Raw genomic sequence first — 72089 nt, 5'->3', positions numbered from 1 at the left:
TCAATCCTGTAGAATTTGTTACTAATTTGTGATGTAACTAAGGACAGTATAACAACAACTGTATCTCTGAATGTGTATATTTCCCAGTTGTCAGGTTCACATCCAAATGTTGGGGAACTTACATGATTAAATATGAAACTATTGTGAGAAGATGAAATGTCATCTTAGCTTCTAAATTAGATTTTTTTCCCTTGTAAAGTTTTACCCAGTCAGTAACCACGCCGACATGAGCACAGACCTTGTGGCAATGTGACTTACACCACCCACCAAGGTGAGTGCTTAAAAGGACTCGCTGAAGAATTAACATATTAGACCAGAGAGCATGGAGCTGTAGCTACATGTTGAAATGGTTGGCAATTTAAATGGCTATCACTCTATAGACCAGTTAAGTGCAGCGCCCGCTGAATGCATTACAAATTATTAAGAAAATTAACACATTAGACCAAGCAGGCAGACGGTGTGAACCAGACGTCACGAATGGTTAGACTCTGAAAGGTACAAAATGGTTAGAAATTCTGAAACTTTTTCAAGTAAAGAAGATGAAGACTACATAGGAACATTCAGGCTGCAGCTGTTTAAGTACTTTAGTCTAGTAAATGCGACCGAGAACCACCGGGTGGTACTCTGAAAGATCCACTCTAAAGAACATTTCCCTATCAAATGACCATTGGTATACGTCTGACGTATTCATTATAACAGAGCCCGCTGAACCAGCTACAACTACGAAAGACTTTGATCTCTGCTAGACAACCAGAGACTTTTTGTTGAATAACTCCCCGTAGATGGATCGAGTGTGGGGGCGGCTATGGAAGAGGTTCTTTGCGGTCTTCAATGTCACAAACATGCCCGAGAGGCGTTGCCTTCCACTAGTGGAGGATACTCTGCCACCAGTCGACTCAGCGAGCCAGCACACCAGTCCATTCAGCAGTCCGCCCAGGTCAGCAATGACCGTTTGTCCCTCTCGGATAAATATGACGGAACCCCATCTAAATGTCGTGGCTTCCTACTCCAGTGCTCCCTCAATTTTTCACATCAGATGGAAGTCCCCACCACCGAGAGGTCCAAAGTTGCCATGGTTATTTCTTTGCTGACTGTGCGGGCATTGGAGTGGGCTACGGCCATCTGGGAGAGAGGAGAGGAGGAGCTGGTTTCATATGAGGGGTTCATGTCTCTGTTCAGAGGTATTTTTGATCATCCACCAGAGGGCAGAGAGGGGGGTGAGCACCTACTCGAACTATGGTAGGATAACTAGACCGTTGCCGAGTATGCACTCACCTTCCAGAAAGTAGCAGCATCCAGCATGAGCTGCTATTTCGAAGAGGACTGCACGAGGAGGTCCAAACGGGACTGGCATGTCTTGACAACAACCTCTCCATGGACACACTCATTGAGATGGCCATTCGGTTGGATAATCTACTTCGGAAGTGTCGGTACCCACATCGCTTCTCTCCCTCCCTCAGTGAACACTCTGTCGCAGAACCTGAAACTAAGGAGGTAGGGGTCACATGCCTCCCCGCGGTGGAGCGACGCAGACGGAGACGGTTTCTATTGTGGTCAAGGGGGGCTTCAGCAGTGTCCGGTATGTCCCAACTTGGGATCCACGAGAGCAGAGGGACGGTCACGTGATCTTCCACCTCCTGGGGCATGTGTGAGCATCCCATCTTCATCAGTTTCTGCTAAACCTTTTTTAGTCTCGATCACACTAGCTGGCTGTCCCTCATGTACTTTTTCTACAGTGCTAGTGGATTCCAGTGCCGTGGGGAACTTTATTGACCAGACCCTTGCCGCCTCTCTGAACATCCCCTCATACCCGCTCTCATCTCCGTTTCCAGTTCAAACCTTTGAAAATCGGGCACTTGGATCCGGAAGCATCACACACATCACCACACAACTCACCCTCACCGTGGAGTCCATTCATCAGGGAAACATCCCCTTCATCACTAGTGCACCAGCTCACAAGATTCTCCTCGCACCTCATGGCTCCAATGCCATAACCCCACCATCTCATGGTGAGGATGAGAATCATGGACTGGTCACCTGAATGCTGGAGGACCTGTTTTCCTTTTCCCTCTTGTGTCATAGCCCCTGTGGTCTGAGATGTAGATGTGGACATTCGCCAGGCTCTGGAGAGGGAATCCGCTCCCACTACCTGTCCTCCTGAGCGCATCAACGTTCCCACAGGGATAAGGGAGTGACTGTTGACCTGGGCACCCACAGCTGTCATTGCTGGACATCCTGGGATCACCCGTACTATACAATCAGTCTCCGAAAAGTATTGATGGCCCACCTTGGCTCAGGACATTACTCACTATGTCAACTCCTGTTCTGTGTGTACCCAAACCATCAGGGAAACTCCTTCCCCTTCCCGTGCCTCAGCATCCCTGGTCTCATCTGTCCATTGACTTTGTTACCGCTTTCCCCTCCTGACGGTTTCACCACCATTCTGGTGGTTGTGTACAGACTTTCTAAATCTTGTCGGTTTTTACCACTCTCCAGGTCAGTGAGGCACTGTTCCAGCAGGTCTTCCGGCACTATGGCCTTCCAGAGAACATCGTCTCTGATCGTGGCCCCCAATTCATGTCACAGGTATGGAGGGCTTTCATGGAGAAACTTGGAGCACTGCCAGCTTCACTTCCATGTACCGGCCTCAGTCCAACAGGCAGGTGGAGAGGATGAACCAGGTGCTGGGAAGGTTCCTGAGGAGTCACTTCCAGAACCGGCAGGGGGAGTGGGCCCGACTCCTTCCCTGGGTGGAATACACCCATCATTTATTACATTACTCCTCCACTGGGCTTACTCCCTTCCAGTGTGTCCTGGGTTATGAGCCGACCCTGGCTCCGTGAACTCCGAGCCAGACCGAGGCCCCTGCGGTAGACGAATGGTTCCAGCGGGCAGTTGAGGTTTGGAGTGATGCTGGTGTGAGGCTCCAGCGTGCGTCTGGCTCTCCACCAGGAACCTCCCACTCTGCCTGCCCTACGTATAGGTTACAGCTTCCCAGTGGCTATCGTATCTCACATTCGTTTCACGTCTCCCTTCTCATGGGGTGTACTGTCACGTCTACTCCCGCTCCTCCCCTCCTGCATTCAACGTCGCCGGTTTACTAGCCACTGGTTCTGGCATTCATCATTACGTGTGCCTGGCATTCATCATAAAGCGCACCTAAGCTTCATCATTATGCACACCTGGACTCACTTCACTGATTACCTCCCCTAAATCTGTCACTCCCTTAGTCAATACTGCCTGGGGAATGGCACTGTGTTTCATGTCTGTACACTACCCGTGTTTCTTGTTTTGTGCCATGTCCTGTTTATTATTAAACTCCCAACCTGCACTTGCTTCCTGACTCCCAGGGTCTACGTTACAGTCTGTCAAACGTCCAAAGTTGATTTTCAAACTGTATAAAGGGTTAATAGATGCTTTTCCCGATTACATAAAACATTTCAAACAAAAATGTGAGGAAGACCTGGTAGAAACTATTGATGATGACTGGCTACAGATATGTTTGAATTCCCAGTCATGTTCATATCATCTCAGACATAAATTATTGCAGTTTAAGATTATCCATAGAACGTGCTATATGCCAGTGAAACTGAATTACATGCACTCAGAAATGTATTTCCTCTGCTGGAGGTGTAAAACACAAAAGGGGACATATTTGCATATTTTCTGGCAAAGAGATGTTCTTTTATCGCAGCATGTCTACAGATTCTCTTGGAAATGCTGATACTGGAGACTTATCTGAAGAAATTGTGTGACAAAGCATTTATAGCGGCTAAGAAATGCATTGCTGTTAATTGGAAGGTTGGTTATCCTCCCACAATGTGTAGTTATGTATCACTAGGTTTGATTTATTACAAGATTAAGGGTATACTGGACAACTTTCATAAGGTCTGGATGCCTTCTATTGAATACAGTACGACTGAAGGAGTCTGTATTGAAAACATGTCCACGTCAGGGGAGATACCTATTTAGCTGCTGGGCTGCTCAATCCTGGCCCTGGGGGTCTGCCGTCCTGTGGGTTGCCACTCTGGCCTTGGCCTAACACACCCGAAACCAATAATGAATGTTTCACTAATATCTTAAAGCTGAGTGGGGTGTGTTGGGTTGGGGCGCTGCAGGGTGGTGGACCCCTAAGGACAGGACGGGGCAACCCAGCTATCATGTGTGCAAGTAAAAAGAGCTCTACAGTACTATTAGTCCTTTGAGATGAATTATGTGGAGGATTTGCTGTTTCTGTGTGTTAATGTGTATTTGTGATGTAGGTTTGTTTGTCGTATTTTTTTTCTCCAAACCTTTCCCTTGGGAAAAAAAAGAAAAGTAAATGTGTGAATAGGGCTGTGGCGGTCATGAAATTTTGTCAGACTGTAATTGTCAAGCAAATAACTGCCGGTCTCATGGTGATTGACCGTTAATTAACATAAACACCTTTAGCATCTCCTGGCTCCCATGCATAGCCTACAAGCCACTGATGCAGACATTTGGAACATTAATATAGTGTACACCATCACAATAAATCCATTATTTATTTTCGACAGGTCTAAAGAAACACGATATGATTTTTTTTTTACTATTTCAGAAGAACAGAATAGCATTGTCTGAATTGTCCTTATGTTAGGCCCTGGCTATACCATATGGCTTTGGGCTACACTAGTTAGTTTAGCAGACAAGATTTGCTTAGAATTCTATGGCATTATTTTATTGTATGAAGAATACAATTGAACATAGCTAAATGAAATAGAAATAATACTTTCTCCAAACGATTTCCAAGGAAGTGCACACATGCGGCTATTCTGTGTTGAGCGGTTAACAAAGAAACAGGTCCTGCTATATTCTTAATTCATAGTTATTTATTCAAACTTTAGCTGTGATATAAAAGTTGGGCTATATGTTTAGATTTATATTATTTTGGGATTTTACCCCCTTTTTCGATCTTGTCTCATCGCTGGAACTCCCCAACGGGCTCGGGAGAGGCGAAGGTTGAGTCCTCCGAAACATGACCCGCCGAACCGCGCTTCTTGACACCTGCTTGCTTAGCCCGGAAGCCAGCCGCACCAATGTGTCAGAGGAAACACCGTTCAACTGAAGTCAGCCTGCAGGCACCCAGCCCGCTACAAGGAGTCACTAGAGAGCAATGAGACAAGTAAAACCCCCCTGGCCAAACCTTCCCCTAACCTGGGCCAATGGCACGCTGCCCTATGGGACTCCCGGTAACGGCCAGTTGTGACACAGCCGGGGATCGAACCCGGGTCTGTAGTGATGCCTCAAGCACTGCGATGCAGTGCCTTAGACTGCTGCACCACTCAGGAGGCCATACATTTAGATTTTTAATACATTCTAAGGCTGCATGATGCAACTCTAATGATGATCTGAAAAAAGTTGCATGAAAGACATGAGCTCTGATTTTGTTTCTTGTGCAGGCTGCACTCATGGGCATGAGTCTCTCATTCACAATATTCTCACCAGGTCTCAAATTTTTGCCCTTGGCCTGAATATAATAATTAACTGAACAAAAATATAAACGCAACATGCAACAACGTCAATGATTTTACTGAGTTACAGTTCATATAATGACATTTACTTATTTGGCATTAATCTATGGATTTCACATGACTGGGCAGGGGTGCATCCATGTGTGGGCCAGGGAGGGCATAGGCCCACCCACCCCACTTGGGTGCCAGGCCCAGCCAATCCCACAAAAGGGCATTATTACAGACAGAAAAACTCCTCAGTTTCATCAGCTGTCCGGGTGGCTGGTCTCAGATGATCCCGCAGGTGAAGAAGCCAGATGTGGAGGTCCTGAGCTGGCGTGGTTACATGATGTCTATGGTTGTTAGGCCGGTTGGACGTACTGCCAAATTCTCTAAAACAATGTTGGAGTTGGCTTATGGTAGAGAAATGAACAATCAATTCCCTACCAACGGCTCTGGTGGACATTTCTGCAGTCAGCATGCCAATTACACGCTCCGTCAAAACCTGAGACATCTGTGGCATTGTGTTGTGTGACAAATTTTAGAGTGGCCTTTTATAGTCCCCAGCACAAGGTGCACCTGTTTAATGATCAAGCTGTTTAATCAGCTGCTTTATATGTCACACCTGTCGCATGGATGGACTGGCATCTTTTTTTTCAGCTCATGAAACATGGGACTAACACTTTACATGTTGCGTTTATATTTTTGTTCAATATATAATTCCCTTCTTCTGGCTGCTGTGCTCCGAAGCACCTCTCACTCACATGGCTCTCTCAAATATTTACATTCTTATTATCACGTGATAGGTTCCTTTTCACAGGTATCTCAGAAGAAGTAGGTTACAAGTGAAGATAGATGCATCAAATTCCGAGCCCCATATTGATGATGTTAGAAGAACTGTCCATATTCAGCCTACTTTGTCAGCCAACAAGATGAGTAGGCCTAATGAACAGTAAAAGTACTAGCCTATGTCAATCTACTATCCCCCATAGTACAAATATTGACCTATGCTGTTGGTCAACTTGTCCTACTGTGCAATAAATAAATATTCCAAACATACTCTGGGACAGTTGTGGGATGCAATAGATCCCAAATTAATACAAGCACTCTCATCAAAAAAACGTTTAAAAGCAATGAAGCTGACGCAACAGACAAGAATGTTTAGCTTATAATGTTGATCAACTATTAGGCTATTTATTCACATTACAAGTGCAGCAATGCGCTCACGGCAGTAGGCTATAAGCGCACGAATGTCCTAAAATGCAATTAGTTTGAAAACACTGTTCTCAAAAGTAAACGCAAATGCAATTATTAATGCAATGCTTTATGATAAAGGTTCATTTTAATGGTGAAAACGATCCGCCTATGTATGCAAGTTAGGCTGTACACCGGCTCTAAAGCGGATTCATGTACTTCATTTTAAGAATTTATTTGGCCACTTTAGTTGTGATACAAACCTTAGCAAAACATACAGGCCTATGAGCTATATAGATGAGGTGTGCGACTATGATTTTAAAAAGTCACCAAAAAAAGGAATGCTCTGTTTCTTGCCTTGCTGCATACGCTTGGCATCATTCCCAATGGATAATACATCATACACAAGTGATAGGCTAATGGTGTCACCCATCAGACTATTCTTAATTTAATGTTGTCTCTGCATACAGTATACTAAACAATATACGTGTGAAATTATTTTTTATTTAGAATGGACCATTATCATGCACCTATCTCGGAACAGGGGCATTGGGGGGAAAAAATACATGTCATCTATTCATTTGGCGAATGAAGGACGCTTTTCCCGTGGTTCATTTTCATGCCAGCCTGGTAGGCTCTACTCCAGTTGTAAAGCAAATCAAATATGCTTAATATTGGGAAAGTAGATACATAAATATAATAGGCCTAGCCTATAGAAAGCTGATGGGATCCTCCTCTCTCTAATAGAGGCCATTAAAACTCAGTTTTCTCACACAATTGCATAGCCTATAGAAATGTTGTGCAACATGAGCCCATGGGCTCTCATGAAGTGTTTGATTTTATTTTTGAAAACATATGCATTGATGTCAGAGTGATTAGGGGTACAATAGAGTGCTGAGTACCAGGCAGTTAGCAAGTTTGGTAGGCTACTAATGACCATCAGCAGCATCAGAAAAGCCTAGTTACTGTTACTGTGACTAAATGGTCATGTGAAATTTGACTGCGGTCATGACTTGTGACTTCCGGTGTAGCTACGGCCCTGCACAGTGGAGGAGCTGGATGTTCCGGTGGGACCAGAAGATAAACAAGTGGTGGGATCAGAAGATAAACAAGTGCATACAGAGGGCTGGTATACGCATTTCTCTGACAGGAAACACAATCTGCTATCGTGCCATTAAGCAGTGTGTCCTGGGATGTACCGTATGGATGGAATGCATCAGAAGGAAGAAAGCAACAAGTATTCCTTGAGAGTCTGTTTGTCTCTCCACCGTTCTCTTCATAGTAGTAGTAAGGCTCGCGCAGTAGTACACACACCCCACTCCCTGTCCATTGCCAATCAACGATGCTCAACAAGCCCAAAGGCACTTTTAAGAGCCCCCTAATAAATGAAAATAAGCGCACACTGTGCATGCGTGTGTGTCGGGACTGGGCTGTCAAAACTATACACGAAAGAGAATGGTCAAAATGTCTCCTCCATCCCAGAGGGAGTGTACTGATTCAAAGCATAATGTAAGAGCTGTAGCGTCAGCTAACTACGTTGCTTAGCCAGCCAGTTTGACTAGCAAAGAGGGCACAACAGCACCCCTTCCCCCCAGGAGGCTGAAAAGATTTGGCATGGACTCTCAGATCCTCAAAAAGTTCTACAGCTGCTCCATCGAGAGCTTATTGAATGTCTACATCACCACTTGGTATGGCAAATATACCGTCAGACCATAAAGTGTTACAGAGGGTGGTGCAGACGGCCCAGTACAGTGCCTTCAGAAGGTATTCTCACCTCTTGACTTTTTCGACATTTTGTTGTGTTAGAAAGTGGGATTAAAATGGATATAATTGTCATTTTTTTGTCAGCAATCTACACAAAATATTTTGTATTGTCAAAGTGGAAGAAAAATTGAAAATAAAACACCACTATATTTTGATTAGATAAGTGTTCAACCCCCTGAGTCAATACATGTTAGAATCATCTGGATTGTATAATATTTGCCCATTATTCTTTAAAAAATTCTTCACGATTTTCAAACCGATTCAAGTCAAAACTGTAACTAGGCCACTCAAACATTGAACGTCGTCTTGGTAAGCAACTCCAGTGTATAATTGGCCTTGTGTTTTTAGGTTATTGTCCTGCTAAAAGGTGGATTTGTCTAGTCACCTAGTCACTTTACCCTGCCATTATGTACATATCAACCTCAAATACCTTGTACCCCTACACATTGGTCTGGTACTCCCTGTATATAGCTTATTTATTCCTCTTGTGTTACTATTTTTATTTTGATAATCATTTTTTTACCAGTTGAATGATGTAGCAGAATGTTAATTTCCACATAAATGTAAATACTCAAATGTACACATTTTTCATGAGATGGCCATAAACAATAACTGGAAATGTTGCATAAAATAAATGTCTGGAACTCACCTTTCCGATAAATTCTTGCGGTGTACTCACATTTGAGGACACAAGCACAAGTACATAGTACAAATACTATGAAAAATCATATTTTTTCACTATTCAACAAAAGTGGGGCAATAGGGCTTGAAATGACTGAACTGCTTTCTAAATTTAGTATCAATCAAATTCTAAATGACTTACTATAGGATTTCAAATTTCTTATAACTCTAAAATAAATATGATCATACTTACTGACAGTACAATATTGGTATATTTGATATAACTGTCGACAGAGATTTTTGAGCTGAATGTCCACTGAGCGGCACAGATGTGTGCAGATTCGTTACAACTTCAGCTTTAAGTACAAAGTGATTTTGTCCATCTGTGACCAAGAGAAAGTGGTCTTCTTTCAATTCTATTCAATTATTTATATAGTATTTTTTTCATGTTGAGAGCTCTAAATCTGGCTGATAATATCACTGCGAGATTAAACCACAATGTCAGGACTCGGTAGACTGTCACCATTATTTTGCTGTCTCCCAAACTGGGCTCACTCGCTCAGAGTAAGAGTAAATCGATTTGCTGCCTGGATAGGCCAGATAATGTGACACATCACTCCCTATGCAAATGTGGGGTCTGAAACTTGACACTTCAAGTCAGCTCCGCTTAGAGAATGGAAACAGAGAGCAGACAGGGCTTTTTAGCATTATAAGGCACAGGAACTTACAGCATTCACAAGGCGGTTTGTACACCAAAATGTCAGTCAGAACCAGTCCTCAACCACTCAAAATCCCCCATATTGTCACGCCTTCTCCCGCTCCCCTTCCCTGGCACTCAAATGCGCCAGGCTCCTCAGCATTACGCACTCCTGCCCATCCCACGTCAGGCCTAAGCCGGATCGTCAGGTTTTTATGCCCAGCCGGCTCGCCAGGCTGCTACGCCTCAGCCAGATCATCAGGCTCCCATGGTCCAGTGGGATCCTCAGGCTGTCACGCCTCAACCAGGTCATCAGGCTCCCACGCCTCAGCTGGTTCGGCAGGCTCCCATGTCCCTGCCGGTTTGTCGGGATTTTACGCCCAGCCGGTTTGTCCAGTGCCTCAGCGGGCCAGTCAGGCTCGCCCAGGTAGCGCCCCTAGGGGGGAGGGGGTACTGGCATGACTGCTCCCGCTCCCCCTCCCTGGCGCTCGAAGGCGCCAAGCTCCCCAGCATTATGCATTCCTGCCACCATCAGTACGCACCCCTGCCTTTCCCCGTCACGCGCATCAGCGTATTATTGGACTCACCTGGACTCAATCACCTGTTTATTACCTCCCCTATATTTGTCAGTTCCCCATCTCTATTCCCCGCTGCTGCATTGATTGTCGTTTGTCGTTGTGTACCCGTGTGCTGACGCTGTTCCTGTCTTGCTCTTTGTCTGTTCCTAATTAAATGTCAACTCCCCATACCTGCTTCTAGACTCCAGCGTTGGTCTTTACACATATGGGGGATATAACATCTAAGAGTTAACTCTGCATCGTTGAGAAGGGCTCATAAGCAAGCATTTCGCAGTAAAGTCTACACATGTTGTATTTTGCGCATGTGACAAATACAATTTTATTTCATTTAGTGTATGGAGTAGCTAATGTTAGATGAGAAATGGCCATTGCATGTATTATAAATGACCAGCGTTGCAGTTTCCCAAAGTTCACTGTTGACTATGATCTTTGCTAGCTAGCTGTGCTTTGTGGAATAATGTGGGATATATTGTCAACATTGAGTTGTGTTCGTGCACGATCTGTCCATACAGCTAACATCACATCCTTGTTGGCTTGTAACATCAGCTAACGTTAGTTGGCTAGCTAACTGGCAATAGCAACAAAGAATGTTCACAATTTTATTTATGCTTATTTGTTTGTGCTCTGATTAGGTGCAAGTTTCAAAGCCAACAGTTTACACAGATGACTTCATCCATGTCAAAAACCTTCCTTTGCTTGTAGCTTGCCTCTCATCCGTCTGTTGTTAGCTAGCTACTAGCACTGTTGCTGCTTGTAGCTAGCTGAGATTTAGCAGAAAAATATTTTTGCATTGTCAGAAATGTTACAGAAAGGTACCACATCATTGGTTCTTAATGGAAAGAAATGAGCAGGTGAGGGCGATAAAGTATACATTTAATAAAAAACTGTTACACCTGCAAATTCAGTTAATCCACAATTTTTAAGTCAAATGGTCACTTTATGGACACTATAGTTTCATTTTAATCCGACGTCTACAATTTGAGCAAGGTGGGCACAGAAAATACTCAGAAAACTCAATTGCTAACGACCCTGTTAAGAATCTGGTATGTGGTTCTCGGTAACGACCGGACAGCTCATGACAAGAAGCAGGCAGTGTGTTGTGTACCTCCAATCAAGTCGATTTATTAATTTTTGTCGACATTTCATCAACCAATGCATACTATTGTCGCGCCGACCAGTGAGACTATAATAAATATGTAACATGGATTGTAGATTTTTTTTCTTAAATAATTTTCTATTATCCCTCTGTCCCACTTTTGCATAAAGATGCTAGTAAACACAGGTCAATAGAATAAAAAGGTTTCTGATGATATGCATTAAGTTCCTCTTTCCCACAGTCAATCAATGTTAAATCCAGGAACACTTTAAGTGTAATAATCTTCTTTTGGAGAAAATGTTTATTATTGTATTCTTTCTCCAATTGTGATGTCTCTTTATTTTTACTGTTTCTATATTTAACTCAGAGATTAGATTATCTTCAGGCAAGGTAGTTATGGTTCATTGACTGTCACACTTTCAGTCATGCATGTAGGCTTGGAAAAAGGAACAATGACCTTCAGCAAAGTATTTTAAACCAAAGAATAACAACTGGCAGTATTGCTTATTTGTACGTTTTTTTCTTCCATCTGCCATGTGCTTTCATTGTTTAATATTGTGACTGAAATGTAATTTTATAGAAAGAAGAAAGACTAAAATGACTTAGAAATTGCTTATTTTGTAAGCTTTGCAGACTCCCTCTCCCACACCCCACTTGCAAGACTCACTGACAGGAAATATGATGCAATGCTGCACTGAACTTCTCTAGTTCCACCTGAACGCCTAGTTAGCAGTTTTAGAACATTAGCATGTTTCAGCATGAGTTAAAATGTATTTAGTCATTCAGTTATAATTAGCCTGAAGTAGAGCTATTCTCCTTCCAGCAGAGAATGGGTACTTTCTAACCACTGTAATGGTATGCTGTGTGTGACCTGATTCTTAGGTGGAAAAACCTGTTGAGGAATCGGGTGAATTGACTTTAAATTAGTTTACATTATTATTTTGCCCCAAGCAACAACGGATGAGTGTCCAATTAAAGCACAGACACAAGTTACAACCACACATATTCAGCATACAGAATGGGCAGCTGCTGAAATAACCTTAATCTTGCCCCTTGTTGGTTACACTCCAAAATTGTTATGCTACATTTCAGTCAAGTACAACAAATAGCAACTGCAGATCACTCTTTTATGTCTTAGTGTATTTGAACAAATCACAAAAACACAAATCATATAAAAAGAGATGTGAATATTGCATTGTGAAAAGCAGGTACTTAGTTTGCACCTGTATGAAAGAGTGAACTGGTGTAGCAGTGAACAATTTACTTTGTGAATTTGTTGTACTTAGTCAGTTGAAAATGTACTTGAGCCATTTTGATAATATGTTTAGATTTTTGTGCTAATTGTGAAAATGTACCATATACTGTACTTCGGAATCTTTATTTTGAATGTACTCCCTTTGGTCCATGCCAGAAGTAGTCAATGCCTCCGGTACATTTGCATAATTTACTGAAGGTACTTTGCAGACTGATTACACTGAATACCTGAAGCAGCTAGATGAATACAGGAAGCAGCAAGACGTATTCAATCACACTAAATACAGGAAACAGCTAGAAGTAGTCAATAACACTGAGTAGGCCTACAGGAAGCAACTAGATATCTGAACGATGCCAGCCTGGCTTGACTGGTCTGGACAAGCCTGGCATTTAGTGTGTGTGAGTGTGTGGGTTACTTTCTATGAAATGGTAGATGAAGGGCGGGACTAAAAAATAAATATAAAAAGAAGATAACTCATGTAAAATATACTGTGTCTGTAAAATGTATATGGTATGTATAAGCTGGAAGTAGAAGCCAAAGTATTGTTGTACTTTAGTTCACTCCAATTAGGGGAGGGGTGTTAGGGTTAGGTGAAAATAATGAAGAAGGAAAGAATATTTAAACTATTAAAAACTATATATTTAAGTTAATATAGATGTTTACCCATAATATATATATATATATATATATATATAATTATATATATATATCATTATATATATATATAATTATATATATATATATATGGGGGATTGAAAATGGTGCAGACAATTACATTGAGAGATGCCACAATCTATCTGCAATATTAAAGATGATCTACCCCCTAAAAATAAAACACTTTCTATGAAGGCCATATGCATAATACAACATTATACATCCACTGTTAATGCACTATGATAGAGTAATAATGCAGTATAAGCATAGTTATAGACGCACATAAAGACTCATATAGAATTCCGTATACCAATACTCCTAATGCATTATAAGTATAACATGCTGACCACACTGCTCGCATCGTGTGCGCGAGTTTTGCAAAATAAATGTACACATACACATACTATTTGTGTGTCACGTTCTGGCCAGTAAAGGGGTTATTTGTTATTATAGTTTGGTCAGGACGTGGCAGGGGGTATTTGTTTTATGTGGTTCGGGGTGTGTGTTTATGTAGAGGGGTGTTTGGTTTATGTTTTCCGGGGTTTTTGGGCTATGTTCTATGTTAGTATATTTCTATGTTCTAGTCTAGTCTTTGTAGTTCTATGTTTCGTTTTGGCCTTCAATTGGAGGCAGCTGTTCCTCGTTGCCTCTGATTGAAGGTCCTATATAGAGGGGTGTGTTTTGTTTGGGTTTTGTGGGAGGTTGTTGTTGTACTGCTTTGTGTTAGCCTACAACACTGTTTAGCTGTCGTTTGTTTTGTTATTTTTGTTAAGTGTTCAAGTTTATTAAAATAAAAGTTAAAGATGAGCACTTAACCCGCTGCGCCTTGGTCCACTTCCTACGACGGCCGTGACATTGTCGCGCAGAACGTGCTGCAAGTCCTGCCTCTCCTATCTCCGCATTGGTTTATAGAAGCAGATACCCACGTGCCATCTCCTCATTGGTTATACCCACGTGAGTGATTGAAAGATGAACTGAGGTCGGTCGTCGTCATGGTAATACTATTAGATGCCAATCGCCATATAAAGTCCAAAGAAGAAAAAGCCTGGAAGGAGGAGAGATGACTAGAAACGATTCAGTTGACTGTTTTATGTGTGGATTAATTGTCAGAGTAGAGGACCTTGTGCATTTCAGGTGAAATAACAACTCATCGTTTATATCCCACAACAAAGTAGCTAGCAACAGCAAGCTAGCTAAATAGGACAAATTATCTAGCAACTGTAAGTGTAACGGTCGTCGTATATACTGGACCAAGGCGCAGCGGGTTGAGTGCTCATTTTATCTTTTATTTAGAACACTTAATAAACAAAACAAGAAAACGTACGAACGAACAGTATTGCAGGCTAACACAGCAGTGCAACAACAACTTCCCACAAAATCCCATGACAAAAACACCCATCTTAAATAAGACCTTCAATTAGAAGCAATGAAGAGCAGCTGCTTCCAATTGAAGGTCAACCCCATCAACTAAACATAGAAATAGAAAGACTAAACTCGAACATAGAAATATACTAACATAGAACATTAACCAAAACCCCGGAACACTCTAAACAAACACCCCTCTACATAGACACATATCCCGAACCACATAAAACAAACACCCCCTGCCACGTCCTGACCAAACTACAATAACAAATAACCCCTTTACTGGTCAGGACGTGACAGTAAGCTAGCTAGCTAAATTGCCATACATGTTTAATGCTTTTCGACCTGTCCCCAAATTAATAACTAAATTGGTTCAGAGTTTGTTTTGATACTTCAACCTGTGTGTCGTGATCGTGTTTGGTGTGGGGGGACAAAATCAATTTGCGCATGATGGCGCACGCGCGCGACCAGTTTGGGTACGGTGTAATCATAATCACTTATAACGTACAGCAACATAGTGCTTCATAAATGCTGGTCACTTTTTCCTCAACGATCATACAGCATTATAATGACCATCAGTGTTTTTGTCAATGAGCAGCACATCATTATTACTGAATCATAATATTTTTTTATGGTATGTTATAATATACTTATATATAATATAAGCCACTATAAAGTCATATTTGATTATTTTAGGTAAAGTGATGAAATGCCTAAGGCAGACAGCTGTTACTATACAATTATAAAGTGGTCATTGTATCTGCACATTAGATGTTCTTATGTCGTGAATGAGATGGCCAAGATTTCTGTATCTGTGATTTCTTGAAAGCCAGTATTCCCATTCAATTACTCTGGGTGTTCTTTTTAAAGCTTTGTGGTACGATTTCCTCGATGGTGCCACACATCCACCTTGAATGTCTGCCATGCTCGCTTTAATTGCAGAGTATGGGCTCTGGTGGTAGGATCTACAAAGTTCCTCTTGTGGCACACTGTGTGATGATCATAACATAACAACTTATGGTGTATTATATCTGTCTGGCTTAGGCATTTCATCACTTTACCTAAAGCAATCAAAGGTGACTTTATAGTGGCTTATAAGTATGCTTTAACACACCAAACAAAGATTATGATGCAGTAACAATGATGTGCTGCTCACTGACAAAAACGTATAATGGTTTATAACGCATTATGCATATGGACTTCATAGAACGTGTTGCCGATTATGTATTTTGTCTCTGAAGCTAGGTGCACCTTGGTGGTTGGAAAGCTAGGTTACGACAGTAAATATTTTCCTCTGTAATTTAAAAAAAGACACCTGCTTTCAGTGCTTCACTATTAATAACTTGCGTATGTGCATTTAGACCTTGTGAATGGAGCAAATGATTGTTTCCCAGTCCCATTGTATTTTTGTTTATGTGTTTTTGCTGTGGAACTCAAGGGGAAGGAAGCCTGCTCAATCAGTTGCACTAATTTTCTGGTAGGCCTTTCACACCACATCATGATGTGTTTCCACGCTAGGAATGGAATCAAAAAAGGAAAAGCTCACTCGTTGCCCGAGCTCATTTTGTTAACACCTTCGACAGCACTACTACAGCCTGTTGGTTCTCATAGTTGTATTTTTATGAAGAATAGTACATTCCATGTCTTCATATTGAAAACTGATGCACTGATAGTAATCCAGCACAAAGATTTACCTGGCTACAGAGCTAGTGATGAACAGATACCACCATTCCTTTCAGTAAAGTTAAACACAACCCAACAATATCAGACGCACAGACCTCCATTCTTATGACCATAAAGAGTCATGTTACAAAAGTCAGTCATAGTCCTTGTTCCATGAATACATTTCAATGTGCCTTTCCTGAGCCATGTTGTGCATAGTTGGCTTTCACATGATTAGCTCGCAATTGTCACATTGTCTTCTTAAAGAGAACTAGAGACCAGCCATCCACAAGTGGTGTGCGTGGTGCTTTCAACAGAAATCATCCGCCCCATTTTCAAAGTACATTGTGTACCACAGGGGACCTAGTGAGAGATTAACTTTGCTGGCCAGTAATGGAGGCCTCTGTAATAACAAAGCATGAGTGCATCGCATAGCGGAAATCCTTATTGCTTGGGCCAGAAGTTTTTTCTGACAAGGGCCCTATTAGACACAACGCCACAGCAAGAAATTCTATTTACATAATATGTACATTAACTTTTCAATTTACATTAGCAACAGAATGTCAAATCAAATGTTATTTGTCACATGCTTTGCAAACAACAGGTATAGACTAACAGTGAAAATGCTTACTCATGGGCCCTTCCCAACAATGCAGAGAGAAAAATAGAAAAGTAATAGAAATATTCAGTTTCAGGTTTTAATGTCACATGCATAAGTACAGTGAAATTCATTTCTTCCAACAACACAGTAATCAATATCAATGTAGTCCACATAAGGCAGAACAAAAACACATGATAAAAAAAGAAAATAAATAAGAACACAAGAAAGAAAGTATGCTATATATAGGGTCAGTTCCAATACGACATTTACAATGTGCATGGATACTGGAGTAATAGAGGTAGATACAGCATGTATAGGGATAAGGTGACTGGGCATCAGGATATATGATAAACAGAGTAGCAGCAACGTATATGTTGATTGTATGTAAGTGTGTGTGCGTGTGTGTGTGTACAGTAGAGTCAGCATAAATGTGTGTGCATGTTATGTGTGTGTGAGTGTGAACGTGACCGGTGTAGATTGCCTCTGCATTGTGTTTTGATCGGTTTACATATAACCAAAGGATCAGGGTTGGTGTTAATCTTTTATTCTCTGACTGTCACGTCTGCTCCCGCTCTTCCCTTCCAATAGCGCTTGAGGGCGCCAGATTACCCTGCATCACACGCTCCTGCCATCCATCACCCACACCTGCCTTCCCTCGTCACTCGCATCAGCGTTATTGGACTCACCTGGACTCACTTATCACCTGTTATTTCGTCCCCTATATTTGTCAGTTCCCCAGCTCTGTTCCCGGCTGCTGCATTGATTGTTTTTTGTCTGTAGTGTTAGTTTTGACGCTGTTCCTGTCTCGTGCTACAGTGAAGGAAAAAAGTATTTGATCCCCTGCTGATTTTGTATGTTTGCCCACTGACAAAGAAATGATCAGTCTATAATTTTAATAGTAGGTTTATTTGAACAGTGAGAGACAGGATAACAACAAAAAAATCCAGAAAAAAAACGCATGTCAAAAATGTTATAAAATGATTAGCATTTTAATGAGGGAAATAAGTATTTGACCCCCTCTGCAAAACATGACTGAGTACTTGGTGGCAAAACACTTGTTGGCAATCACAGAGGTCAGACGTTTCTTGTAGCTGACAACCAGGTTTGCACACATCTCAGGAGGGATTTTGTCCCACTCCTCTTTGCAGATCTTCTCCAAGTCATTAAGGTTTCGAGGCTGACGTTTGGCAACTCAAACCTTCAGCTCCCTCCACAGATTTTCTATGGGATTAAGGTCTGGAGACTGACTAGGCCACTCCAGGACCTTAATGTGCTTCTTCTTGAGCCACTCCTTTGTTGCCTTGGCCGTGTGTTTTTGGGTCATTGTCATGCTGGAATACCCATCCGCGACCCATTTTCAATGCCCTGGCTGAGGGAAAGAGGTTCTCACCCAAGATTTGACGGTACAGGCCCGGTCCATAATCCCTTTGATGCGGTGAAGTTGTCCTGTCCCCTATAATATTGCAAAGATCATACATTTTCTGTCCAAAGTTGATGCAGAAAAATGTATCCATGCCTTGGTTACTTCTAGGATAAAGCACCCGGATAAAGCACTAAATAAACTTCAGTTAATGCTAAATACGGCTGCTAGAATCCTGGCTAGAACCAACAATATCATATTACTCCAGTGTTAGCCTCCCAACACTGGCTTCATGTTAAGGCAAGGGCTGATTTCAAGGTTTTACTGCAAACATACAAAGCATTACATGGGTTTGCTCCTACCTATCTTTCCGATTTGGTCCTGCCGTACATACCTACACGAACGCTACGGTCACAAGACGCAGGCCTCCTAATTGTCCCAAGAATTTCTAAGCAAACAGCTGGAGGCAGGGCTTTCTCCCATAGAGCTCAATGTTTATGGAATGGTCTGCCTACCCATGTGAGAGACACAGACTCGGTATCAACCTTTAAGTCTTTATTGAAGACTCATCTCTTCAGTAGGTTCTAAGATTGAGTGTAGTCTGGCCCAGGAGTGTGTCATTGAAGGTCTGGATTTGGAGTCACACTCAAAATGAAAGTGGAAAACCACACTACAGGCTGATCCAACTTTGATGTAATGTCCTTAAAACCTCTTACATCTAGACGTTCCGCTAGCGGAACACCTGCTCCAATATCCAATGATAGGCGTGGCGCGGACAACAAATTCCTCAAAAATCCCAAAACTTCCATTTTTCAAACATATGACTATTTTACACCATTTTAAAAGACAAGACTCTCCTTTATCTAACCACACTGTCCGATTTCAAAAAGGCTTTACAGCGAAAGCAAAACATTAGATTATGTCAGCAGAGTAACCAGCCAGAAATAATCAGACACCCATTTTTCAAGCTAGCATATAATGTCACAAAAACCAAAACCATAGCTAAATGCAGCACTAACCTTTGATGATCTTCATCAGATGACACGCCTAGGACATGATGTTATACAATACATGCATGTTTTGTTCAATCAAGTTCATATTTATATCAAAAAACAGCTTTTTACATTAGCATGTGACGTTCAGAACTAGCATTCCCACCGAACACTTCCGGTGAATTTACTAAATTACTCACGATAAACGTTCACAAAAAACATAACAATTATTTTAAGAATTATAGACACAGAACTCCTTTATGCACTCGCTATGTCCGATTTTAAAATAGCTTTTCGGTGAAAGCACATTTTGCAATATTCTGAGTAGATAGCCCAGCCATCACGGCTAGCTATTTTGACACCCACCAACTTTGACCCTCACCAAACTCCGATTTACTATTAGAAAAGTTTGATTACCTTTGCTGTTCTTCGTCAGAATGCACTCCCAGGACTGCTACTTCAATAACAAATGTTGGTTTGGTTCAAAATAATCCATAGTTATATCCAAATAGCGCCGTTTTGTTTGTACGTTCAAGACACTATCCAAGGGTGACGAAGGGTTTCGTGACAAAACATTTCTAAATATTCCATTACTGTACTTCGAAGCATGTCAACCGCTGTTTAAAATCAATTTTTATGCTATTTTTCTCGTAAAAAAGCAATAATATTCCGACCAGGAGTCGTTGTTTATGTTCAAAGACGAAAGAATAAAAACATGGGGTCGCCTCGTGCACGCGCCTCAGTCTCATTGTACTCTGATCGACCACTATCAAAATGCGCTAATGTTTTTCAGCCAGGGCCTGCAAAGCCACCATTCAGCTTTTTCCCGTTTTCTGAGAATCTATGGGAGCCGTAGGAAGTGTCACGTTACAGCAGAGATCCCCTGTTTTGGTTAGAGATGATCAAGAAGGCCAAGAAATGGTCAGAGAGGGCGCTTCCTGTTTGGAATCTTCTCAGGTTTTGGCTTGCCAAATGAGTTCTGTTATACTCACAGACACCATTCAAACAGTTTTAGAAACTTTGGAGTGTTTTCTATCCAAAGCGAATAATTATATGCATATTCTAGTTTCTGGGCAGGAGTAATAATCAGATTAAATCGGGTCCGTTTTTTATCCGGCCGTGAAAATACTGCCCCCTATCCATAACAGGTTAAAACAAGTAAAAATGAGGCTCAGTAGTGTGTGTGGTCTCCACGTGCCTGTATGACCTCCCTACAACGCCTGGGCATGCTCCTGATGAGGTGGCGGATGGTCTCCTGAGGGATCTCCTCCCAGACCTGGACTAAAGCATCCGCCAACTCCTGGACAGTCTGTGGAGCAACGTGGTGTTGGTGGATGGAGCGAGACATGATGTCCCAGATGTGCTCAATTGGATTCAGGTCTGGGGAATGGGCGGGCCAGTCCATAGCATCACTGCCTTCCTTTTGCAGGAACTGCTGACACACTCCAGCCACATGAGGTCTAGCATTGTCTTGCATTAGGAGGAACCCAGGGCCAACCGCACCAGCATATGGTCTCACAAGGGGTCTGAGGATCTCATCTCGGTACCTAATGGCAGTCAGGCTACCTCTGGCGAGCACATGGAGGGCTGTGCGGCCTCCCAAAGAAATGCCACCCCACACCATGACTGACCCACCGCCAAACCGGTCATGCTGGAGGATGTTGCAGGCAGCAGAACGTTCTCCACGGCATCTCCAGACTCTGTCACGTGCTCAGTGTGAACCTGCTTTCATCTGTGAAGAGCAGAGGGCGCCAGTGGCGAATTTGCCAATCTTGGTGTTCTCTGGCAAATGCCAAACGTCCTGCACGGTGTTGGGCTGTAAGCACAACCCCCACCTGTGGACGTCGGGCCCTCTTACCACCCTCATGGAGTCTGTTTCTGACCGTTTGAGCAGACACATGCACATTTGTGGCCTGCTGGAGGTCATTTTGCAGGGCTCTGGCAGTGCTCCTCCTGCTCCTCCTTGCACAAAGGCGGAGGTAGCGGTCCTGCTGCTGGGTTGTTGCCCTCCTACGGCCTCCTCCACGTCTCCTGATGTACTGGCCTGTCTCCTGGTAGCGCCTCCATGCTCTGGACACTACGCTGACAGACACAGCAAACCTTCTTGCCACAGCTTGCATTGATGTGCCATCCTGGATGAGCTGCACTACCTGAGCCACTTGTGTGGGTTGTAGACTCCGTCTCATGCTACCACTAGAGTGAAAGCACCACCAGCATTCAAAAGTGACCAAAACATCAGCCAGGAAGCATAGGAACTGAGAAGTGGTCTGTGGTCACCACCTGCAGAACCACTCCTTTATTGGGGGTGTCTTGCTAATTGCCTATAATTTCCACCTGTTGTCTATTCCATTTGCACAACAGCATGTGACATTTATTGTCAGTCAGTGTTGCTTCCTTAGTGGACAGTTTGATTTCACAGAAGTGTGATTGACTTGGAGTTACATTGTGTTGTTTAAGTGTTCCCATTATTTTTTTGAGCAGTATATATATATATATATATATACACACATACATATATACATACTCATATTCATATACAGTGTGGCAAAAAAGTATTTAGTCAGCCACCAATTGTGCAAGTTCTCCCACTTAAAAAGATGAGAGATGCCTGTAATTTGTAAAAAAAAATCCAGAAAATCACATTGTAGGATTTTTAATGAATTTATTTGCAAATTATGGTGGAAAATAAGTATTTTGTCACCTACAAACATGCAAGATTTCTGGCTCTCACAGACCTGTAACTTCTTCTTTAACCTCTCTGGGCTCGGTGGGACGTTTGCGTCCCACCCTAGTCAGCAGCCAGTGGAATCCCGTGGCGAGATATTCAAATACCTTAGAAATGCTATTACTTCAATTTCTCAAACATATGACTATTTTACACCATTTGAAAGATAAGACTCTCCTTTATCTAACCACACTGTCCGATTTCAAAAAGGCTTTACAACGAAAGCAAAACATTAGATTAGGTCAGCAGAGTACCTGGCCAGAAATAATCAGACACCCATTTTTCAAGCTAGCATATAATGTCACAAAAACCAAAACCACAGCTAAATGCAGCACTAACCTTTGATGATCTTCATCAGATGACACTCCTAGGACATTATGTTATACAATACATGCATGTTTTGTTCAATCAATTGATTGATTGAAAATAAAATTATGAGATTTTTGCTGTTTTGTATTTCCCGCCATGCTATTTCACTGTCTGTCGAATAGTGTGTCCTGCAGGTGAGACGCTAGCGTCCCACGTAGCCCTGAGAAGTTAAGCAGGGAGTGCTTGGTGATAAAGGAGGAAGCAGCCTGCACAAAGGGGCAGAGTAAGGAAAGAGCAAAGAGTGTTATGAAGAGTGGGAGAAGAGAGAATAATATCTGTGAGATTACTCGTTGTGACCTGGACTGTCGGCTTAACCCCCTTGTGTACCAAACCGGATTGGCTGAGGACCCAAGTGTTAGGATTACCCCTGGAGAATGGACAACGAGAACGGCTTGTGGACTGTGAATTAATTGATGAATTCTCCCTTCTTCCCCAATGTACCAAAATCCCAAATAAACTCCCCATTTGCATTCTAGTTGTGCTATTGGTTATGGTTTTGTTATTGAACTTGGTGGCGTGGAAACCCCACACCCTTGAGCCTGCTACATATGGTAGAGAATGTGGTCAGCCCAAACCAAGCTCAATAACTAAACAGACACAGAGCACAATGGAAGCATTGCTGAAACAGCTGGAGGAGGTGAACAGCACAGCGGTCTATGCATCGGTAGCTGCTGGAAGAACAGCATCGGCAGACCGCTCTCCTGCGAGCTGAACTCAGCCAGCTGACAGCCGACCAGGCCGGCGTAGCGGTAGGCGCAGCATTCTCTCGTCCCAAACCCAGTAAGTTTATACTGACGCTGACAGAGGCTGACGACATCGAGGCTTACCTACAAGCCTTCGAGAGGACGGCGGCTAGCGAGAAATGGCCCCATGAGAAATGGGCCAACCTGCTCGCAACCTTCCTGTCAGGTCTTCTGTTCCACACCTATCAGGATATGACGGTTGACCAGGCGACGCATTACAAGGATCTGAAAAAGGAAATCCTGCGCTGGTACGGTTACACCTTGATTAGAACCTCTTGGGGATAGAATCCCACTGACGGGATTGCTAACATGGCGCGAAATTCAAAACAGCAAAAATCTAATAATTTCAATTTCTCAAACAATCAACTATTTTACACCATTTGAAAGATAAACATCTCCTTAATCGAACCACAGTGTCCGATTTCAGAGGCTTTACGGCGAAAGCATAAAGTTAGATTATGTTAGGAGAGTACATAGCCAAAAAAGTACACACAGCCCTTTTCAATTCAAGGACAGGCGTCACCAAAAGCAGAAAACCAGCTAAAATGATGCACTAACCTTTGACAATCTTCATCAGATGACACTCCTAGGACATTATGTTAGACAATACATGCATTTTTTGTTCTATCAAGTTCATATTTATATCCAAAAACAGCATTTTACATCGGCGCGTGTCGTTGAGAAAATGTGTCACCCCCCAAAACTGCCAGTGAATTTACAAAAAATACTCATTATAAAACGTGGTTAAAGTATTAAACTGTTATTCAAAGAATTATAGATTAACATCTCCTGAATGCAACCGCATTCAAAATAACTTTACTGGGAAAGCACACTTTGCAATAATCTGAGTACTCTGCTCAGAAAAATACACTAAGCAATACAGATAGCCGCCATGTTGGAATCATCTAAAATCATAAATAACATTAGAAATATTCCCTTACCTTTAATAATCTTCATCAGAAGGCACTTCCAGGTATCCCAGGTCCACAACAAATGTTGTTTTTTTCGATGAAGTTCATAATTTATGTCCAAACAACTCCATGTTGTTCCGTGTTGTTAGCGCGTTCAGTAGGCTACTCAAAATGTAGGGCGCGGGAGGGAAAAGTCACGCCGAAAAGTCAAAAAAGAAATCTATTTACGTTCGTTCAAACATGTCAAACGTTGTTTAGCATGACTCTTTAGGGCCATTTTTAACGTGAAACATCAGTAATATTTCAACCGGACCTTTCCTGTGTCTTGAAAAACGTTTGGAATACAAGGTCTCATCTCACATGAAGGCGCAATAATGAAGTGACGTCATCCCAGGGACATCAACTTCCCTTCCTTCTCATCCGGTCTCTGTTCATCATAGACGCTTCAAACAACTTTATAAAGACTGTTGACATCTAGTGGAAGCCATAGGAAGTGCAAAATGAATCCTTTGTCACTGTGTGTTCCATTGGCAATGACTCAAATAGTACAGCCACAAGATTTTCATTTCCTGCTTGTATTTTTTCTCAGGTTTTTGACTGCCATATGAGTGCTGTTATACTTAGAGACACCATTCAAACAGTTTTAGAAACTTCAGAGTGTTTTCTATCCAAATCTACTAATAATATGCACATTCTATTTTCTGGGCAAGAGTAGTAACCTGTTTAAATTGGGTACGTTTTTCATCCGGCCGTGAAAATACTGCCCCCTAGCTCCCAAGGGCACAAGTTTCCATGATTAGGCGTATGATCATACAGCATCCCCCAGATCACAAATGCATGATCTAATTAGGCTGGCCAACAGCTGGCTAGCTGCTAAATCCCTGACGCTCACGACCATCGAGAAAGTGGTTATTAATACATTTATACGCCCTCTCCCATTTGATGCTGGTGGAACTGGTGGAAGGACAACAGGTGGCTTTGGAGGTTCTGCGCAGCAGACAACCACGAAAGGCGGAACTCTCCACTCGTCTGAAGGAGCGAAAAAGGAGGACCATGCCGGGACCCCAGCAAAGGATGGGGGGACACCAACTGCCAGATCCCCAAGATACGCCCCTTCCTGAACCTGGACAGCAGGAAGCGCTACAAGTGTGGCGAGGCTGGACACATCACCTGGAACTGTCCAAATCGCGATGTCCCAATGCCTTCGTCCTTAGCCAGTGAGGTAGCCTGCATCCCTGCAGCTTACTGATGGCATGCTGGGCTGAGGAGAGTGGTCCTTCCCCGGTAAGAGCCAACGGAAAGGACAACACGGCAATTTTAGACTCCGGGAGTATGGTGACCCTGATCCAACCTGAATTCGCCCAGTCCCCGAACATGACTGACACTGTGGCCATCACGTGCATACACGGTGAGACCAAGGACTACTCTACCACACTCCTCCACCTACAGACCACAAAAAAACACATGGGACCAGTGGGAGTCGTCCCAAATCTGCCTGTGCCAGTCCTTATCGGAAGGGATTTTGCGATGTTCCTCCAACTGTGGACCAGTATGTCCAGAGACGTAGGGAACCAGAAGGGAGGAGGATGCTGGAGAGGTGGGAGGGACACCAGAAGGAAGGATGCCCGGATGTGTGGATTCCAGGAAGTGGACCCCCAGGCATCAACCAATCCCCTCTCGGAGGGGGACTCTGTTGAAGCCAGACTGGAGGGAGAGGTGGTTGGTCTGGAAGACATGTTCCCAATGGACCATGAGGTGGCACTAGAGTCCGCCTCTCTAGCGGGCCAGTTCAGCACGGCCCAACTGGAGAATTCCAACCTGGCCAGGGCTCTCCAGCAGGTGACCGTGGTGGAAGGAAAGCCCGTGGAGGGGGTAAGTCAAATGACCTACCCCCATTTCTCTATAAAGAAGTTGCTATATCAGATTGTGAAGAAGAATGACGAATGTCTGGAGTTGTTGTTGGTGCCCCGTCCCTTTGTACCATCTGTCCTGCAGTTTGCGCACTCCCACCTTCTTGGGGCTCACCTACGGGTGGAGAAGATCTTAGACAGGATGGTTTTGTTCTCTCACAGTTTAACAACCACAAAAGCATTCTCTCTCCCCTCAGTAATTTTGTGTGCATGTGTTTGTGGTATGAGTGTGTTTGTTTGTATTCAAATTAGATTACCCATGGGTGTGTGTGTCTGTGTGTGCGTTCATGCACATATGTCACCAAGTGTCAGGATACGCAAACCACACAAACTTTACTTCCATCTCGCAAGCCAATGTGACGAGTGGAATTTTCCATGTAGAGGATGAGTGCAGACTCCTTGAGTCAATACGAATATTCCTTTTAAATCTTCTGTTTAAAAAAAAAAATTGCCAAGTCAGAACACGTGCATCATTAGAAAAACAGGCAAATCCACACACATAGACGCTAACATACATATTGTACTAACAAACATACTAACATACAGGTATGCTAGCTCACAAGTAAACGTGAGTTCATGTGTAAAAACACACAGGCTCATGCAGGAGCATACGCATGCACACCACTAACCTGGCACATGCACGTCGAAAATATGTGAAACACACATGGATGTTCATCTCACGTGGACACGTGCATCTCAGTGTTTTGCACACTGTTATGATGTCTGGCTGGTGGTCACATGAAAATGTCCAATTTCCTTGGCAGGACAGACAAGGAAATATCAGAATTCAGAATGAATTCTTCCTTAGCAGCACATGTGAGTAGCATTGACTAGGGGTCTGGGCTGTGTTTCATTGAGAAGGATCCATCCGCAGCAGGGTCTCATTCACAAGACACCAAATGGTAGAAAACTGATCGAAACAGGAAAGTGAGATGAATAATTACATTATTTGGTATTAGAATTAGAACACAGGCTATGGCAGGAAAATACATATTTGGCTGCAAGAAGAGCCGTTGCTCCTTCGCCTATTAGTATTTTTTGTTTTTCCTCTGAGTTTAATAAAATTAAAAATTGGAATAAAAATAGTAATTTCTGTGAGTAATGAATCTCTTGGTGAGGAATATTTATCACAGTAAAGGAGAAAGTTGCATGTCTGTTTCTACCTCCCATGTTTGCAGTGACCACATACACGCTCCTCTTTGGGTAGCCATGTCTTTTTATGTCTGCCGGTTTCTATTGCCAATTGGTGGTCACTCAGCTTGTACTTGGTAAGGATCTGTCTCTGCTTCGTATCTCTGACAGGGTAGACATAATCAGCCAATTCAAATTAGCTGTTTAGGGCCAAATAACAATTTTGTCGGCTTTGGGATTTTGTTTAGTTTTCCAATGAGTCCTTTGATTGGTTCATGATTTTGTTTATTTGAATTATTTATTTTAAAGCAGTGCTGGTGTCAGCTTGGTTGGTTAGGTCCAACACCAGCTGACTGAGAGGGCTCATTCTGGGCTCAGCTCTTGGGTTTGAATTGAATTAAATTGTGGACTTGAATTTGGACTAGAATTTAGGTGTAGGCCAAAAAATTATGATTTGTTTTTGTATTTTCATTACTACTGGAAAGCAGCACAATTCTGCCCTACATGCATTAGTTGTCAAGGCTCAGAAGAAGACCCAGATGCAGACAGTTACAAAGTAACAAAAGTATTACAGAAACAGGGAGGCAGGCAAACGACAGGTCAAGGGCAGGCAGAGGTCAGTAGTCCAGAGCAGGGTCCGAAAGGTACAGAACGGCAGGCAGGCAGGCTCAGGGTCAGGGCAGGCAGAGGTCAGTAATCCAGGGTTGTGTGACAAGGTACAGAATGGCAGGCAGAATTATCAAAAACCCGGGAAAGCTAGAAAACAGGAACTAGAGAAAGACAGGAGCATGGGAAAAAATGCTGGTAGGCTTGACGAAACAAAACGAACTGGCAACAGACAAACAGAGAACACAGGTATATGTACACTGGGGATAATGAGGAAGGTGGGCGACATCGGGAGGGGCGTGGAGACAAGCACAAAGACAGGTGAAACAGATCAGGGTGTGACAGTATCCCTCCCTTTAGGGGTGCCACCTGGCATCCTACCTGGGTGCATACCTGGTTAACCGGGGTGCTGGCGTTGGAACTCAGCGATGAGGCCTGGGTCCAGGATGTCCCTAACGGGGACCCAGCACCTCTCCTCCAGTCAACCAGGTACTGGAATCCCCTGCCCCATGGTCGAACCTTCAGGTGGAGCCTCACCATGTACGCCGGTTGGCCGTTGATGAGATGGGAAGAGGGGTGAGCCTAGAAACAGGAGACAAAGGGTTTCATTTAATTCTAGACACATGAAAAGTTGAATGTAAATGGAGCGTACGGGGCAACAGAAGATGAACAGCAGAGGGGCTAATAATCTTGGAGATGGGGAAAGATCCGATAAAACGGGGGGGAAAGTTTGCGGGACACCACCCAGAGGGGCAGCTCTCGAGTGGACAGCCGTACCCTCTACCCGAGACGATTCCGGGGATCCGCGAAAGCAGTGGACAAACATCTGGGCCAAGGGTATGCCGACCCCTTCCTCTTGCTCCGGGAAGAGCAGGGGCTGATAACCCAGGGAACACAGGATAGGTGAGAGCCCAGTGGCAGAGCAGGGGAGGGTGTTGCGGGCAAATTCAACCCACACGAGTTGCTGTCTCTAACTGGTGGTGTTGGCAGAGACAAGGCAGCGAAGTGTCATCTCCAAGTCTTGATTGGCTCGCTCCGACTGGCCGTTGGACTGAGCATGGAACCCGGTGGACAGGCTGGCCGACGACCCCGCCTTCCAGAACCGGGACGAGAACTGAAGACCCCGGTCGGAGATCATGTCCCCCGGGAGTCCATGGATCCGGAAGATGTGCTGCACCATGAGCTGGGCCGTCTCTTTGGCAGAGGGTAGCTTGGGGAGAGGAATGAAGTGGGCGGCTTTGGAAAACCGGTCCACTACTGTCAGGATAGCGGTGTTGCCATCAGACCAGGGGAGACCTGTGACGAAGTCCACGGATATGTGAGACCAGGGATGGTGAGGGACAGGCAGTGGTTGAAGGAGAACAGCCGGAGCCTGCCGAGGAGTCTTGATCTGTGCACAGATCGTGCAGGCGGCGACAAACGCGGAGATGTCCGGGACCATCGTAGGCCACCAAAAGCGTTGCCGCACAAAGGCCAGGGTCTGGTGGGAGCCGGGTGGCAGGTAAGCCTGCAGAACCGAGGGGCGGACAGCGTCAGGAACAAACATCCAGTTATCTGGGCTCCCCTGGGGTTTGGCTGGGAATGCTGCGCCTCACAGACCTGCTTCCCTATTCCCCAGCTGAGTACTGTCACCAGGCACGAGGTGGAAAGGATAGTCTCGGGGTCAGAGCTATAGCAGCGTGCTAGCAAATCCGGCGTGATATTCTTGGATCCCGGTCGGTTGGAGATGGAGAAGTTAAACCAGGTGAAAAGCAGGGCCCACCTAGCTTACCTGGAATTGAAACGCTTGGCGGTGCGGAGATATTCCAGGTTCTTGTGATCCGTCCACACAATGAACGGATGTTCCGCCCCTCCAACTAGTGTCTCCACTCCTCCGACGCTATCTTCACCATGAGAAGCTCACGATTCCCAAGCTCACGTAATTCCTCTCCGTGGTGTTTAGGTGATGGGAGAGGAAGACGCAGGGATGTAACTTGAGGTCCAGGGCAGAACATTGGGACAGGACAGCCCCCACTCCGACATCCGAAGCATCGGCTTCCACCATGAACTGAAATGACTGGTCAGGATGAACCAATATGGGAGCTGTGGTGAAGCGGTGCTTGAGGTCCCGGAACGCCTGGTCCGCAGCTGGGGACCACATGAACTGAACATTGGGAGAGGTGAGTGCAGACAGGGGGAAGCTGTAACCCCGCGTAAAGTTGCCAACATTGCCAAATCCCAGGAAACGTTGCAGCTGCACTCTGGACGTAGGCTGGGGTCAATCCACCATCCCTTTATTTTTTTGAAAAAAATAAGGGAACACTTAAACAACACATCCTAGATCTGAATGAAAGAAATAATCTTATTAAATACTTTTTTCTTTACATAGTTGAATGTGCTGAAAACAAAATCACACAAAAAGAATCAATGGAAATCCAATTTATCAAACCATGGAGGTCTGGATTTGGAGTCACACTCAAAATGAAAGTGGAAAACCACACTACAGGCTGATCCAACTTTGATGTAATGTCCTTAAAACCTCTTACATCTAGACGTTCCGCTAGCGGAACACCTGCTCCAATATCCAATGATAGGCGTGGCGCGAATAACAAATTCCACAAAAATCCAAAAACTTCAATTTTTCAAACATATGACTATTTTACACCATTTTAAAGACAAGACTCTCGTTAATCTAACCACACTGTCCGATTTCAAAAAGGCTTTACAGCGAAAGCAAAACATTAGATTATGTCAGCAGAGTATCCAGCCAGAAATAATCAGACACCCATTTTTCAAGCTAGCATATAATGTCACAAAAAACAAAACCACAGCTAAATGCAGCACTAACCTTTGATGATCTTCATCAGATGACACCCCTAGGACATTATGTTATACAATACATGCATGTCTGTTCAATGAAGTTCATATTTATATCAAAAACCAGCTTTTTACATTAGCATGTGACGTTCAGAAAAAGCATACCCCCCGCAAACTTCCGGGGAATTTACTAACAGTTTGCTAAATTACTCACGATAAACGTTCACAAAAAGCATAACAATTATTTTAAGAATTATAGATACAGAACTCCTCTATGCACTCGATATGTCCGATTTTAAAATAGCTTTTCGGATGAAGCACATTTTGCAATATTCTAAGTACATAGCCCGGCATCACGGGCTAGCTATTTAGACACCCACCCAGTTCAGCCTTCACCAAAATCACATTTCCTATAAGAAAAATGTTCTTACCTTTCTTGTTCTTCGTCAGAATACACTGCCAGGACTTCTACTTCAATAACAAATGTAGGTTTGGTCCCAAATAATCCATCGTTATATCCAAACAGCGACGTTTTGTTCGTGAGTTCTAGACACTATCAGAATGCTACATCACGGTCATGAGCATGGCGCATTGGCGTGACAAAAAATGTCTAAATATTCCATTACCGTACTTCGAAGCATGTCAACCGCTGTTTAAAACCAATTTTTATGCCATTTATCTCGTAGAAAAGCGATAATATTCCGACCGGGAATCTGCAATGAGCCTAAACAGCCGAATGAAATTTCTCCACGGGGGCGAATCGTGCACGCGCCTCATTCAATGGTCCTCTGATCGGCCACTTACCAAAGGCGATAATCTGTTTCAGCCAGAGGCCGCCTCGTCATCCTTCAGGTTTTTCCCGGGTTCTGAGAGCCTATTGGAGCCCTAGGAATTGTCACGTTACAGCTAAGATCCTTACTTTTCAATAAACAGATGCAAGACACACGACTCCTTGTCAGACAGGCCACTTCCTGCATGAAACCTTGTCAGGTTTTTGCCTGCCATAGGAGTTTTGTTATACTCACAGACACCATTCAAACAGTTTTAGAAACTTTAGGGTGTTTTCTATCCAAACCTGAACAATAATATGCATATTCTAGCTTCTGAGTTGGTGTAGGAGGCAGTTAAAAATGGGCACATATTTTTTCCAAAATTCTCAATACTGCCCCCTAGCCCAAACAGGTTAAAGACAAGACTCTCCTTTATCTAACCACACTGTCCGATTTCAAAAAGGCTTTACAGCGAAAGAAAAACATTAGATTATGTCAGCAGAGTACCCAGCCAGAAATAATCAGACACTCATTTTTCAAGCTAGCATATAATGTCACAAAAAAACAAAATCACAGCTAAATGCAGCACTAACCTTTGATGATCTTCATCAGATGACACACCTAGGACATTATGTTATACAATACATGCATGTTTTGTTCAATCAAGTTCATATTTATATCAAAAAACAGCTTTTTACATTAGCATGTGACGTTCAGAACTAGCATTCCCACCGAACACTTCCGGTGAATTTACTAAATTACTCACGATAAATGTTCACAAAAAACATAACAATTATTTTAAGAATTATAGACACAGAACTCCTTTATGCACTCGCTATGTCCGATTTTAAAATAGCTTTTCGGTGAAAGCACATTTTGCAATATTCTGAGTAGATAGCCCAGCCATCACGGCTAGCTATTTTGACACCCACCAAGTTTGACCCTCACCAAACTCCGATTTACTATTAGAAAAGTTTGATTACCTTTGCTGTTCTTCGTCAGAATGCACTCCCAGGACTGCTACTTCAATAACAAATGTTGGTTTGGTTCAAAATAATCCATAGTTTTATCCAAATAGCGGCGTTTTGTTTGTGCGTTCAAGACACTATCCAAGGGTGACGAAATTTCTAAATATTCCATTACCGTACTTCGAAGCATGTCAACCGCTGTTTAAAATCAATTTTTATGCTATTTTTCTCGTAAAAAAGCGATAATATTCCGACCGGGAGTCGTTGTTTATGTTCAAAGACGAAAGAATAAAAACATGGGGTCGCCTCGTGCACGCGCCTCAGTCTCATTGTACTCTGATCGACCACTATCAAAATGCGCTAATGTTTTTCAGCCAGGGCCTGCAAAGCCACCATTCAGCTTTTTCCCGGTTTCTGAGAGCCTATGGGAGCCGTAGGAAGTGTCACGTTACAGCAGAGATCCCCTGTTTTGGTTAGAGATGATCAAGGCCAAGAAATGGTCAGAGAGGGCGCTTCCTGTTTGGAATCTTCTCAGGTTTTGGCTTGCCAAATGAGTTCTGTTATACTCACAGACACCATTCAAACAGTTTTAGAACCTTTGGAGTGTTTTCTATCCAAAGAGAATAATTATATGCATATTCTAGTTTCTGGGCAGGAGTAATAATCAGATGAAATCGGGTCCGTTTTTTATCCGGCCGTGAAAATACTGCCCCCTATCCATAACAGGTTAAAACAAGTCAAAATGAGGCTCAGTAGTGTGTGTGGCCTCCACGTGCCTGTATGACCTCCCTACAACGCCTGGACATGCTCCTGATGAGGTGGCGGATGGTCTCCTGAGGGATCTCCTCCCAGACCTGGACTAAAGCATCCGCCAACTCTTGGACAGTCTGTGGTGCAACGTGGCATTGGTGGATGGAGCGAGACATGATGTCCCAGATTTGCTCAATTGGATTCAGGTCTGGGGAACGGGCAGGCCAGTCCATAGCATCAATGCCTTCCTCTTGCAGGAACTGCTGACACACTCCAGCCACATGAGGTCTAGCATTGTCTTGCATTAGGAGGAACCCAGGGCCAACCGCACCAGCATATGGTCTCACAAGGGGTCTGAGGATCTCATCTCGGTACCTAATGGCAGTCAGGCTAACACTTATTTTTCTCAAAACTGCGTTGTTGGTTAAGGGCTTGTAAGTAAACATTTCACTGTCTACACCTATTGTATTCGGCACATGTGATAAGTACAATTTGATTTCAACTGGGTATGCAAGTATGCACCTCCATCCTTTTCTCTTTTTCAGCTCTCACTTCTTCTCTTAACTCTCACGCTTGGACTCCCTGATTTTTTTCTCCAATTGTTGCTGAGAGGATAACCCCTGTCTAATGAAAGTAAATGTACAGTAAATAATTTGTTACTAGTCCTACCCTTTCTCGACAAGTAACATTTTTGCTCCTAAGCAATTGGCATTTCCTCTCTTCCCTTTTTGCTGTCCCTTTCCTTCAAACTTCTCATGTAATGACCTTTCTCTGCCCTCTCTCTTCCTCTTTCTCACTCTCCACCCTACTGCACAGGACTAGTAACATGTAGTCATCCATTACCTTCTTTCTACTCGCTCTCATAATACACCACTATCTTGCCTGAGCAGGCCTTTCTTATTTTAATTTAACCTTTACTTAACTAGGCAAGTCAGTTAAGGACAAATTCTTATTTACAATGACGGCCTACCACTGCCAAACCCTGACGATGCTGGGCCAATTGTGCACCAACCTATGGGACTCCCAATCACGGCCGTTTGTGATACAGCCTGAAATCGAACCAGGGTCTGTAGTGATGCCTCTAGCACTGAGATGCAGTGCTTTAGATCGCTGCGCCACTCAGGAGCCCTTTAATGTGTAGCTACCCTGACGTTGATAAGCATGTATACTACTCTAGCCACTGGTAGCCTGCAGGACTGCATAATGAAACAGGAGGGAGAGTGAACTGTCCGAGAGAGTGGAATTGAACCCCCAATATTGCAATCCGGAGTTCTGGGGCCAGATTTACATAAACTGCGTATGTACAAAATATACCCCAAAACATGTGTGCGCCAGTTTTCCTGCAAGATTTGGAATTTATAAAAACTGAGCTTAGTGTGAGAATGTCCTTACCTCCACGCAAACCTTTTCTTGAGCAGATGGTCGTGGGGCCGGAACATAAATTCACTCTGGCCATCTACTCCGATTTCAGAGCAGAGCAATAGAACTGATGAATTTACCAATGTGCAACACCTGTTGAATTTGACCGGTGTCAGTGAACGTTGGTAAAAAAAAATATTAAATTGTTGCCAGCAGCACAGTTACAGTCACCAACGCTCTAGATAACACTGCTGCTAGGGCAAGTAAAATGGTTAGAGTGAGGTGTTCTCTCATTTGTGTCTGGAAGTAGCAAGCAAGCTGGCCAACTATAGCCAGTTAGCTTGGGTGCTTGACTGCCATGTGAGGTCAGAATGCTTGGATCAACCCTACTCCTTAGCCAGAGTGTCCAGTGTGAACACTCCAAGAGTGAAACCCTCTGAATTTAAGAATATACAAAAGGACAATCTGACAGCGCTTGGAATTTACGAACGCCCAGAGCACACTCTGTCACTCCAGAGTGAATTTACAAACACGTCCATTATTACAAATCATTTGTAGACTGTAAATTGAACGCAAATTGACCACAGATATAATATTTGACTAAAACAATAATTTCAATACTTGCTTACATTTGTATGTGTGGGAATACCTGAGAAATACCCCATAATGACAAAGCTAAAACAGGGTTTTAGAAATGTTTGCTAATTTATGAAAAATTTAAAACAGAAATACCTTATTTACATAAGTATTCAGACCCTTTGCTATGAGACTCAAAATTAAGCTCAGGTACATCCTGTTTCCATTGATCATCCTTGAGATGTTTCTACAACTTCATTGGAGTCCACCTGTGGTAAATTGAATTGATTGGACATGATTTGGAAAGGCACACACCTGTCTACATCAGTACCCACAGTTGACAGTGCATGTCAGAACAAAAACCAAGCCTTGAGGTTGAAGGAATTGTCTGTAGAGCTCTGAGACAAGATTGTGTCGAGGGACAGATCTAGGGAAGAGTGCCAAAACATTTCTGCAGCATTGAAGGTCCCCAAAAACACAGTGGCCTCCATCATTCTTTAATGGAAGACATCCTCCTCCCTCATGTGGTACCCTTCCTGCAGGCTCATCCTGACATGGCCCTCCAGCAACACAATGCCACCAGCCAATCCCATTGAGTACGTCTGGAACCTGTTAGATTGGAGGGTGAGGGCTAGGGCCATTCCCCTCAGAAATGTCCGGGAACTTGCAGGTGCCTTGGTAGAAGAGTGGGGTAACATCTCACAGCAAGAATGGGCAAATCTGGTGCAGTCCATGAGGAGGAGATGCACTGCCGTACTTAATGCAGCTGGCGGCCACACCAGATACTAACTGTTACTTTTGATTTTGACCCCCCCATTTGTTCAGGGACACATTATTCTATTTCTCTTAGTCACATGTCTGTGGAACTTGTTCAGTTTATGTCTCAGTTGTTGAGTCTTGTTATGTTCATACAAATATTTACACATGTTAAGTTTGCTGAAAATAAACGCAGTTGACAGTGAGAGGACGTTTCTTTTTTTGCTGAGTTTATTAAGCAAACCAGACGGAACGATTTTCTTTTTTTTTTTTTTTACAGATAGCCGGGGGCACACAATTTACAAATTAAGTATTCATGCTTAGTGAGTCTGCCAGATCAGAAGCAGCAGGGATGACCAGGGATGTTCTCTTGATGTGTGTGAATTTGACATTTTCCTGTCCTGCTAATCATTTGAAATGTATGGAGTAAAAAGTACATTATTTTGTTCAGGACTATAGTGGAGTACTTTACACCACTGACTACAGCACAAAATGAACAGAGCATTCTAGCATTCCACTTCATATCAAGAGGCTGTCGCTGTCAAAAAGGCCTCACACGGTAAACAGTTGGCATACAGTTGACTGTTTAAATTTTAAAAATAAAGTATTGAAATATTGTTGATATTGATATCTTCAAATGTTGTACATTTAATGCATGTATCAATTGTGAAAATATATGTTCAGGTTTGAAGCATGTGAAAAATGTAGCATAAATCACGGAAAGATATGAATATGATGGTGATATTAATAATAATGATATTAATAATAATCTGTATAATTCGGAAAATATAATCAGCCGGGGGCTAGTAATTTACTGTAACATACGTGACTTGAAAATGTGTCGTAGTAAAATAAGTAAAATATGTATTCATTCATATCATTCATGAGCATCTTTCCACATCTTTCCACATACATTCAACGCACATGTGTTTAACTGTTGGACAGATTAGTCAGTAAACAATAAGTAGACCCTCAGAGTTGAGGACTGACCGGTCAACCAAATGGGCAATATCAAACCGGGACATGTATAATGCAACAACAACAAAAAAGTTGGACACAAAAAACGTCTGTAGGCTACCGGCAAGCGTAAAGGTTGCTTACGTGTTCTAAAAACAAACACAATATTTACAGGAATCCTTATTAGAAAACATCAAAATACCCTATCAATATTTATATTAATATTTGATGCCGTTGATTAGTGACTTTCAAAGTGTTTTCAACAACCTCCGTTCTCAAAATGTTTGTATCTCTGAGGTCCAAATTGTACTACCGAGTGGGCAAATACAGTTGAAGTCGGAAGTTTACATGCACTTAGGTTGGAATCATTCAAACTCATTTTTAAACCACTCCACAAATTTCTTGTTAACAAATGACAGTTTTGGAAAGTCGGTTAGGACATCTACTTTGTGCATGACACAAGTAATTTTTCCAACAAATGTTTCCAGACAGATTATTTAACATATAATTCACTGTATCACAATTCCAGTGATGCAGAAGTTTACATGCACTAAGTTGACTGTGCCTTTAAACAACTTGGAAAATTCCAGAAAATGATGTCATGGCTTTAGAATCTTCTGTTAGACTAATTGATGACGTTTGAGTCAATTGGAGGTGTACCTGTGGATGTATTTCAAGGCCTACCTTCAAACTCAGTGCCTCTTTGCTTGACATCATCGGGAAATCAAAAGAAATCAGCCAAGACCTCAGAAAAAAATGGTAAACCTCCGCAAGTCTGGTTCATCTTTGGGAGCAATTTCCAAACGCCTGAAGGTACCACGTTCATCTGTACAAACAAAAGTATGCAAGTATAAACACCATGGGACCACACAGCCATCATACCGCTCAGGAAGGAGAAGCGCTCTGTCTCCTAGAGATGAACGTACTTTGGTGCGAAAAGTGCAAATCAATCCCAGAGCAACAGCAAAGGGCCTTGTGAAGATGCTGGAGGAAACAGGTACAAAAGTATCTATATCCACATTAAAACGAGTCCTATAATCGACATAACCTGAAAGGCCACTCAGCAAGGAAGAAGCCACTGCTCCAAAACCGCCATAAAAAAACCAGACTACGGTTTGCAACTGCACATGGGGACAAAGATTGTACTTTTTGGAGAAATGCCTTCTGGTGTGATGAAACAAAAATAGAACTGTTAGGCCATAATGACCATCATTATATTTGGAGGAAAAAGGGGGAAGCTTGCAAGCTGAAGAACACCATCCCAACCGTGAAGCACAGGGGTGGCAGCACCATGTTGTGTGGGTGCTTTGCTGCAGGAGGGACTGGTGTACTTCAAAAAAATAGATGGCATCATGAGGGAGGTTAAAGCTTGGTCGCAAATTGGTCAGGAAGTTGGTCGCACATCAGTCAGGTTGGTCGCACATCGCAAATTGGTCGCACATCAGTCAGGAAGTTAAAGCTTGGTCGCAAATCAGTCTTCCAAATGGACAATGACCCCAAGCATACTTCCAAAGTTGTGGGAAATTGGCTTAAGGACAACAAAGTCAAGGTATTGGAGTGGCCAGCCCTGACCTGAATCCTATAGAAGATTTGTGGGCAGAACTGAAAAAGTGTGTGCGAGCAAGGAGGCCTACAAACCTGACTCAGTTACACCAGCTCTGTCAGGAGGAATGGGCCAACATTCACCCAACTTATTGTGGGAAGCTTGTGGAAGGCTACCCGAAACGGGTTAAACAATTTAAAGGCAATGCTACAAATACTAATTGACTGTATGTAAACTTCTGACCCACTGGGAATGTGATGAAAGAAATAAAAGCTGAAATAAATCATTCTCTCTACTATTATTCTGACATTTCACACTCTTAAAATAAAGTGGTGATCCTGACTGACCTAAGACAGGGAATTCTTACTTGGATTAAATGTCAGGAATTGTGAAAAACTGAGTTTAAATGTATTTGGCTAAGGTGTATGTACAATTCCAACTTCAACTGTATGTGTGGTCAGGGGGGTGAGGGAAGCACTATGACTAAAAAGGGCAAAAGAGCGAGAAACAAAAAGTCAGGTTGACCTACAACATTTTTCACAGAAGACACTAGTGGACTTGTGGGCCATTTATAAGGTTTGACCCAATATTCTCAATGGACTTTAGTCCCAAAGCTTCCTGGCCAAGTCAATCATTTTGATAAGCATGAAGGATCATGCCACAAAGTTACAAGTTACAAGCTGAACTGAATTAGTTTCAAAAAGCTTCTCTGGAATTTGTTCCAGTATCCAATGTTAGAAAATTGGATATCAATGAATCTAAAACTTGTTCACACTAGTGCTCTTCAGGGAAGGCGTATTTGTATGTTCTTTTGAGATGTACAAGTACTAAGGAAAGTTTGGATTCATTTTTCAAATTACTCTGAGTAATCAGAGTGCAGTAAACCCCAGAAAATCTAACATAAGCAAATGGCAGTATTTTGGGGTCCACACTATGTTCCCTCAGCCCTATGTTCCCTCAGCTCTATGTTCCCTTAACTCTATATTCCCTAAACCTATGTTCCCTCAGCCCTATGTCCATCAGTACCCACTAAACCAATTTCAATCAAAATGAGCACAAATGCTTATTGTTATAAGGTTACAAAATGCTGATTATTTTAGCTCCTACATATGTAAAGATATATATGGGACCTACTGCACATGTTCAATCACTGTCACCTTGACCTTTTGTCAATATTTCAGCAGCCCGAATTGCATTTTCTGAGATGTTTTATCTCAGCATCTACTCAAGTAATTTTTTATAATGATTGGCTTAAATACACTGTATGTAAAATGATATGGCCTATAACACATTGAAATATTGAACCATTGGTGACCGGAAACACATTTAGAGTTGAATAAGTGTATATTTATCTTTGCATTTACCGAAGCTATTCCAATCCTATTTGGCATAAATAAGCAAGGCCATTGGGCAGACAAAGAACTTCAAAAGAATAATGTCCTTGGCAGAAGGTCAAAATGAAATGTATATTCCAGGTAATGACCTGGCCTGACCATCACGTTTATTGAAATATGATGTGTTACAATAAACATACATCTGCTATTAATCGTGCTTGTTTATTTAATCATGCAACAGTTGATCAACTCACCACCCTTACAAAAATGTATTTGTTGCGGCAAACATCCTGCAAATTTGCCACAGAATGTTGCCAGAAGTTTGCAAATGTTTGCCACTAGTGGGGAATCTGTGGCAAACCTTTGGCAATAATAATATTTATTGCCACTAGTTGCAAACAGTTTACCAGAAGCCGTTTCTGGTAAACACATGAGTTCCAAGGCCAGTAACCGTTGACAACCAATCATGGGATTACAAAAATATGTTGAAAAATGGAAACCAATCTATATTGCAAGCTACCCACCAAAGTTGCCCGGTGAGTGTCTAACTTATTTAAACTTCCTAAAATAACAATGTTAGCTAATTGATGCTTAGTTACCAATGTCATGATTTATGAGCCTTGTTTGAGTGAAACACATTTTGTTGATACCAGTTTTAATCTGTCAACGGCACTGACTGGCTACCGCTTTGCTAGCTAGCTAACGTTAGCTATCATATTTTTTACAATTCATGTGATAGCTAGCTAGCTAACTAATGGTTTGCCTAAACACTATTTAGGTGAATACAGTATGTTGCTGTCTATTAATATCAATATGTTAAAGTTGCAATAATATAAGCTGACTTGACATCAAACCAAAACTTCACTTTTGCAGATTGATACCCTTCCCCTACCCGTGGTGTTGGAAGAGGCTGTATTGGAAGGAGGATGCATCAACACTTTGGAAAGATGTTTGTGGTGCACTCACTCATAACACTATTCTTGAGTGACAAATGAGTGTATCATCTTCAAGCTTGATAAGATGCATGTATTATTCTCATAAATGTAGCCCATACAATCTTTCTTTGTAACAATTAGATATTTCATTGCTTTAAACTAGTAGCTAGCTCATCTTGATCATGTATAGTTCCTTCTCTCCTTCTAGAAGCAATCAGTTACAAGGCAAAAAGACAGATTGAGGCCTTCAATCAATCTGAGGACAGAGAAATATGTGCTCATCTGGTAAAGGATCTTGCATATATAGCTTTGAGATGTAAATTAACAAGAATTAATTTTGGAAAAATAATATGAATTGCCATATTAGGAATAACTCAATTTGATGTTGCTTTTCCTACACCCTAGCCTTACACACCTGAGTCAGGAAAAAGAGACAACTAGTAGATATCTGTTACTAATGATGAAGTCCCCAGTCTAGATTTAATATCATAATTAGTTGATTAGTTTGAATCAATTGTGCTGAGGCTTGGCTGGAGAAAAATCTTGTATTATTTGGCTCTCTAGGAACAGTTGTCCACACATGTAAAGGTAGATTTAGTAAGGCTAAGTCCCAGCTTATGCTAGCTCCATTGTTTGTTTATATAGCATTTATACAAGGCAAGAACATTGTTTCCTTCATGAGAAATATATAGAATGTCAGTTTCCATGAGAAGCATAGCAACATCAAGGAAACTTTGTAACAGCTGACTATTTAGTATATTTAGTACATTTAGTATGTTTAGTTTAGTTTATTTGTGAGAAGCAAGTTAATTTAAAGTTATATGTGATTTGGTTTATGTAGATACAACATTTAAATGTTGTTAACCCATAGTAACCAAAAAACAGATCTAATTTGCATATTCAAACTTTGCAGCAAACAGTAGAATGTTTGCCACAAGTTTCACAGAATTGTTTGCCCGAAGTTCACAACTCGCCGCAACAGTTTGCCACAAAACGAATTTGTATGTATGAGCTTGCCGCAAATTTGCAGCAAATTGGCCAAAGGTTTGCCACAACTGTTTTCCAGAAGGCTGTTTTTTTGGTAAGGGCAAAATACCTGTGTACATCATGGGTGTGAAGAATATATGCTATGTGAAATATTTCTTATCACATAACATAAAGTTTTTGTCTATAATGGCCCTCTCTTCCATTCCCCCCCTCTTAAACAGGGGTATATTCTGTGTAATCTCTTGTGGACAGACTACATTAACATAAATGGTACAGTAGATCTGTCATGATACAATGGGATGCGTGAGATAATGAGCAGCATTAGTTCCGGAGCTTTGGACAAATCACGATTTTGCAGATGATAGCATCTTTTGAATTTCGTAAGGGGAGGGGATTTTGGCCTATAGACATGCCCGTTACTTTCAAAGAGAGTGGGTGGAGCTCTTCATTCTGATTCCAATCCTTTTTCTATCTCTTCTCTTAACACATATGGACCCAGAACTTAATCGAGCATCTGACAAAGTATGTTATACTTTAGTTATGGGTTAAGCAAGATTACATTCTGTGCAGACCCAAAAATACTCAATATTGAGAGAATTTCAAAAATGTCTCTTCCTCTCATTTCCTCTCAGTTGCCGATCCCTCGTTTAGAAAATAAAACTGAGGGAACATGGGGCTGAGGGAACATAAAGCTGAGGGAACATAGAGCTGAGGGAACATAGGACTGAGGGAACATAGGACTGAGAGAAACATTGGGCTGAGGGAACATAGGGCTGAGGGAGCATGGGGCTGAGGGAACATAGACATGGTCCCAGTATGTTTGCATTAACATTTAGCACTACCAGAAGAACTGCCAACCCATTGCTGCTCATCATGATCCCCTGCTTGCTTCATATTCTATCCCAGGTCTGACCCACTGCTAGTTTCCCCTAAGTGCAGATCTAGAATCTTCTTCCCTTCCCTCAATCCTAACCCCAATTCTAGCCATTAATGAGGAAAATGTGAAACTGACCCTAAGATTAGCGTCTAGATGCAACCACCTCTTTCTTTGTCTGGATGACATCACCAACAGTTTTTTAATTTTCTCTTTATTTCTTTTAACCGTCCACCGGGGGCTCCTTGACCTCATCCACCGGTCCTGCGTTGCTAGGTTCCTCAGGGCTCCACCAGTGTTTGAGGTGGGTGTTGAGCCGCTCCAGGATGTCGCTGGTGTGGTTGATGACTAGGGCCAACCAGGCCAGGCCGAAGAAGATCCAGGACGCCATGAGGATGCTGTACCACTCTGGATAGTACCGGTCGGGGTTACTGTCTATAGAACCGAGCAGAAAATGTGAACAAAACAAAATATTCAGCAACTCTTGGAAGACAATATATATTGACTTGACAGACACTTTGGGTTTATTATTAAAACCAAGGTGTTTCAGCCTATAGCCTTCACCAGGGTATTAGGGGTGAAGCAGCACAAACATGGCCTGACCACTGTGATAAGATGGCATCGTAACCTCATTTGTGTGGTATTTGATAACAACTCTACTGAAGTCATTATCAGATAGGTTCTCTCATGTGATTAAGCAAGGTAAAGTAAACATTTTTTGTTGCCTAAATGTATTTAGGAATTACATATTAAAATGCTAGTTAAATAATAAATACCACATGTTTGTCTTTCAATTTCTTTAGGATTCTTTGAAACAAGCGTTTGAGTAAACATGTGTGTGCTAGCTCTAGCTCATAAAACACACAAGTAAGCCCACACATGCATGTCAAAAACACATCAAACACGTGAAGAACATCTCACATGGACACATGCATTTTCATGCTTTCCACACTGTTATGAATGTAAAAGCATGGTGCGTGCAACACAAGAGTGATGGGTAGCTCTTTATGAGCAGCTCAACTCTATCTACCACTAATAAATAGGCTATTGCCTATTAGAGAAGATGGTGTTAATTAAGGATAGCCCCCTTTTTTAAATTTTCGCCTAAATGACATACCCAAATCTAACTGCCTGTAGCTCAGGACCTGAAGCAAGGATATGCATTATCTTGGTACCATTTGAAAGGAAACACTTTGAAGTTTGTGGAAATGTGAATTGAATGTGGGAGAATATAACACAATAGATCTGGTAGAAGAAAATACCACCATCTTTGAAATGCAAGAGAAAGGTCACAGTTATAGCCATCACTCTGGTTGTAATTCCGATAGTGTCCACAAGATGGCAGAAGTGTATATGCAACGTTTCAGATGGATAACTTGAAGTATGACTGAACCTCAAGACTTTTAGTGTGAAATCCCCAGGTACATTTGGGCAAATCGTGAAGGAGATATTCACATTCACATTCCATTTTTCTGCAAGAATATCATCAAATCTGTATACTTGGACTTTGATTTAGCTTTCCAAGTATTAGTAGCCATATTATAAGTTCAACATTTGCAAAACAGCCAGTTTTCATAACTTATCATTTTTGTCCAAAATGAAAAGGCATGCTGTCGTACAAGGTTAGTAGCTACAATTTACGACATATACATGGTTTCCGGATACTCCCGTAAACCCCAGGTCAATGGCTATCTAGCTGGCTTTGTTTGACTGCGATTGGTGCTTATTTAACAAAGATACAGTCGTTCAAGTAATGGCCGCCAGCGTCATCGGCGTGCCATGAAGGCGTCGCTCTCTGACCAAATATGATGTCCTATAGGATATACTACACCCCTAATGAAATAGTGAAGTCTTGTTACCTTCTAGGATTTCTGATGAATAGATACAAATATGATTTGACTCATTGAAACAATGTTTAGGGTGAGATTCTCACAGATTCCTTTCTTTGCAAATTGAACGAGTGGAAATACAAAATCGATCATGCATGCTATATGGGCCTTTTGAGGATATGAAAAATGATTTTATCTAACAAAATGACACTTCATGGTATCTCTGGGACCCTTTGGATGATAAATCAGAGCAAGATTTCAGAATGTAAGTACACATTTCACCTTCAGAGATGAATTTATCAAACCTATCGCGGTGAAAAGAGTGTTTTGTTGTTAGGAGCTCTCCTCAAACAATAGCATGGCATTTTTTTCACAGTAATAGCTACTGTAAATTGGACAGTGCAGTTATATTAACAAGAATTTAAGCTTTCAGCCGATATAAGACACTTAGATGTACCGACATTTGTTGTTTCTCTAAAATCTGCAATCTTGACATAACCCGCTGCATGAATTACAACTGGCCCGTTGACAGGACGCCGATCCTTAAGAAGATTTATTAACAAACTGTAGCATAGATCATCTCTACAGGTTCCGCACCATGGATCATCACAGGAGGCTTCATACCATGGATGATCTCTACAGGTGCCGGGCCATGGACTATTCCGACAGGCTTCGTGCCAGGGTTTATCACTACAGGCTCCGGACCATTTATAATCCCTTCAGGCGTTTTGCGAAGGATGATTTCTACAGGCTCCGGGCCATGGATTACCTCTAGAGGCTTCGTGCCATGGATCATCTCTATAGGCTTCGGACCATCGCTTATCACTGGAGGCTTAGATTGTGGAGCTGAAACAGGTCTCACCGGACTAGGAAGACGCACTGAGGACCGAGTGCTCAAAGCAGGCACCGGCCGTACTGGGCTATGGAGGCGAACTGGAGGGAGAGCGCGAGGAGCAGGCACAGGATGTACTGGGCTATGGAGGCGCACTGGAGAGAGAGCGCAAGAGGCAGGCACATGCTCACCACAATAAGCACGGGGAGTTGGCTCAGGTCTCAGTCCTGGCCCAGCCAAACTAGGCTCCGATATCTCTCTATTACTTGCCCCCAAGTCCAGTTGGTCCTTTCTATCCGCTCCTCAATTGACCAGGTGTCCATTTCTGCCCGGGCACACCACTTGATCCAATCATGGTGGATAGTTCTGTAACGATGGTCGTATAAAAGGGACCAAGGCGCAGCGTGTAGAGTGCTCATAATTACTTTAATGATGACACTTAAACAGAAAACAACAAAACGACAGCCAACAGTTCCGTCAGGTACTACTTACAAAATGGAAAACAACTACCCACACCAACACAGGAAAAACAGGCTGCCTAAGTATGGCTTCCAATCAGAGACAATGATAGACAGCTGCCTCTGATTGGAAACCATACCTGTCCAAAACATAGAAAACAAAAACATAGAATGCCCACCCATCTATCACACCCTGACCTAACTAAACAGAAAAAACCCAGCTCTCCTAGGTCAGAGCGTGACAGTGAAGTTTATTGAATTCAAATCAACCAAACAAGCGTAGCTAAGTAAACACATTTGTATTTACAATCAAAAGTCTTCCCTGTGGCTCAGTTGGTAGAGCATGGTGTGTGCAACGCCAGCATGGTGTGTGCAACGCCAGGGTTGTGGGTTTGATTCCCACGGGGGGCCAGTACAAAAAAAAAAAAGGAATGCATGAAATGAAATGTATCCATTCACTACTGTAAGTCGCTCTGGATAAGAGCGTCTGCTAAATGACTAAAATGCAAATCAAAGAGCTAGCAAAACAACAAACCTGAATTGCATTCATTTCTACATGAAACAGTATTTTACTTTAGCTACACTACCGGTCAAAAGTTTTAGAACACCTACTCATTCAAGGGTTTTTCTTCATTTCACTATTTTCTACATTGTAGAAAAAAGTGAAGACATCAACACTATGAAATAACACAAAAAAATTGTTCAACATATCAAAATATATTTGATATTTGAGATTATTCAAATAGCCACCCTTTGCCTCCTCTGAACAGTTGATGTTGAGATGTGTCTGTTACTTGAACTCTGTGAAGCATTTATTTGGGCTGCAATTTCTGAGGCTGGTAACTCTGATGAACTTATCCTCTGCAGCAGAGATAACTCTGGGTCTTCCATTCCTGTGGCGGTCATCATGAGTGCCAGTTTCATCGTAGCGCTTGGTTTTTGCAACTGCACGTGAAGAAACTTTCAAAGTTCTTGAAATGTTTCTTATTCACTGATCTTCATGTCTTAAAGTAATGATGGACTGTCGTTTGTCTTTGCTTATTTGAGCTGTTCTAGCCGAAAAATGGAAATGGTATTTTACCAAATAGAGCTATCTTCTGTATACCCCTCCCCTACCTTGTTACAACACAACTGATTGGCTCAATCGCATGAACCTGTTATGGATAGGGGGCAGTATTTTCACGGCCGGATAAAAAACGTACCCGATTTAATCTGATTATTACTCCTGCCCAGAAACTAGAATATGCATATAATTATTAGCTTTGAATAGAAAACACTCCAAAGTTTCTACAACTGTTTGAATGGTGTCTGTGAGTATAACAGAACTCATTTGGCAGGCCAAAACCTGAGAAGATTCCAAACAGGAAGCGCCCTCTCTGACCATTTTTTGCCCTCCTTGATTATCTCTATCCAATACAGGGGATCTCTGCTGTTACGTGACACTTCCTACGGCTCCCATGGGCTCTGAGAGGGCCCTCATTGTACTAAATTCTAATCAATAGCCTAGACTGTGTGTATCTTATCATTTTAGCTTGTTAGTAAATAAATAATCAACTCAATTGGTATGGTACGGACTTATTTAGTGGGACTCGGGTTTGTGCAGATTCCCGGATTATGCGACGTACAGGATGAGACTGTAGTGGAAATTAATTCATTAGCGACTGTTGTAAAATCGATATTCTGATATTCTTTGAGTTAATTTGGGAAATGGAAACTCAATAAAAAAAAAATTCTCATGGTGCCCCAGGTTACTGAGTTTTATTAGAAGGAAAAACCAAAAATACACTTACACAAAACAAACGATGATAAACAGTCCAGTAAGGTGCTCAGACTATACACGGAAACAACCACCCACAAACACAAGAGAAAATAAACCCACTTAAATATGGCCTCCAATTAGAAGCAACAACAACCAGCTGCCTCTAATTGGAGGTCGTTCCCAAAACTAACATAGATATAAAAAAACTAGAAATCCCACATAGAAATAGAAAACAGAACATAAACTAAAACCCCGAAACACACTAAACCAACACCCCCTGCCATGCCCTGAACACACTACAATAACAAACAACCGCTTTTACTGGTCAGGATGTGACAGAACCCCCCCCCCCCCCAAAGGTGCAGACCCCGGATGCACCGAAACACAAAACCCCACAAAAATAACCCCAAACTAAAGGCAGGGAAGGGAGGGTGCAATCGTCACCGATGGCTCCCGTGCTACAACCCCCCCACCCCAATCCTCCAACTACGGAGGTGGCTCAGGCTCCGGCTTTAGACCCCATCCTAACCTGCCCACCCCCCTTGAAGGCTCATGGCTGTAGACCACTGCTAAAGGCTCTGGGCTAAGGTGCGTCGCTGGAGACCTCGGGCCGAGGCGCGTCGCTGGAGACCTCGGGCCGAGGCGCCTCGCTGGAGACCTCGGGCCGAGGCGCGTCTCTGGAGACTCAGGGCCGAGGAGCGTCTCTGGAGACTCAGGGCCGAGGAGCCTCTCTGGAGACCTCGGGCCGAGGAGCGTCTCTGGAGACTCAGGGCCGAGGAGCGTCTCTGGAGACTCAGGGCCGAGGAGCGTCTCTGGAGACTCAGGGCCGAGGTGCGTCTCTGGAGACTCAGGGCCGAGGTGCGTCGCTGGAGACTCAGGGCCGAGGTGCGTCGCTGGAGACTCAGGGCCGAGGAGCGTCGCTGGAGACTCAGGGCCGAGGAGCGTCTCTGGAGACTCAGGGCCGAGGAGCGTCTCTGGAGACTCAGGGCCGAGGAGCGTCTCTGGAGGCTCAGGGCCGAGGAGCGTCTCTGGAGGCTCAGGGCCGAGGAGCGTCTCTGGAGGCTCAGGGCCGAGGAGCGTCTCTGGAGGCTCAGGGCCGAGGAGCGTCTCTGGAGGCTCAGGGCCGAGGAGCGTCTCTGGAGACTCAGGGCCGAGGAGCGTCTCTGGAGGCTCCGGACTGTGGGCCGTCTCTGCAGGCTCCGGACTGTGGGCCGTCTCTGCAGGCTCCGGACTGTGGGCCGTCTCTGCAGGCTCCGGACTGTAGGACGTCGCCGAAAGCACTGGACGGGGAACTGTCGCCGGAAGCTCTAGACGGGGCACTGTCGCCGGAAGCTCTGGACGGGGAACTGTCGCCGGAAGCTCTGGACGGGGAACTGTCGCCGGAAGCTCTGGACGGGGAACTGTCGCCAAAAGCTGTGGACGGGGAACTGTCGCGGGAAGCTCTGGATGGGGAACTGTCTCCGGAAGCTCTCTACGGGGACTGCGCACTGAAGGCCTGATGCGTGTGGCTGGCTTTGTAGGCGCCAGACTAGTGACACGCACCACAAGGCTAGTGCGAGGAGCAGGAGCAGGACATACTGGACTGGGCAGGTGCACTAAAGGCCTGGTGCGTGGGGCTGGCTTTGGAGGTGGCAGAACAGTAACACGCACCACAGGGCTATTGCGAGGAGCAGGAACTGGATACACTGGGCCTTGACTACGCACTGGAGGTCTGGAGCGTACAGCCTGCACAACCCGTCCTGGCTGGATTGTTACTGCAGCCCGGCACGGGCAGAGTGCTGGCACAGGGCGAACTGGTCTGTGCTGAGGCATGATGGCTGCCGTGCGTAGAGCAGGCGCAGGGTAGCCTGGGCCTAGGAGACGCACTGGTGGCCAGATGTATTGAGCAGGCATACTTCTCCCTGGCTGGATGCCCACTCTAGCACGGCACTTGCGGGGGGCTGGTATCGCTCGTACCGGACTGTGCGTGCGGATGGGCAAGACCGTGCGCACTTCCGCATAGCACGGTGCTCTCACCGCCTAACGCTCCCCATAATAAGCATGAGGAGTTGGTTGAGGCCTATTGCCTGACTTACTCCAACTCCCCGTGTGCCCTGCCCCAAAAAATTTGGGGGGCTGCCTCCTCACCTCCTGAAATGGAGGATATAGTGCCTCGTACCTCCGCCGCTCACCCTTTGCTGCCTCCAGGTCCTCCTTCGGGCGCCGGTACTCCCCAACCTGGTGCCATGGTCCTGCCCCATCCAGGATCTCCTCCCAGGTCCATGACTCCCTATACTTTTCCTGCTGCTCCTTCCTCCGCTGCTTGGTCCTTCGTTGGTTGGTGGTTCTGTCACAAGCGTCGTTGTAGGGAGCGGACCAAACTGCAGCAGGTATAGTGAACATCTTCTTTTTATTAGAAGGAAAAACCAAAAATACTCTTTCACAAAGCAAACGACGAAAAACAGTCCTGTAAGGTGCTCAGACTATACACGAAAACAACCACCCACAAACACAAGAGAAAATAAACCCACTTAAATATGGCCTCCAATTAGAAGCAACAACAACCAGCTGCCTCTAATTGGAGGTCGTTCCCAAAACTAACATAGATATAAAAAACTAGAAAACCCACATAGAAATAGAAAACATAGAACATAAACCAAAACCCCGAAACACACTAAACAAACACCCCCTACCACGCCCTGACCACACTACAATAACAAACAACCCCTTTTACTGGTCAGGACGTGACACTGCTTCTTGACACAATGTACGCTTAACCCGGAAGCCTGCCGCACCAATGTGTCAGAGGAAACACCGTACACCTAGTGACCATGTCAGTGTGCATGCGCCTGGCCCGCTACAGAAGTCGATGGAACCAGGACATCCCAGCCGGGCAAACCCTCCCCTAACCCGGACGACCAATTGTGCGTCACCTCATGGGTCTCCCGGTCGCGGCCAGCACGGGTATCGAACCAGCATCTGTAGCAACGCAGTTTGCACTGTGTTGCGGTGTCTTAGACCGCTGCACCACTCGGGAGGCCCCATCCACAAAGTTTTCAATGCTTATCAATTGCCTTTCACAAAGTATCAAAATACTAAAATACTACTTAAACGACTCTTAAATAATTGTATTTAAATGCTGATACATTTTTTGGATCACAGAAACAATAAATAAATAATGAAATGTTCATTATTTAAAGCAGCCCGTGTAATCATCTGCCACAATCGGTCCAAGCCCCAAGTTATTCATTTGGGCCAGATAACTCACACCGGAATCGTCCCGAGCTCAAACTCCGCATCTTAGCCATACGTCATACTGTCGAAGGCGGCCCAGACTCGGGCCACATGAAGTCGGCGGCTGAGTGCCCCGACTCTCAGCCGGAATCGTTCCAGATCCATTGTGCTAGCTGGGTAACATCCTATTTGGAAAAATCGATTTGACGATTATACAGATAGCAGATCAGCTCATGAATAATGGGGAGATGTACAGAGGACATTGTTTAAATATCAGGGTATCTTACGGGGGACCAACTCTGTTTTAAAAAATTATGCATATCTACTCTCATACTGTTTGTTGATCACAGATCTCTACTAAGCGCTCATATGGGCAGCAATATGAGACAGCATATAGAATCGGGGAAACGTTATAGCTGTATTTTGACATGCATAGGCGAGACGTGCTTTGATAATGCAACCTGTGGATTACAGAATAAAGTTAGGAATTTTCATGCGAGACAGGAGTCCGGATTTTGCTTTACAGTGGGATTGGGACGATGGGAAAATATCCTAGGCTCTATATAAGGCTAGATAAGTGAGACAATAATAATACACTTGATTTAGGCTACATTATTTCATGGTAAAGGTTTCTGATCAGTGATAGATGAGCAAACAAAAAAATGAGCTACCACTTGTCCAGTCAGGAATCAATTAACCAAATATACAGACAGATTCAGTGAATCAAAATCACATTGATTGATTATCAGACAAGTCACAGGCTTGTATAACATGCTAGCAAAATGTTCTGATCTTTTATTTTATTTATGATTTACTTAACCTTTATTTAACTAGGCAAGTCAGTTAAGAACAAATTCTTATTTACAATGATGGCCTACCAAGAGGCAAAAGGCCTCCTGCGGTGAGGGCTGGGATGAAAAATGAATAAGCAGGACAAAATTTACATCACGACACCAGCTAAAGGCAATTATATTAGCAAACTAGAATAAAGATGATGTCACGGATTTCCCCGGTACTGCTGCTCATTCTGTTCACCAGCTCCGGAGGTCTACTCACCGGCCTTCTAGGCATCACTGAACTGGATCATTACCGCCAACCCCGGACTGTCTTGTCTCATTACGCACACTTGGTTCCCATTCCCCCTGATTAGTATGTGTATATATGTGCCCTCTGTTCCCCATTGTCCTTGTTGATTATTGTTCCATGTCCGTTGGTCCTGTGAGTACCTGGGCTCTGTTGTATCGGCTTTCGTGTTACCATGTCAGTGTGCACTTATTATTACGGGTCCTATCCCTTGTATTGTTATTACGGTCTCATCCCGAGTATTTATTAGAGGTTTACACCTTGCTCTTTGTTTGAGTGACAGCCCTGTGTTATATATATATATATATATATACACACACACACGTTTGTTTTGGGCTTCGTCCCCATCATGTTCATGACATACTCTATTTTGGGTAGAGAAATAAAAAAACGATTTTGTATTCCTGCGCCTGTCTCCTATCATTATACAACGTGACAGATGATCATCAGCTCTCACCTCAATTTAGCTAACATTTCCCCAGCATAATTGTTACTAAATATTCAAATGGAGATTTCAGTGAAATCTAAAATCTGACATTGATTGATTTGTTTAGACGAGTCCCCCACCCTTGTCTCAAAAAGCACATCCAAATCAAAACGGTGCTGAAATTATCATCTAGGTGACCACACACGACTATCGCTTTAAATTAGTATAAAGGTTTGATATGACTTTGGGAATAAGCAAGAATTTAATAAATGTTTTCAATTGCATTTGCTTACTTTATTCCAATACAGTTGAAGTCTGAAGTTTACATATACCTAAGACAAATACATTTTAAACTCAGTTTTTCACAAAAACTGACAGAGCTGGTGTAACTGAGTCAGGTTTGTAGGCCTCCTTGCTCGCACACGATTTTTCAGTTCTGCCCACAAATGTTCTATAGGATTGAGGTCAGGGCTGGCCACTCCAATACCTTGACTTTGTTGTCTTTTAGCCATTTTTCCACAACTTTGGAAGTATGCTTGGGGTCATTGTCCATTTGGAAGATCGATTTGCGACCAAGCTTTAACTTCCTGACTGATGTCTTGAGATGTTGCCTCAAAATATCCACATCATTTTCCATCCTCATGATGCCATCCATTTTGTGACGTGCACCAGTCCCTCCTGCAGCAAAGCACCCCCCACAACATGATGCTGCCACCCCAGTGCTTCACGGTTGGGATGGTGTTCTTTGGATTGCAAGCTTCCCCCTTTTTCCTCCAAACATAACGATGGTCATTATGGCCTAACAGTTCTATTTTTGTTTCATCAGACCAGAGGACATTTCTCCAAAAAGTACAATCTTTGTCCCCATGTGCAGTTGCAAACCGTAGTCTGGTTTTTTTATGGCGGTTTTGGAGCAGTGGCTTCTTCCTTGCTGAGTGTCCTTTCAGGTTATGTCGATATAGGACTCGTTTTACTGTGGATATAGATACTTTTGTACCTGTTTCCTCCAGCATCTTCACAAGGTCCTTTGCTGTTGTTCTGGGATTGATTTGCACTTTTCCTACCAAAGTACGTTCATCTCCAGGAGACAGAACGCGTCTCCTTCCTGAGCGGTATGACGGCTGCGTGGTCCCATGGTGTTTATACTTGCGTGCTGTTGTTTGTACAGATGAACGTGGTACCTTCAGGCGTTTGGAAATTGCTCCCAAGGATGAACCAGACTTGTGGAGGTCTACAATTTTATTTACTGAGGTCTTGACTAATTCCTTTTGATTTTTCAAATGATGTCAAGCAAAGAGGTACTGCGTTTGAAGGTAGACCTTGAAATACATCTACAGGTACGACTCCAATTGACTCAAATGATGTCAATTAGCCTATCAGAAGCTTCTAAAGCTTTGACATCATTTTCGGGAATTTTCCAAGCTGTTTATTAAAGGCACAGTCAACTTAGTGAATGTAAACTTCTGACCCACTGGAATTGTGATACAGTGAATTATAAGTTAAATAATCTGTCTGGAAACAATTGTTGGAAAAATTACTTGTGTCATGCACAAAGTAGATGTCCGAACTGACTTGCCAAAACTATAGTTTGTTAACAAGAAATTTCTGGAGTGGTTGAAAATCGAGTTTTAATGACTCCAACCAAAGTGTATATAAACTGTCACGTCCTGACCAGTAAAGGGCTTATTTGTTATTGTAGTTTGGTCAGGACGTGGCAGGGGGTATTTGTTTAGAGTGTTTAGGTGTTTGTTATATTATGTGTTTATGTAGAAGGGGTATTTGTTTAGAGTGTTTCGGGGTTTATTGGGCTATGTGTTTATGTAGAGGGGTGTTGGTTTAGAGTGTACCGGGGTTTTAGATTTAGGTTCTAGGTTAGGGTATTCTAGGTTAGTTCTAGGTTGTTTAGGTCTATGTTTAGCTTTATTGATTTGACCTTCAATTGGAGGCAGCTGTTCCTCGTTGTCTCTGATTGAAGGTCCTATGTATAGGGGTGTCTTGTAGCAGGGAATTGTGGGTAGTTATTTTCTGTATAGCTGATATGCCTTATGGAACTGTTTAGTCGTTGTTTGTTTATTTTGAAAGTGTTCACTTTTCTTAAAATTAAAAAAGATGAGCATTCACGTACCCGCTGCGCCTTGGTCCATTCACTACGACGATCGTGACAGAACTACCCACCACAAACGGACCAAGCAGCGGAGGAAGGAGCAGCAGCAGAGCTCCGGGGAATCATGGACATGGGAGGAAATTCTGGACGGGGCTGGACCATGGCACCAGGCTTGGGAATACCGTCGCCCACCGGAGGAGATAGAGGCAGCCAAGGCGGAGCGGCGCCGGTATGAGGCTTTGTACGCGTCGGCTTTGTACGCGTCGGTTAGGGCTCATTTAATTTCTATGATGTCGGACCAGGCCTGGGCTTGGGCTTCAGCTCACAGGGGTCGGACGGGGTTCGAATTTTCAGTTCTGATGAGAACTCTAAATTGCATTCGGGTCTCCTGTGCAGTCCGGCAGTGTCAATTAATTATTATTTTTATATTTTTTTATTTCACCTTTATTTAACCAGGTTGGCAAGTTGAGAACAAGTTCTCATTTACAATTGCGACCTGGCCAAGATAAAGCAAAGCAGTTCGACACATACAACAACACAGAGTTACACATGGAGTAAAACAAACATACAGTCAATAATACAGTAGAAAAATAAGTCTATATACAATGTCAGCAAATGAGGTGAGATAAGGGATGTAAAGGCAAAAAAGGCCATGGTGGCAAAGTAAATACAATATAGCAAGTAAAACACTGGAATGGTAGATGTGCAGTGGAAGAAAGTGTAAAGTAGAAATAGAAATAATGGGGTGCAAAGGAGCAAAATAAATAAATACAGTAGGGGAAGAGGTAGTTGTATGGGCTAAATTATAGATGGGCTATGTACAGGTGCAGTGATCTGTGAGCTGCTATGACAGCTGGTGTTTAAAGCTAGTGAGGTAGGTAAGTGTTTCCAGTTTGAGATTTTTGTAGTTCGTTCCAGTCATTGGCAGCAGAGAACTGGAAGGAGAGACGGCCAAGGAGAAATTGGCTTTGGGGGTGACCAGAGAGATATACCTGCTGGAGCGCGTGCACAGGTGGGTGCTGCTATGGTGACCAGTGAGCGGAGATAAGGGGGGACTTTACCTAGCAGGGTCTTGTAGATGACCTGGAGCCAGTGGGTTTGGCGACGAGTATGAAGCGAGGGCCAGCCAACGAGAGCGTACAGGTCGCAGTGGTGGGTAGTATATGGGGCTTTGGTGACAAAACGGATGGCACTGTGATAGACTGCATCCAGTTTATTGAGTAGGGTATTAGAGGCTATTTTGTAAATTACATCGCCGATGTCGAGGATCGGTAGGATGGTCAGTTTTACGAGGGTATGTTTGGCAGCATGAGTGAAGGATGCTTTGTTGCGAAATAGGAAGCCGATTCTAGATTTAACTTTGGATTGGAGATGTTTGATGTGAGTCTGGAAGGAGAGTTTACAGTCTAACCAGACACCTAGGTATTTGTAGTTGTCCACATATTCTAAGTCAGAACCGTCCAGAGTAGTGATGCTGGACGGGCGGGCAGGTGCAGGCAGGGATTGGTTGAAGAGCATGTATTTAGTTTTACTTGTATTTAAGAGCAGTTGGAGGCCACGGAAGGAGAGTTGTATGGCATTGAAGCTTTTCTGGAGGGTTGTTAACATAGTGTCCAAAGAAGGGCCAGAAGTATACAGAATGGTGTCGTCTGCGTAGAGGTGGATCAGAGACTCACCAGCAGCAAGAGCAACATCATTGATGTATACAGAGAAAATAGTTTGTGTGTGCTTTGAATTTAGGGTGACTTTGTGAGTAAATACGCTGGCTAAAGGCTTCCATGAGACAACCTGTTTGGATAATGTGCAATAAAAAAAAATCCTATCTGCTGATGCGCATGTTGTGTATTTTGTGAAATTCCATTAGCCCAACATTGGGGGAAAATGTTGTAATTTCTCAGGTCTTGCCATCAATGTTTTTCGGGAAATGTGAAGAGTGGTCCTGGGACAGTCCCGGGATCCCGGTTACTGGTATTAATCCCTAATGGTGACAATATAAAGTGTGATAAAAAAAACTTACACAAGTAAGTATTCATACAATAACCAAAAGTTAAATGAAACTATTCTTGAATTTATTCTGCAATTATCAAGTGTAATAGAAATAAGATAAATGGTTTAGAGCAATAATGTTTCAATTACTTTGTTGTAATTTCCCTTCTCAGTTCAATACAATAAAAAACCCATATTCAATTGGCTTTTCAAATGCAAGGAAATACCCTTATTTCCATTCTATCAAAACTCCAAAATCAGACCTTTAAAGCGGAATTCAGCAGTGGAGACAAAGCGTTTTCCCCACCCGTTTCAGTAAAAAGCTGAGGGATGAGTCAAATTCATAGACAGAGCTATGGATGCAAGGACTGAACATCCATGATAAATAAATTATCATGTAGCCTATGTTCATTGATGTTTCTTAGGTACTACTTTGAAAGAGACTGGTATGACTATGTATGTATATAGTAATAAGCTGTTTCTTACTTTTACTTAACTTTGGGACAAACATTTATTACTTTATGATTACATTTTGTGACTATGTTCCTTGGTGTTTCTTATATATTATATTAAAATAGTGGCGTGAGTAGGTATTTACATAGTTATTCGCTGATACTTAGTTGTATTTACAATCGTTCTTAGTTGTACTTACCTATATAATAAAAAATACTTTGTATCTTCTAATTAAGTATGTAGTACTTACTTGCTTGGTACATTTAAGAAGACATTTTTACTATAAATGTAGATTTTGTTGCTATGTATTTACCTAGTAAATACATAGTAATTAACGTCTGTAAAATGAAGGGTTACCCCGGTCTGTTTCTAGAGCTTCCATGTTCCTACATATTGAGTCGTGTACCTGCAACGTAGTCCCCAAAGCCAATGGTGCTGAGTGAAATGAAGCAATAGTAGATCGCCTGTGAGTAGCTCCAGCCCTCTTGCTGTTTGAACACCACCATGGGCATCACAAAGAAGAGTGCTGTTCCAGAGATGTAGGACAACAGGTGGATCATGAACCGGGTTAACTTCTAATGGAGACAGAAAGAAGGGAAGACAGAGTCAATATCTCAAATGGCCTATTCCCTATATACTGTAAGGCACTCCTTTTGGTCAATATAGTGCAATGTAGGGGAATTGGGTGCTATTTCAAATTCGCACATATTTTAGGACAAACAGGTAACAAATGACAAGTTGGACGGTCACTGGTACTTGCTAACTGATTTATGAATACTGCATACAGACAGAGTTAAAAGAATATGAAGTCCACTGTATTCTGGGGACCCAACAAAAAGTAATCTTTGAAGAGGTGATCTGCAGTTTAAACAAGAACTACTCAGTCAGCGCGCCAATTGTTATCCCCACAGGCGGGCGGGGCCGCAATGTTCTATTTAATAACAATTGGGACTATTTATAATTGATATATGTGACTCCTTTCAGGAAACTAGGTGTATGTCGTGCGTCACTACTTCACAGGAGAGCCATTTAAACGTAAACTTTAAAAAAAAATCCAGATACGTTTTTTTTGCCAGAAAATCTTTCTGGAACATTAGAACTTTCATGTGTCTTAATAACAAACTTGTATGCCATCTGTAAATACGAATACAATTGTTAAATTATGAGCCTAGTTGGTTTAGCCACAGAATAAACCAGCAGCCTTCCCACTAGCCATGATTTGCTGATATAATGAGTGGGCTGGACATGCCGAAAGATGAGTTTGAATTGGTCTGCCATGTAGCGCGCTTCTGTCTATTTGAGCTGGTCAGTATGTGTAGGTAAACTTGTCTTAACAAGGTTTAAATATATATATATAGTAGAACTGCATAAGTGTTGATCTTCCCTTTCTGGAGGGCTGACTTCTGAAATCAGTGGAATTAGAGTATGATAGCTAAGGAGATGGAGAAAACACCTGTCTCCGGATTACATCTTTAAACTAAGGGCAACCATCCGTGACAACCATCCGTGACAGAGAGGTGGAAGCGTACATCCATGTATATGGGTAAGAGTGTCTAGCTAACTACATTTTCAGATATTACACGTTTCTAATTTTGTCAGAAAGTCGTTGTCATTTCAAGTTAAAGTGTACTGTTAGCTAGCTAGCTAACGTTAGCTGGCTGGCTCGCTAGCTAACATTACATATGTGTATGATCTGTGTAGTAATATTATTCGTATTTCAGAGCCATTTGCTTCACTATTTATAGCCTAATGTTAGCTAGCTAACATTGAACCTGGTTAGTTAGCTACCTGCAGATTCATACAGGGTAGTAACGTCATGCGTTGGGATTATGGTTCATTGTTTAGCTAGCTAGCTACATGTCTTAACAAGATACTCTATTATGCAAGTATTAATTTCAATAATATGTTCATGATGTCACTGCGACAGCTGTTGATAGACGTAGCTGGTAAATTCGCTCTGGCTATCTACTCCGATTTCAGAGCACTCTCGTCTGAGTGTGCCAGAGCGCAGAATAACTGACAGATTTATGAACACTCAACACCCATTGAATATGGCCGGTGTCAGTAAACGTTGACAAAAAAGCGTAAATTGTTGCCAGCATCACCGTTGCAGTCACCAACGCTCTGAATAACATGTAAACAGCCTAACCAGCTCTGCTAGGGTGAGTAAAATGGTCAGAATGAGCTGTTCTCTCATTTGTGTCTTGAAGTAGCTAGCAAGCTAGCCAACGTTACCCAGTTAGCTTGGGTGCTTGACTTCTGTTTTTAGGTCAGAACGCTGAGATCAACCCTTAAAGAGATGGGTGGGGCTAAAGCTTAAGAGGATGTGAACAAATCTGAATGGGTCTAGACAAAAAAGAGCTCTCTAGTAGGTATGCAAACATTCAAGGGCCAGTTTATCAACTTTCAAAGCATAATTATTTCCCCATTGGATTACCCTTTTAGTGTGCATATTTTGGTAGTTAACCATTTTCTGTGTTCTCTTATACCCAATATGTAACCCCAAAATGGTAGAAGGATGCATATTTTTATAATTTCTGTGAACGTTACTTAAACTGAGTTTACTTTGCAATTTAAATCCAGAACTCTGGTGGGTAATGCTTTATAATACAGCCTGGTTAAAGCTGACCTTACCTGATATTTACATGGTATTGACTAAGGCCTCAATTCAATCATATTGAGTGTTAAACAGCGTTGGTAGACATCTTCATAGCGGATGTTTTGGCATTGTTGGAAGTGTAACTGCTGTATGAGCTGACAAATAAGTGAGCGGCGGCTCTTGTGTGTCACAAACCACTCCCTTCCTTATTATCCGTACCGTGTTAGAAGCTGAAACAGCGGTAGAAAGTTTAGGCTAATGCATGTTTACTGCCTATCAGTCTAATTGAGGTGTTGCGACGATAGAACATCACACATTTCAGTGTTTGAACTTGTAACGTGGCTGCATGAACTTCTGACGCAACTGGATGGAATTTGTCGGATTATAAAATTGGGTGGTTTTGTTGCATCCAATGACATGTTCGCGATAAGCTAACACAAGGAGGCGCTTGTGGACTTCACAGTTCTTACGCAGTTCCACTTCCGACACCGCAGAAACAACAGCTTTGTGGGTGTCGGCTAGTGTACATCTGATAGAATCTAGCTCTAAGTAACTATGTGGTAACAATTGATACTTCCTGGTACTTACCTCAAAGAATACAACACAGCTGGTAAATACCAGGCTGTAAAATAAAGAGTTACCATCTCAGAGTCTATAGGTAGAGCACTTACCCTGTGATTGGTCTTTCCCTGGATGAAATCGCAGGCGTTCCTCTCTATGGCCAGCATGTATTTGCCTACTCTGTTCAGCACCACCATGTTCAGAGGGATGCCAAACAGAGCAAAGAACACACAGAAGATCTGACCTGCTGTTGTACTGGGGCTCATGTTGCCATAGCCTAGAACACAGAAAACAAATGGGCTCAACCATTGGGAATTATTTGGTCTGTTTGTTTCTATGATGAACACACAATGAGAACAACAATTGTAATATTAAATTATAATACAGGCAGAAGTACATAGCACAGGAATATCCTGGCTATGATGGAGGTGAGGCATAAATAAAGACAATGCATTAAGAACTTGTAGACGTGACATGATGAGGTACATTTGTAATTTGGGGTGAACTATTTTTCTAATATTAGGTACATTTCTAACTGGGGTGAATTCCTCCTTTAATATTAGGTAGATTTTTAATTTGTGTGAACTTTCCCTTTAAAATGTATGTGATGTTGTCTCCGGCTAGAGCAGCCTACTACCTTTAATTATCTAATAATTTAAATCAATAATTTATCATTTGGGGAACTATCCCTTTAAGATGAGGTACATTAGTAATTTGGGTGAACTATCCATTTAAGATGTCAGATACATTTTTAATTTGGGTGAACTGTCCCTTTAAAACTCACCTATAGTGGTGACCACAGTGGCAGCAAACACAGCAGAGCTAGTGAACTTCCAGAAGCTGTCCATGGTCTGGTTCCCTTTCAGACTAAGCCCAACCTTGGAAGAATCTCGAATTACCTGGAACAATACATATGGACATACAAGAGAATTTCATAACCATTATGGGCGGGATATAATTCCTAGGCTTTTCCAACAGTCTTGAAAGAGTTCCCACATATGCCGAGCACTTGTTGGCTGCTTTTCCTTCACTCTGCGGTCCAACTCATCCCAAACCATCTCAATTGGGTTGAGGTCAGGTGATTGTGGAGGCCAGATCATCTGATGCAGCACTTCATAACTCTCCTTCTTGGTCAAATAGCCCTCACACAGCCTTGAGGTATGTTGGGTCATATTCCTGTTGAAAAACAAATGATAGTCCCACTAAGCACAAACCAGATGGGAAAGCGTATCGCTGCAGAATGCGTTGGTAGCCATGCTGGTTAAGTGTACCTTGAATTCAAAATAAATCCCTGACTGTGTCACCAGCAAAGCAACCCCACACCATCACACCTCCTCCTCCATGCTTCACAATGGGAACCACACATACGGAGATTATCCGTTCACCTACTCTGCGTCTCACAAAGACACGGAGGTTGGAATCAAAAATCTTAAATTTGGACTCATCAGACCAAAGGACAGATTTCCACCAGTCTAATGTCCATTGTTCGTGTTTCTTGGCCCAAGCAAGTCTCTACTTATTATTTCTGTCCTTTAGTAGTGGTTTCTTTGCAGCAATTTGACCATGAAGGCCTGATTCAAGCAGTCTCCTCTGAACAGTTGATGTTGAAAAGTCTGTTTTATTTTTATGTTTCACCATTATTTAACCAGGTAGGCAAGTTCTCATTTACAACTGCGACCTGGCCAAGATAAAGCAAAGCAGTGCAACACAAACAACAACACAGAGTTACACATGGAATAAACAAACGTACAGTCAATAACACAATAAAAAAGTCTGTATACAGTGTGTGCAAATGGCGTGAGAAGGTAAGGCAATAAATAGGCCATTGTAGCGAAGTAATTACAATTTAGCAAATTAACACTGGAGTGATAGATTATTATTATTATTTTATTTTTACAGGGACAGTGCACATTAATCAACGTTTCAGTAAAAGTGCCGGTTTTAGCCAGCCGGCTAATTTTCAACCGCAGTCCCTGGGCAGGTTATTAAAAACAATTACAATATAGACAATCATAGAACAGTGAGCACAAGCAGAGTAACATAGGACAAGCAAGACATAGCATACAGACAGAGCAACATAGGACAAGCAAGATGTAGCATACAGACAGAGCAACATAGAACAAAAAGCAACAAGACAAAATCCATAAAAACAACAAAGTGTTTCCACACCTCACAAGCTACAGACAACATGGAAAGCGGCAATACACAGCTAGGGATTATGTTCACAAATCTGATTGACCTTTAGCCATGTCTTCATGCATTTTGTGAAAGTGTGATATGTGGTGCAGTTATGTGTGTCTGATGGCAGTGTATTCCAGACATGGGACGCTCTCACAGAGAAAGCGGATTTACTAAAGGTGCTTTTCCTTAAGGGAACTATACAGTCACCTCTCATGGCAGACCTTGTGGATCTGCAGCCATATGTTTGGATTTTCTGTTTAACAAAAATACTGAGTGGAGGGGGAGCTAGGCCATTTAGGATCTTGAATACAAGACATGCGTCGGTGTATTGCACCAGATTTTCCCAACTCAGGAGCTCATGCTTTCTGAGGATGTAACAGTGATGATGGCTATTGGGCTTCCTATCGAGCACTTTGAGAGCCTGTTAGTAGACAGACTGAATAGGTTTTAATGTTGTATAGCAAGCTTGGGTCCAACTAGTCAAGCAGTATGTTAAGTGGGAGAGTATCATCGATTTGAAGTACAGTCTTGCTACCTCTGTGGTCAAACAATTTCGTATAAATCGGAAATTAGCTAGGTTGAATTTGGTTATTTGAATTACCTTTTTCACATGCTTTTTAAAAGAGAGGTTGGAATCAAGTATGATTCCAAGGTACTTAAAATCAGATACCACCTGGAGCTTCTCCCCTCACACATAGACATCTGGCTCAGTAGCATCTGTTGCCCTCTTTGTGAAGAACATGCAAACAGTTTTTTTCACATTGAGATGCAAACACGAGTCACTGAGCCACTTTGTAACCTGGACCATTACAGTAGTGAGTTCTTGTGCAGCTTGTTGTTTGCTCTTTGCATGCACATATATCACTGTATCATCTGCATACATTTGAACTTCAGACCCAGTGCAGACGGAAGGCAGATCATTAATGTACAGGCTGAACAAGAGGGGCCCCAGTATTGACCCTTGGGGCACGCCCACATCATAGCTAAGAGTGGGCGACAGCTCATTGCTCACTCTGACGCACTGAGTTCTGCCTTCAAGGTATGATTTCATCCATCTCAAGGCATCGGGGGAAAAGTTGAACTTGGACAATTTTGTGATGAGAATCTCATGGTTAACAGTATCGAAAGCCTTCCTTAGGTCCAGAAACACAGCCCCAACAACGCCCCCTTTGTCCATCTTGGACTTCACATTTTCCAGAAGAAAGCAGTTGGCCGTTTCTGTGGAGTGTTTCGCTCTGAAGCCAAACTGCATGGAGTGTAATGTGAAGGGGCTGTTGTTGAGGTGGGAAATCAGTTGTTCTGCTACACACTTTTCAACAACCTTCGACACTACAGGTAGTATACTAATGGGCCTGTAGTTACTCACGTCAGCAGGGTCGCCCGATTTAAAGATGGCCGTTATTATGGCTGACTTCCATACCCTTGGAAACACCCCCAGACCAATAGATGTGTTGGTGACCTTAGTAATGGGGCCAATGAGTGACTCTTTGTAGTTTTTAAGATAGGTAGAGTCCAGCCCAAACACATCTTTGGATTTAGAGTTCTTTAGTGAGCTAATCACCTTGTTCACCTTTAACTCAGAAACCTCCCTTATGATGAAGACAGGTTGAGCGTCATTCACTAGCACTGAGCCCAATAAACCAGTGGAGGGGTTCTGTGTCAGTACCTTGACAGAGTCAATAAAGTAGGAATTGAAGGCTATTGCTATTTCGACTGCATCCTGTGTTAGATTGTTATTCACCATGATTTCTAGTCTTTTTGCAGTGTTACTATGGTCTTTCCCTGTTAACTTTTTTAGATTCTCCCAGATCAATTTTGAATTTCCCTTTGCCTCACCAATTATGTTAATGAAAAAGTTTGCCTTGGCCTGTCTGATTTCTTACATCACCTTATTTCTCAACATGGTAAACCTACGTCTGTCATGCTCTAATTTGGATTTTAGGGCTGTTTTTAGAGCATAATCTCGTTCTTGTGCAGATGTGCAGATGATGATGTGCAAGTAGAAATACAGGTGTGCAAAAGAGCAAAAAATAAATAAAACAATATGGGGATGAGGTAGGTAGATTCGCTGCAGCTGTACACAGCCCATCCATCGGTTAGCTGCTCAGATAGCTGCTGTTTAAAGTTAGTGAGTGTCACACCCAGACCTTTTTATGTCTCTATTTTGGTTTGGTCAGGGCATGAGTTGGGGTGGGCATTCTATGTCCTTTTTTCTATGCTTTAGATTTATTTGTTTTGGCCTGGTATGGCTCTCAATCAGGGACAGCTGTACATCGTTGTCGCTGATTGGGAGCCATACTTAGGCAGCCTGTTTTCCTTTGGGGTTTTGTGGGTAGTTGTTTTCTGTCTTGTGTGTTCACCTGGCAGAAATGTTGGCTTTCGTTTCTTGTTTTATTTAAAGTGTCATTAATACATCTAGATGTTCCGCTAGCGGAACGCCTCGCCAATATCCAATGATAGAGCGTGGCGCGAATTACAAACTCCTCAAAAATCCCAAAACTTCCATTTTTCAAACATATGACTATTTTACACCATTTAAAGACAAGACTCTCCTTTATCTAACCACATTGTCCGATTTCAAAAAGGCTTTACAACGAAAGCAAAACATTAGATTATGTCAGGAGAGTACCCAGCCAGAAATAATCACACACCCATTTTTCAAGCTAGCATATAATGTCACAAAAACCAAAACCACAGCTAAATGCAGCACTAACCTTTGATGATCTTCATCAGATGACACTCCTAGGACATTATGTTTTACAATACATGCATGTTTTGTTCAATCAAGTTCATATTTATATCAAAAACCAGCTTTTTACATTAGCATGTGACGTTCAGAACTAGCATACCCACCGAAAACTTCAGGTGAATTTACTAAATTACTCACGATAAACGTTCACAAAAAACATAACAATTATTTTAAAACCTCTTACATCTAGACGTTCCGCTAGCGGAACGCCACTCCAATATCCAATGATAGGTCGTGGCGCGAAATACAAACTACTCGTAAATCCTAAAACTTCAATTTTTCAAACATATGACTATTTTACACCATTTTATAGACAAGACTCTCGTTAATCTAACCACACTGTCCGATTTCAAAAAGGCTTTACAACGAAAGCAAAACATTATGTCAGCAGAGTACCCAGCCAGAAATAATCAGACACCCATTTTTCAAGCTAGCATATAATGTCACAAAAACCAAAACCACAGCTAAATGCAGCACTAACCTTTGATGATCTTCATCAGATGACACTCCTAGGACATTATGTTTTACAATACATGCATGTTTTGTTCAATCAAGTACATATTTATATCAACAACCAGCTTTTTACATTAGCATGTGACGTTCAGAACTAGCATTCCCACCGAACACTTCCGGTGAATTTACTAAATTACTCTTGATAAACGTTCACAAAAAACATAACAATTATTTTAAGAATTATAGATACAGAACTCCTTTATGCAATCCCGGTGTCCGATTTTAAAATAGCTTTTCGGTGAAAGCACATTCTGCAATATTCTGAGTAGATAGCCCGGCCATCATGGCTAGCTATTTTGACACCCACCAAGTTTGGCACTCACCAAACTCAGATTTACTATAAGAAAAATTGGATTACCTTTGCTGTTCTTCGTCAGAGTGCACTCCCAGGACTTCTACTTCAACACCCAATGTTGTTTTGGTTCCAAATAATCCATAGTTATATCCAAATAGCTGCGTATTGTTCTTGCGTTCAAGACACTATCCGAAGGTTGACGCGCCGGCGCATATCGTGACAAAAAAATTCAAAATATTCCATTACCGTACTTCGAAGCATGTCAAACACTGTTTAAAATACATTTTTATGCGATAATATTCCGACCGGGAGACCTTGTTTTCGTTTAAACACTGAAAATAGAAAATGGAGTCTTCACATGCACACTTCCTGTATGGAATCTTCTCAGGTTTTGGCCTGCCATATGAGTTCTGTTACACTCACAGACACCATTCAAACAGTTTTAGAAACTTTAGGGTGTTTTCTATCCACATCGACTAATTATATGCATATTCTAGTTTCTGGGCAGGAGTAATAACCAGATTAAATCGCGTACGTTTTTTTATCCGGCCGTGAAAATACTGCCCCCTATCCTAAACAGGTTAAAGTTAATATGAGCACTTACCACGCTGCATCTTGGTCCCTTCTGTCAGAAGATCATTACAGTGAGGAGATAAGTCTCCAACTTCAGCGATTTTTGCAATTCGTTCCAGTATTTGGCGGCAGAGAACTGGAAGGAAAGGCGGCCAAAGGAGGTGTTGGCTTTAGGGATGACCAGTGAGATATACCTGCTGGAGCGTGTGCTATGGGTGGGTGTTGTTATCGTGACGAGTGAGCTGAGATAAGGCGGAGCTTTACCTAGCAAAGACTTATAGATTACCTGGAGCCAGTGGGTCTGGCGAAGAATACTGTTACTTGAACTCTGTGAAGCATTTATTTGGGCTGCAATTTCTGAGGTTGGTAACTCTAAGGAACTTATCCTCTGCAGCAGAGGTAACTCTGGGTCATCCTTTCCTGTGGCGGTCCTCATGAGAACCAGTTTCATCATAGCACTTCATGGTTTTTGCGACTGCACTTGAAGAAACTTCAAAGACCTTTGTGTCTTAAAGTAATGATGGACTGTTGTTTCTCTTTGCTTATTTGAGCTGGTCTTGCCATAATATGGACTTGGTCTTTTACCAAATAGTCTTCTGTATACCACCCCTACCTTGTCACAACACAACTGATTGGCTCAAACGCATTAATAAAGAAAGATATTCCACAAATTAACTTTTAACAAGGCCCACCTGTTAATTGAAATGCATTCCAGGTGACTACCTCATGAAGCTGGTTGAGAGAATGCCAAGAGTGTGCAAAGCTGTCATCAAGGCAAAGGGTGGCTACTTTCAAGAATCTCAAGTATAAAATTTGTTTTACCCTTTTTTGGTTACTAGATGATTCCATATGTGTTATTTCATAGTTGTGATGTCTTCACTATTATTCCACATTGTAGAAAATAGTAAAAATAAAGAAAAACCCCTGAATTAGTAGGTGTGTCCAAACTTTTGACTGGTACTGTATATATTTCAGATATGTTCAAGTTCTATTCCTCCAGGGGCAAATGGAGGCAGCAGGACTTCCACTTAACCAGCCCCCGGCACATTGATTTGCTTTTAAGGAGGAATAACATTGGGACATAAAAACATTTATTTAGGCCTACTCAACCATAGATTAACTTGTATTTTTTCTGTGGGGCAGGTTTCCCTCAGAGGTTTGATTTAATTCCCGTCCCACTTCTTGCTGCTCAGCTAGCTATCTTGTCTACTTACCAAAGTCTAAGGCACTAGGTCAACTAATGTAAACAGTCTCCCCTTTACAGAGCAAACACATTCTGCTTAGGTAAGAAAAGCTAGAATCTAACCCTGCAATCTAGTGGTCAACTTTCAAGGCCTCTACTCGAGACAGCCACGCTAACTCTGTCGTAAGTCAAGGTTATATAACAGTTTGCTTACTTGGTGGACAGACTGTAGCCACCGTTTCATCTCTTTATGGTTGCTTGTGCTCATTCTGGGTTTTTGGTCAATGGACCACAATTGTCAAGAAGGTGATGTACATTAGACCTGAAAATCCCTTGTAGTGAGGTATGTCTCAGAGCTGTGTCAGAGTGAAGATGTTGACACAGCCTATTACATAAACGTCTTCGCAGGGAGCATCACAAATTTGACAGTTACCCTACATATACCGTACACACATACATTGGTGTATATTCATGGAGGCCAAGGAAAGCCAGGCTTCCCCAAAGATGTTACCAAGAAAAACATATTTTTCATCCAGTTTGCAAGAAGCTGAATGTATGACATTATTTAACTTTTTCAATGACGGCCTAGGAACAGTGCTTCTGGTGCTTGTGCAGTTTATAAGGTGCTTGTTTTAAAAAATACAAGTAATATGATTATTGTGGCAGATTTTTGTGTATATAGCACATTTTATGTTTTCAATTCAATTTATCCCAAACTGTTTCTGCGTATTGGGCAGGGGTAGAATGATAGATTTGTACCTTGTCAGCTCGGGGATTAGAACTTGCAACCTTTCAGTTACTAGCCCAACGCTCTAACCACTAGGCTACCCTGCATTGAATTATTCAATAGCAAGGGAAGCCAGGGAGCATTTAGCCTCCCTTGATAATAAAAGCAATAAAATAATAGCCAATCAGCTTTGAGCTAAACTGAGTGAGATCAACTGTGAATGGTCCTGACTCATTAAAATAAAGTGTCAAGAGAAGCCAGTTTGGATTTGTCTTCACATCAAAAGCAAAACGTCATTGACAGGAAAAACGTAAATTGTTGCATCTCGTTGTGTTGTTGTCCTCTGGTGGCAAGCTAGGTAGCTAAAATTGTCCCTTCACTAAATTAGCCCTGGATCGAAATAAGGATTTGGACTTGTGGTTTTACTTAATTCTCCATACTGGGCAATGATTATAACGGTGATTCTGATCCAACCATGAATTCATACATTGTGCCCCTGGCCTGAGAGGATGGATGTTCAATATGTAACTAGATGTAGTAGGCTAATGTTAACTAGCCGGCACATCGTTGCCCATGAAAGGAAGTTAGGCTAGCGAGCAAGCATTTTAGCCAGGTAACCTAGGACAACAAAACTAAAAGCGTATACTGTATGACAGTCATAGACCGTTTTGGTCACATGAAAGAGAGGAGGATGGCATTAGTGTTCCTCTACAAGTAGGGTGAGTCAACATGTTTTTTCTACCTGCATGCACACACACTCACATTATATTTAGCTTAAGTTGATTGGACGAAATTGTTTTTGGTATTAGATTAAACGTAGGTGATTTTGATGATGTTAAAGTTGAAATAGTGCTGGAATAGTGGAGGCAGCTCCTGTTTTCTTTGAGACTTGGGGTAACTCTTCATGGTTCTAAATCAAGTTGTTTAGTAGTCTGAACATTTCGGAAACATGAACTTGTTTGACCATGCTGTAGGTTATGTAACAGTTTGTTACATACAAAATGCTTTGTGAATATTACTGGACAGATGATGCCCTCCTGTGTTGTGATGAAGCAAACGCTTTTATTCTGCCACTGTGTGACTGTTGTCTTCTTGTTGTCTAGGCCTTAGGCCTATACAGTGCCTTCGGAAAGTATTCAGACCTTGACTTTTTACACATTTTCTACGTTACAGCCTTATTCTAAAATAGATTAAATAAAAAAATGTTAGAGCAAAAAACAAGCCATGAGGTCGAAAGAATTGTCCGTAGAGCGCCGAGACAGGATTGTGTCGAGGGACAGATCTGGGGAAGGGTACCAAAAATGTCTGCAGCATTCAATGTCCCCAAAAACACAGTGGCCTCCATCACTCTTAAGTGGAAGAAGTTTGGAACCACCAAGACCCTTCCTAGAGCTGGCCGCCTGGTCAAACTGAGCAATCGGGGGGGGGTCCTTGGTCAAGGAGGTGACTAAGAACCCGATGGTCACTCTGACAGAGCTCTAGAGTTCCTCTGTGGAGATGGGAGAACCTTCCAGAAAGACAACCATCTCTGCAGCACTCTGGCCACCCTACCGCCTTTATGGTAGGATGGCCAGACAGAAGCCACTCCTCAGTAAAAGAATCTCAGACCATGAAAAACAAGATTCTCTGGAGTGATGAAACCAAGATTGACCTCTTTGGCCTGAATGCCAAGCGTCACATCTGGAGGAAACCTGGCACCATCCCTACGGTGAAACATGATGGTGTAAGAATCATGCTGTGGGGATGTTTTTCAGCAGCAGGGACTGAGAGACTATCAGGTTTGATGCAAAGATGAATAGAGCAAAGTACAGAGAGATGCTTGATGAAAACCTGCTCCAGAGCTCTCAGGACCTCAGACGGGGGCGAAGGTTCACCTTCCAACAGGACAACGACCCTAAGCACACAGCCAAGACAACACAGGAAAGGCTTCGGGACAAGTCTTTGAATGTTCTTGAGTGGCCCAGCCAGAGCCCAGACTTACAGCACAAGAGCACAATTGGTTAGGAGTAAAACGGCGGCCATCTCCTCCGTTGCTGCACAGATATTTTCAGGTCTCTCAAGATGTTCGATCAGGTTTGTGTTTTTTTTTCGCGATATTTGTAAATGATTTTGTACATAATGTTTCTACAACCGTATCTTACGGCAGAAAAGAGCTTCTGGATCAGGACAGCGATCACTCACCTCGGATTAGACAAAGATGTTTTCAACAACAACAACAAGCAGGACTCACACGATATTCTCCAAACACCCCACAGGGCAGACATCCCAATTATTCGCAAAAGGAAGCGATGCAGAGGACGAAGAGCCGGATGCCTCGTCAGGACCGGCAGAATGCGAGTAGGAAAGCTGCTGTTACCGTCAATATTACTCGCCAACGTGCAATCATTGGACATTAAACTAGACGAGGTACGATCACGAATACCCTACCAATGGGACATTAAAAACTGTAATATCCTATGTTTCACGGAATCGTGGCTGAATGACGACATGGATATTCAGCTAGCGGGATATACGCTGCACCGGCAGGATAGAACAGCACCCTCCGGTAAGACGAGGAGGGGGGGGGGGGGGGGGTGGTCTGTGCATATTTGTAAACAACAGCTGGTGCACAAAATCTAAGGAAGTCTCTAGATTTTGCTCGCCTGAAGTAGAGTATATTGTGATAAATTGCAGGCCACACTACTTGCCTAGAGAGTTCTCAGCTATACTTTTTGTGGCTGTTTATTTATCACCACAAACAGATGCTGGCACTAAGACCGCACAAAGTCAGCTGTATAAGGAAATAAGCAAACAGGAAACCACTCACCCAGAGGCGGCACTCCTAGTGGCCGGAGACTTTAATGCAGGGAAACTTAAATCAGTTCTACCAAATCTCTATCAACATGTTAAATGTGCAACCAGCGGGAAAAAAATTCTAGATCACCTGTACTCCACACACAGAGACGCGTACAAAGCTCTCCCTCGCCATCCATTTGGTAAATCCGACCACAACTCTATCCTCCTGATTCCTGCTTACAAGCAAAAATTAAAGCAGGAAGCACTAGCACCGGTCTATAAAAAAATGGTCAGATGAAGCAAATGCTAAACTACAGGACTGTTTTGCTATCACAGACTGGAACATGTTCCAGGATTCTTCCGATGACATTGAGGAATACACCACATCAGTCACTGGCTTTATCAATAAGTACATTGAGGACGTCGTTCCCACAGTGACTGTACGTACATACCCCAACCAGAAGCCATGGATTACAGGCAACATTCACACTGAGCTAAAGGGTAGAGCTGCAGCTTTCAAGGTGTGGGACTCTAACCAGGAATTTACAAGAAATCCCGCTATGCCCTGCGACGAACCATCAAACAGGCAAAGCGTCAATACAGGGCTAAGATTGAATCATACTACACCGGCTCCGACGCTCCTCGGATGTGGCAGGGCTTGCAAACTATTACAGACTACAAAGGGAAGCACAGCCGCGAGCTGCCCAGTGACACGAGCCTACCAGACGAGCTAAATCACTTCTATGCTCGCTTCGAGGCAAGCAACACTGAGGCATGCATGAGAGCATCAGCTGTTCCGGACGACTGTGTGATCATGCTCTCCGTAGCCGACTTGAGTAAGACCTTTAAACAGGTCAACATACACAAGGCTGCGGGGCCAGACGGATTACCAGGACGTGTGCTCCGGGCATGTGCTGACCAACTGGCAGGTGTTTTCACTGACATTTTCAACATGTCCCTGATTGAGTCTGTAATACCAACATGTTTCAAGCAGACCACCATAGGCCCTGTGCCCAAGAACACAAAGGCAACCTGCCTAAATGACTACAGACCCGTAGCACTCACGTCCGTAGCCATGAAGTGCTTTGAAACGCTGGTAATGGCTCACATCAACACCATTATCCCAGAAACCCTAGACCCGTTCCAATTTGCATTCCGCCCAAACAGATCCCCAGATGATGCATTCTCTATTGCACTCCACACTGCCCTTTCCCACCTGGACAAAAGGAACACCTATGTGAGAATGCTATTCATTGACTACAGCTCAGCGTTCAACACCATTGTACCCTCAAAGCTCATCACTAAGCTAAGGAACCTGGGACTAAACACCTCCCTCTGCAACTGGATCCTGGACTTCCTGACGGGCCACCCCCAGGTGGTGAGGGTAGGTAGCAACACATCTGCCACGCTGATCCTCAACACTGGAGCTCCCCAGGGGTGCGTGCTCAGTCCCCTCCTGTACTCCCTGTTCACCCACGACTG

At 42.8% G+C, this 72089-nt stretch overlaps 1 protein-coding gene across 1 annotated transcript; it reads right to left on the bottom strand.

Moving 5' to 3' along the window:
• Positions 1-42530: 42530 nt before the first annotated feature.
• On the bottom strand, positions 42531-60560 carry LOC115203036 (potassium channel subfamily K member 17-like). Its single transcript, XM_029767334.1, has 4 exons — positions 60396-60560; positions 59692-59888; positions 56840-57026; positions 42531-42742 (listed from the first exon to the last, which is right to left on the bottom strand). The coding sequence occupies exons 1-4, from the start codon at positions 60457-60459 to the stop codon at positions 42531-42533; spliced, it is 660 nt and encodes a 219-aa protein (XP_029623194.1). The 5' UTR covers positions 60460-60560.
• Positions 60561-72089: the final 11529 nt, after the last annotated feature.

This window comes from Salmo trutta, chromosome 12 (assembly GCF_901001165.1).
Source record: "Salmo trutta chromosome 12, fSalTru1.1, whole genome shotgun sequence".
Lineage (NCBI taxonomy): Eukaryota > Metazoa > Chordata > Actinopteri > Salmoniformes > Salmonidae > Salmo > Salmo trutta.
Note: the sequence above shows the minus strand (reverse complement) of the source record. Positions and strands in the feature narration are given on the sequence as shown.

Excerpts from the sequence above, each read along its gene's own strand:
- LOC115203036 (XM_029767334.1), bottom strand. The coding sequence starts at position 60,459 with ATGGACAGCTTCTGGAAGTTCACTAGCTCTGCTGTGTTTGCTGCCACT. Across the intron at positions 57,027-59,691 it reads TACCTATAGACTCTGAGATG|AAGTTAACCCGGTTCATGAT; the intron begins GTAACTCTTTAT and ends TGTCTCCATTAG. Across the intron at positions 42,743-56,839 it reads AGGTACACGACTCAATATGT|ACAGTAACCCCGACCGGTAC; the intron begins AGGAACATGGAA and ends TCGGTTCTATAG.